This window comes from Euphorbia lathyris, chromosome 3 (genome assembly GCF_963576675.1).
Source record: "Euphorbia lathyris chromosome 3, ddEupLath1.1, whole genome shotgun sequence".
NCBI classification, from domain to species: Eukaryota; Viridiplantae; Streptophyta; class Magnoliopsida; order Malpighiales; family Euphorbiaceae; genus Euphorbia; species Euphorbia lathyris.
This window is the reverse complement of record NC_088912.1, coordinates 22,330,771-22,402,859: the sequence shown is the minus strand read 5'-3', so window position 1 is coordinate 22,402,859 and position 72,089 is coordinate 22,330,771. Positions and strand designations below refer to the sequence as shown.

The following is a 72,089-nucleotide window of genomic DNA, read 5'->3' as shown; positions in this document are numbered from 1 at the left end:
CTCCTAACCGTTCCTTTCCTCTACTACCTCTTTTTTACCGCTCAGAAGATCCACCATTCCACCAAATTCTCGGAACCTAAATCCCAATTCTTCGCCGTCCTTATTGATTCGGGTTCCTCTGGAACTCGTGTTCGTGTATACGAACTCTTGGCGGAGGGAATCATGCCTTTTACTGATGGTCAAATGCCGTTGATTGCTGGGTATATGAAGATTCGGCCTGGATTGGCTGGGTTCTCAGAGGATCCGGAAAATGCAGGTGGTTTGGTTGATGAGTTGGTTGAGTTTGCCAAAGGGCGAGTTCCTAAAAAGGAATGGGGGAACACTAAAGTGCAATTGATGGCTACTGGTGAGGAAGTGAATGAGTTGGAGTTGAAGGTGAAGGAAAGGATATTGCAGTCCTGTAGACGAGTTCTGAGAGAGTCTGGATTTGTGTTTAAGGACGAATGGGCTCGTCTTATTCAAGGTTTGTTAGATGGAAACTTCTTAACTTTCAGTTTGGATAGTTTCTTAAGTAAAATGAGGTCTTTATATTCAGCTATGGTTGTTTGGATTTCTTGACCTTGAATATGTAGCATCAGATCACATCAGATCATTTTTGTTAGTTGTTAACATTTGATTAAAAACTTAGCAATTTTGTTCATGCAAGTAGTTAAGGGACACCAGACAAGCAGGGGTTTACTTCATAGTTAGTTGTTCTCTCCCTTAGATTGGATTTTGATTTTGCACCCTGATTGCTGTTTATAGTTGTAGGCTATATGTCTCATTCGTATGCTAAATATGATATGTTTATACTGATGTCAATTTTGCTAAAACAACCTGTTTTTATGTAGAACTAAGTTTGAGTTGGTGATCTTGGAATATGTGTCCGTGGCCTGTACTTGTTATAGGAAGTCTGCTTCTGTTTGAAGCATGTTAAGGTTGAGGTCAAAAATTAAAGATAAATCTTGAAGCAACTCTTATGTTCAATAAGAAACCTTTATAGGACAATCTAGCTGTCTCTAAGTTTGTGCCTTGTAATCCTTAGAGTTGTGGAAGTCTTAGTTGCATTGACAAGGATGCTCATTGATCCATAGAATAAGGAAAGAAAGGAGTAAGAGACTAATCATATTTTCATGTTTCAAGTAATGAGGAAGGGTTTTAAATATTAAGGATAAAAGGCTACAATAGTCTTATATAAAAATAATGTTTATTCGAAAAGCAAGCTAACTTTTGTTCTCTCAAATTTGAAGAGAAAGCAAAGTGAGATTTGACGGGTTAACTTTTCTCTTATATCCTTTCTTCTTTAGGTTTTCTGAACTGCCAGAAATATGGAAGAGCTCTTATTTGTCTGTCCTTTCTTTTACTATCCTGTTTTATCCTTCCTTCCAATGAAGTAGTGCGTTGGCCTTATTCACAATTTAGTTAAAACGAGTGTTGAACTCTTATTGTCAGAGAGATAATATGACTATTGTTCTATAGGTGAAAATATGAGATGTTAATGTTAACATTATTAGTTTTGCAGATGGGTGGCAGACTATTATTGACTGAATCAAATCACATTGAAATTGTATTTCTTATTATTTTTATCGTGCTTCATATTCTAGTAATTGTGCATAAAAATTACCTACCTATATATGAGGCTTCCTTTTTTTTTTTTTTGCATTTCTTTGCTGTATTACATCACATACCTTGGATATTTTACGCCACTTATTGATTTCTGTACCTGTATCTCCATCTAACAATTGTTTACAAAAATTGGTTGAATTATGAAAAAATTGATATGTTGTTTGTTCATTTTTTTCGTTTGTTACAATGTATAAATGACTTGTTTTACAATATTTGTGGTCAAACTACAGATGAAGAAAAGGGTGTCTATGCTTGGATGGCAGTCAACTATGCTTTTGGGACCTTGGAAGGTGATCCTCTGGAAACTACTGGGGTAGTTGAACTTGGAGGCACTTCTTTGCAGGTTCTTTTCCACCATCAAAGCTCTAGAGTTTCTGAATTTGATGAATGCCACGTTACTTTCCACTGCATGCTATTCGAATACAAATCTTATTACTTTTTTTTTTTAACACAAATCATTCTGATCCTTATTTCTAGCTGAAGTACTTCGTTTCAAATGCTTGAATATGTCTCGTTCAAACCTACTTGAATTCTTATTCTTAGACTTCACATACACATTTTGTCTCTGCCTGTCTGCCCTCCTCTCCCCATGGATTGCCTATTTGAATATGATGGCACACTTGTTTGCATGTGATAAAACCTGATTTTTTTGGATAATTGTGGAATTTTTTAAGAGGCTGGGTTTTGAACCTGAGACCTCCCACCTCCACTTCGTGTAAATGAGCTACACCCAATTGGTAAAAATCTGATTATTCTAAAAAGTATTCTTTTAAACCTTATTGTACTATAATTATATTTAGCATAGCATTAAATTTTAATTCATTCATCAAATGAAAGTGTGATACCTAAACTTGTTATCATTATTGAAATTTGAACCAAGTGACCATTATATGCAGGTTACTTCTGCTTCAAGAGCACTAGAGAAAGGACAGTTTTCACGCATGATCAAACTGGGTGGAGTTACTTACAATCTTCAGACTCAAAAGTTACCAGGACTTGGCCAGGTGTTTCCCATGTATATTCCTTTTCTACTTGATGTTCAACATAGATCGTCTTCCTTTTTTTCTTTTATCTTTGTAATGAATATTTGAAAGTCTGTTATATGTGCTGAGTTACATTTTTATGCCACATATGACAACTGATATATTTCCTGTTCTTCTTCTTTGGCAAGAAGTGAATGGTATTGTGAATAAAACATTTTTTCTGCCTTGTAAAAGTATTTGTGCATCAGTAACATAGACCTGTTTGTGAGCTTTCACCCTGTGATTGGGAAGGGTGGAAATGGAAGGAAAAGTTTGAAATGTTCCACTTCTAACTTGTTTGGAAAATGGAAAAGAAGCAAAGGGAGGACAGAAAATTGTGAGGAGAATATTTTCTGAGTGGCCTACTAACTTTTTTTCTCCCAATTTGGAGAGAAAAGTGTGGTGAGAATGATAGCATTTACCTTTTTATGTTATGATAGAGTTTTTTATATTTAGTACAAGTAAAGGGTCTTATTTTAATTTTGTGAAAAACTAACTAAAACTTTCAGCCCTCTAATTTTTGTTCTTCATTCAAAACAAGAGGAAGTATTTTGACTTTATTTCCTTCAACTCTTTCTTTCCTCCCATTTCCTTCCTTATCCTTCTGTTCTCAAACATGGGGCAAGTTAAGCAATGAATAAGTCTGAGTTCATGCATGGATATGTAGACCAAAAGACAGTTTGGAAGCAGTCGTTGATAGGAGAGCAGACAGATTACATACTTGAGGTGAACCACAAATAAAAGTGAGGATTCAACCCTTAACTTTTTATGTGGTCCTCTTCCCACTACCTCAATTGACTTTCAGGAGAAAGAGTAGTACACACCTTTCACTTCTTTAACTTAATTTTCGATGTTTGTAGTAGTGTGGGAAGTAGGTTGAGAAAGCAACAAAGTGGCCTTAGTGGACAACTTTTCCAGTGAATTGAAGTAGCAGGGATAAATGTAATTCTAGCAGTTCTCAAGTTGACTTTTTTTTATTAATTTGCTGGTTTTATGAGCATGCTGCTATGCTGTGGAAATATTCAATAAATATCTAAATAATTCTCATTCTTGCATACTTGCATTTTAGTGAAATTCATATGCTATAACCTATAAGCAAGCATCAAATCGCATTGTTTCGTATCATTATCAAATTCTTTGTGCATTCTTATCAAGTAAGAAAAGTTTATGATTCAGTTCGATTTAGTTATATGCTGCTGTACCGACCAATGCAGCAGCTTTCTGTTATTTTTTGCTACTTAAATGTGTTAGTGTGCTCTTAAAGGTCCTTAACTGAGGGATGACTGTTGTTGTCATGTAGGATGCAGTGTGGAAGTCTCTACGCGAGCTGCACAATTCTAGAGCCCGTAAGTTCTATGTTAATGCTTTCTTTAGAAATAATATAGGATATTGACTGATCTAAGAGGTATTGGATTTAAGGGCATTCTCTTCCTTAGTTTATAGTTAATTTTTGTTTTAGCATCTATATCTTGTTGCCTTATCCGTCCACTCTGATATTCACTGCATTTTCTGTGAAAATGTGATTGTTGGCTTTGGCTCTATCCTGCATTGTTTTTATTTTTATTTTTGCAAAGATTTTCAGAAGCTGGAATATATTCTCGTTCAATGTATGACTCTTAAATTTAGTCTAATTTAGTCTGATATCTTCTTGTAAGTATCCATCACGATATGATAAATCATGAATGCCTGCGGAGAATTCAAAATGGTGAAGTCAAAATGGCATTAAGTAAGATGAAGTTGAAGAAAGCAGTAGGACCTGATGGCATCCCTATTGAGATTTGGAGATGTTTGGGAGAAAGAGGATTCGAATGGTTGACGACGTTCTTCAACAAAATTTGGAGAAACAATAAGATGCCATCAGAATGGAGGAAAAGTACCTTAATCCCTTTGTATAAGAACAAAGGCGATGTCCAAGATTGTGCCAACTATCGGGGAATCAAATTAATGAGTCACACTATGAAACTTTGGGAGCGAGTGATTGAACAAAGGCTAAGGAGGACGGTGAAGATCTCGGAAAACCAGTTTGGCTTTATGCCGGGAAGATCAACTATGGAAGCCATCCATCTAATGAGACAATTAATGGAGCACTATCGAAATAAGAAGAAAGACTTGCATATGGTTTTCATTGACTTGGAGAAAGCATGTGATAAGGTACCAAGGGAAGTACTTTGGTGGGCCTTGATAAGGAAAGGCATTTCGCGGAAATATATTGACATCATAAAGGACATGTATGAGGGAGTATGCACGAGTGTACGTACTAGTGTTGGGAAGACTGAAGAGTTTCCTATTACGATTGGAGTGCATCAAGGTTCCGCACTAAGCCCATTTCTTTTTGCCATCGTTATGGATGAACTAACAAGTTCACTTCAAGATGGTATACCATGGTGCATGCTGTTTGCAGATGATATTGTGTTGGTTGAGGAGACGAAAGAAGGAGTGGAGATGAAGTTGGAACTATGGAGGCAAACTCTAGAATCTAGAGGCTTTAAGTTGAGTCGAAGTAAGACAGAATATTTGGAGTGTAAGTTTAGCGGCCGTAGGAGTAGGGAGGCAGGGACAATCATCCTAGATGGGAGAGTTGTTCAGGCCTCGGATTGCTTCCGGTATTTAGGATCTATTATCCAAACGGATGGAGAAGTAGATGGAGATGTTGCTCATAGGATTAAAGCTGGTTGGTCGAAGTGGAAGAGTGCTACGGGTTTCCTTTGTGATCCCGGCATGCCTAATAGATTGAAGGGAAAATTCTACCGGACGACAATTAGACCAGCATTGTTATATGGTACGGAGTGTTGGGCAGTGAAACACTGCCACATCCATAAGATGTCGGTGGCGGAGATGCGTATGTTGAGATGGATGTGTGGTCACACGAGAAAGGACCGGGTGCGTAATGAAATAATTAGGACAAAAGTAGGGGTCACATCTATTGAGAATAAAATGAGAGAACCGACTAAGGTGGTTTGGCCATGTGAGACGTAGAGCGCTTGATGCGCCGGTTAGGAGAACCGAAGAGTGGCAAAGGGATGTAGTGGTGAGGGGTAGGAGAAGACCTAAGCAAACTTGGAGGAGGGTGATCGAGAGTGATATGAGTTTATTGGGAATTGAGGAAAATATGGTAGTGGATAGGACGGAGTGGAGGGAGCGAATCTGTGTCGCTGACACGACTTGATTTTCACGGTTTTATATGATGGTTCATGTTAGCCGACCCCGAATCATTTCGGGACTAAGGCTTTGTTGTTGTTGTTAGTCTGATATCTTCTTGCCCCCAATACACCCTTGTGGTGGGACCCCTCCCCGGACCCTCGCTCAGCGGGGACGCGTAATGCGACCGGGCCGCCCTTTATAGTGGGAAACGACCTTGCTCATAAACGTTGGGTTCTCAATAAGCAATAGTAGAACATCTATAAGCTAGAATTTGTTAAAGTTTTCCACTCTAAAATTAATTTATCTTATCATTATCAAAGTTTGTCCTTTCATGTTATATGCAGGACTAAATTAGAACTCTTAATTCCAAAAGTTACTATTCGTGAGTGTAAGATTTGGGATGGAAATAAATATTTTCAACTTGTTTTTTTTTTTTTCTTTAATTGTTTTATGTTATGAAATGCTATTGTTTCGTAGATGTATCTGTAGTTGGACGCAAAGGATTTTTATTCAATTACACCAATATGGTTTAGTGAGGGCCAGCCTTGGCGCAACGGTAAAACGTTGTTGTCGTGTGACCAGAGGTCACGGGTTCGAGTCTTAGGAGCGGCCTCTTGCCAATTAAATTGGCAAGGGAAGGCTTGCCCCCAATACACCCTTGTGGTGGGACCCCTCCCCGGACCCTCGCTCAGCGGGGACGCGTAATGCGACCGGGCCGCCCTTTTTTTTTTTTTTTACACCAATATGGTTTAGTTTAAGAGAAACATAGAAAAATCATTTGTGATATGGTTCTTTTGCTTGTTAGGTCCAGTGATCAAATTCATGACACTTTGATACTTGGTGTTTTTGGCAGCTAGTACTTTGGTGCCAAATCAACTAAAACACTAGTTTATGATGATATGACACTAATATGTCGTAAACTATCAATACAAATTGATATATTCAGCAACGTAGCATCCAACTATGCAGTATGAGGTACATAATATATTAGAATCTAAGTTTAAAATTTATTTTATTTTTCACAAAAAGAATCTAGAACAATAACTCAGATGTCAAATCACTTCGCAATCTTTTCTTTACTAAAAATGAATGTTGCAATCCACTTTTTTCTTAATTTAGTGAACATAATTTGACCGTAGAACAATTTTTAATCAGTTATTGCAAGTGATTGAGATAATTAATATTCTAAGAGAAGTTGCGATAAAAAACATATATTGATAATAGTGGAGTAGCAAGCTTTTTTAAAAACTCTCAAATTGGTGTCCAGTTCCATTAAACTGCAAAATATATCACTATTTAGATCCTTGTGTTCAAAACCAGTATAACATTAACATAGAAAAGCTAAATGTACCAAATAACTTTGTATGAAAATGTGCCAGTATGACATGAGTTTTCTATATCTAACTTATAATCAAAATTATTTATACCAAATAAATGGTGCCAATTATAGCATAACGTTTGCTATGATACTTAATAGTTTGTGTATAAAGTTGTTCGAGAGATTCAGACTGTACCTTGAATTTTGGTGTTTGTGCATTTCATATTTCCTTCTAGTTTATTAGTTTCACGAATGCATTCTTGACGTTTTGGAATCGATTTCAATGTATGTCATTTAATCTTTTCTAATTGTCATTAGTACTGTTGAATGACAATGCAGTGCCTAGTAGTAGGGAGAGCTCTGTTGGTAACCCTTGCATTCCCAAAGGATATGAGCTGTCATCCAATGTAAGTGATTCAACGCTTCTCTTTTCTCATTCTGCTGGAAACTTCACCGCCTGCAAACTTGAAGCGTCAGCATTGTTGAAGAGTAGACAAGGTACCATCTTATGACCATGAAGTTGATAAGTTTTTTAGATGTTTTACATCATACCCTTTTTTGCTGTAATACAGTACGTTGTTCCCTTTCGACCGTACTTTTTAGGACTTCTAACTTTGAGCTGGGATTTTTGTGTATTGGTGGAAATCAATCCTTTTGTGGCTACTTTTCCAAATCCTCCTTATATTTTCGAAGTGTAAGGATGATTTGCAGTCAACAGCATATGCATAAACAAATTAAAACCATTATACTGTACAAGGTTCAGAAAACTGCTGTGATAAATCCTTTCTCTTTACTTCCCATTGACCTAGATCTCTTCTATTTGTTTCTGTTTTTTCCCTTCTTTTTCCCAGAGCTTTGGGTTCTTTAAAAATCATGGGATTTCTTGTACATACCCCAAGCTACAGCTTTCTTTTTGCCAACCAGTAACTACTTCTTAACCTCATTGTCTTTTTACAATATTTTTCATTTAATGGGAGTTGTCATTGATCCATATTTTTCACATCATTCAGCACTATCTAAAAGTCAAATAACTAAAGATCATTATACGGCTGTTGGGAGAAAAGAAAGATAGTGCAGTAATTGTTTGGATCAATAACATGAAGTAATTGTTTGGATCAATAATATGCAAATGATTAAATTTCATAATAATAAACTTCCTGGGAGGAAGAAATGGTAGTTTTGGAGACTTTAGATCGGTAGTAGATGTTGTGTGTATTACTTAACAGGTGTATCGTCTTTTATCCATTTCTTGTGCCTATGTTATTACATATTACCCCAATCTGTGTCATTGCCTTGAAATTCTATAGTGTAATGGGTACTATCTGATGAAGTATCATTTATTTATATGCCATTTAAAATGAAATGATGCTTTTAATGTGCTGTATTAATAATTTTGGGGCTTGTACAAATGTATTGGAAAAAAAAGCATTGCTCACAATATATCTCCCTTCCCCCTCCAAGTGAAAACATAGGGACAATTGCCATTTGTGAAATGCTTCATTACCTTTATTTTTTTTGTTTGATATCCTCTTCCATGTGTCTCCACTTCCTCCCCTTCGATTTGCTAATGTTTGATGGAAAGATTCTGTGTTGTTATAGAATAAGTCAATGTAATAAACTTAAGCATGCCTAAGGCTGCTATATCAGCTAGATGGCTGCTAGTAGGGTCTAGTGGGGCTGCTTTGTTTGCTTAATTGTAGGAGTAACTTAGGGAGAACCTTGTATAAATTATCTATATTCATGTTAAGTTTAATATATTCATGTAGGCTCTTAATCTACATGGTATGCCCATGGATTTTTCTCTATTTCCATGGTCTATAACATGTGTTATCATTGGTAATTGAATTCAAAAGATTTTTTTTGCGCTGACGTTTTATTGTTTTGTTTGTTCTCTTGGTGCAGAGGAATGCATTCATCCTCCTTGTAAAATCATTCCATCTTTCCTCTTGGAGCTACAAGGCAAGCCTGCTTCTCAAGAAAGCTTGTTTTTTACTTCTGAGGTTTGTATATAGCGATATGAATTGAAATTTATGGCTACATCTGCAGCCGTACTAAATGTAATTGATGGATTTGTGTTATGCATCTGTCATGAAGGTTTTCATTTTCCCCCACTGGATGCATGTTATGCTGTCAAGTTGTTTAGGATAATCGGAGCTTCGATTGGGCAGAATGGTTAAATAGCATTTGCTTAACTTGTGATTCATTGATCCTGAAACTAAAGAATTAACTAGATTTGTGGTTTTGACATCACAATTGAGCCATTTTGACCCTTTAGATCGAGGCCTGAGGGCGGTGCGGTATAGTTCAATTTTGGAGTTTTTTGTCGAGATATATTAGTAGAAAAATTCATATTTATAGTTGCTGAATATACACTGTTTAGAACTTTATTTATCTTAATTTTGAATCTTGTCATGTTATTAAGAGAAAAAAAAGGTAATAAAGTTGAATTAGAGTAGATTTTTTTTTCTGAATTACATATGAAGAAATTAAAACAATGAATTAATCTAAACCTTACTTGAATAAGTGGAATCTCTCACAAATTACTTCATGTGTAGATGTTCTATTATTTCTCCCCATTGCAATTTTCTCTCTAATTTTTAAACCTTCTGCAGTTTTTTGGCCTAGTTCATAGGAGTACTTTGTTTGAATTGGAGGCAGCTGGGAAACAATATTGTGGAGCTGATTGGGACAAACTAAAAAGTAAACATCATGGAACTGATGATTTGGATTTGCTGAGATACTGTTTTTCTTCTGCATACATGGTAGCACTCTTGCATGATGGCCTTGGAATTCCAATGAATGATAGAAGGTACTGTTTCTCCTCCCTTTCCAAGTTGCAACCAAGGCATTTGGTAGTCCTTTTTCTTCCCCTATTTAACCTGTAGACTATGTTGCACGGAAACTCCTCTTCAGTAGCGCTTCCGTGTCTTGTTTCCGTTTCCGCTTCAGTTTCTTTTCTGTTTCCTGGCTATGTTTTGAAGAATGTGTTTTAGAAATAACGTTTGTTGGTGTTCGTTTGAGTTTCCGTTTCCGACTGTAGATAAATCACCGAGACTATCATTATTAGCTGGCATCTATGTTACATGGAAACGAAAACTGATATGGATACGGAAACTGAAACAAAACAGAAACCGGAAACGATATTTGTAAAAAATCTAACAAACGGAAATGTGGGGCAAATGTGTAAACAATAAAAATATATAGATATATCTGTAATTTTTTTCGAGTAATAAGAATGTATGTGTAAGTTTTATATATATCTCCACTATAAAAAATTACATAAAAGTCACATAATAGAGAGAAAAAAAAGAGATTTTTCATTTCAAAAGCTTGCAGAAGATGATCTAGAAAATATTAGGGATTTATTGACCATGTGATTAATATTGATCCGCTTCTGAAAACACATTACATCCTAGGAAATAAGTTTCCAAATTTAAGAAACGAGTTTCTAATTGTTTTGAATTACGCAAACGTGAAAATGTGGCATGAAGGTAAAATAGGTATTTCACCATAATTTATGGTGACACGTATGGAAAAAGAGTCAATAATATAGTCAAACTTGTCAATATATTTTTGTTGATTTGAACATTAATAGTTTAATATTAAAGTTATGTAAAGTTCAATTTTTTTTTTTTTTGGGGTCACAAAATGAAGTTTAGGGGCTATTAATGTTAGTAGCGATGTAGTTCACTGGCCATGGATGCATTTTACCCTCCATCTATGACTTGATCATTTGCAAAGAAATTAGTAGTACGAAAGTTGACCCTTTGTGTGCATAATTAGGGGTTGCCAATTTCTGACAAGACAACATGGTTTACAGAGAAATCCCGTTCGACACGACCTGTTTGACATAATTATCATGTTTGTGTGATTTATAATCATGTTAAACATATCAATTGTATAACACGGTTATAACATAATAATTCATTTTGACACTTGCATATGCAGAATTGGTTTGGCGAATGATACAGAGAGCTCACGCCTGGACTGGACACTCGGAGCTTTCCTTGTGCAATCAACGGTGGATGGAAGTGAGACAGAAGTTGATAGCTTGGATGATATAGTTGGAAATGAATCAGTGACATATTTCTCATTGTTTGCATTTGTAGTAATAGCTATGCTTGCTGTATTATTTGTATTGCAATGGCGAAAACCGCAGTTAAAAACAATATATGATCTAGAAAAAGGGCACTATATTGTAACACGGGTGCCCAGGTGATTTTGTTTCTCACACCTACCCTTTTTTGTTTATGTAAGAACAATCTCATCTGTAAATTCTGTTGTATCCTCATTGAACCATGTTCTTTCTTTAGGAAAAGAGTGGATCTGTTTACCAATAAGATAATGAATTTTTTAGGTTTAAACTTTTAAGTTGATTTTAATTAATTTATGTTGTTTTTGAAATAATTATTGAAAGAAGCCTAAAACATATGGTAAAAGAAATAATTTGTTTTGTAGTAATCTATTTTTTCTACTTCAAACTCTATTTATTTTATCTATTTTTTCTACTGTCATACATTTTATTTTGGGTAAATACAAAATTGATCCAAGTAAAAGGTTCGTTTACAAATTTAGATCCATTATACTATCTTTTACTAAAATTAAACATTTTTAAAAGTTATTTTTTTTCGAAATATCCTAAGTATATATATATATATATATTATCATGTAAACATATTTGTATGGAAACATTGCTTATGCGAAGACAAACTATGGAACTTGTTTGTGCGATTTTTGTTGTGATTTTAGTGTAATTTTTGCTACGATTTAGTGACAAGATAATCTCCTTGCATGTTTATGGTTTAGCTTAGGATTTTGTTGCGATTTAGGGTTACTAGTTTAGAATTAGTTTTTTTAGAGATTAGAGTTATGTTAGAAACTTATTTGTGATGTATTTTGTATGATTGACGTTACAAATTCTCTTATTCCATCAGAAAGTTAATTTCAGTTATGAAAACCTGCAACTGCTGGAAACTTCATATCATTCATTTGAATTTCCTATTCCCAGTTGCTTAAACTGGTATATGAAGAGTAATAAAGCATATACAGTAAAACCTCTATAAATTAATAATGTTGGGACCATGGAATTTTATTAATTTATAGAGTTATTAATTAATCAACAAATTAATAATTATTAATTTATAAAGTGATTTTAATTTTTTTTAAAAATAAATTTTAAATTACTAATTTAAATAAAGTTTTTATCTACAATCAATGAACAAATAAAATTAAATTTGAAAGTTCATTGTATTTATGTTAAAAATATTCTATGTATCATAGTTAATGAATTACGATATAAATTTATATGGAATGTTATTTCAAATCATATAAAAAATGACTTCTCATCTAAAAGATGTCAATAAATCAACCATGACCGATCACAAGAATGAAAACAATGAATGCTCACAAGCAATGGCAGAGCCAGGATTTGAGGTTTGGAGAGGCTAATTAGTTGTATAGTTTGCGGTAATTTTTTAAAGTCCAGCCCGTTAGGATTGGGCAAATTTTTTTAGCCTATAGCATGATAAAACTGCTTCATTTTGACCAAACTGAAAAGTGTAAACTTATTTAATTTTCTGTATGTCCAATGTTGATTTTCTAAACTAAGACATCTAAATTTGCGTTGTTTTGAATGCTAAAAAATTAAAAGTGTTAAGCTTAAAAGAAGTAGAAATATTTAATGTTTTATAAATCCAACATTAATTGCTTAAAATTTATATTTGGAAAAAAAAAGTCTAAAAGAGTTGTAAGGAAAAAATCAATTAGATAAATAATAGCAAAAAAAATTAATTGCTTAAAATTATACTTGGAAAAAAAAAGTTTAAAAGAATTGTAGGGAAAAATCAATTAGATAAATAATAGCAAAAAAATTAATTGCTTAAAATTATACTTGGAAAAAAAAGTTTAAAAGAATTGTACCTATAATGGAGTTCAATTATCAGAAAAAGAATTTCCTAAAAATTGGTTAACAAGTGGGATTCAAATAAAGATCCTATTTCCTTTTCGTTTAAAACCTTGGCACAGATCGAAAGTAAAATTCCCCGTTGTCACAAGAATTGTTCAAGTTAAATGCGAATAATCGATTGAATCCGATCTTTGAAGGCTTCAAAGAATATCCCATGTTGGCGGTAGGGGCGCTAAGAAAATCCTCTCTTTAAACTTTATCCCTTCTTGGTCCCAGCTAACCAATCCGGAACAATCAATGAGATAAATATAATAGCAAAAAAAAAAAAAAAGAGGTTGGGGGGTTTGTACCCATGACCTTTCCCAACAAAACAGACCTCTTAACCAACCCAACCATCTCAACATATTGTTATAATACAACAAACACGTATTAATATACTATAATTAAGGGAGCTATCAACAGCCGAAAAGATTCTACTCAATGGTGGAGCCGATGGCCGGGGGGCCCAGAGCCTCCCGAACCCTGGTGGCTCCGCCCCTGCTCACAAGTCCAAAATTTAGAAGAAATTGTATCGAGCGTTATGCAAAATTCAATTGAGAATGAAACTAGGAATGATTCGGTAAGATCAGTCACAAGAAGGAAACAATTACAGTATAATCCACTCTTTACAATTTTTTGTTACAATTTGACAATGATACACCAAAACTTTTGAATTCATTGAGAATAGTTAGAGATAAAATTCAACTAGATTTAAATTTTAAGAAAAAACAAAATACTATTGATTCATATTTTGCTAAATTATCCTAAGTATGTATATCTATATATATTTCACATATTTATTTGAGAAATTATTAATTTATAGAGGTAATAATACAATGTTGTTCCAGAAAATTATTATCTTATTAATTTATTAAAATTAGTCATTTTTTGAACTAGCCCAAGTCGGGACCAGAAAAAATTATTATTTTAAAGAGTTTATTAATTTATCGAGTATTAATTTATAGAGGTTTTACTGTATATTGAAATATACACTTAAGCACACATGGAATATCATTAGAATATCATTAACTCTTCGAATTTTTTATTTTGAGGTCATTAACAATTGTTTTGAGAATGGATAAAATTCAGTGACCATGGGCATAATTTACCCTGTATTTTTTACTCTCTTTGTTCTTTGTTTCTCTTTCTCCCTTTTCTTTAATTTTATTCATTTTTAATAAAAAAAATCAAATAACTAGCATGGTTGAAATAAAACATAAATTTAACTAGATAAATTGATATTATCTAATATTTTATATTATTTTAAAGAATCAGATAACTAGATTCTACAACAAAACCAAGCTAAACGGACTTTCTAACAAGTCGAACACAGGAAAAAAAATTAAAAAGAAAAAACAAACTTAACAAATACAAATATTAAACACAAACAAAAAATACACCCTAATACCAATTAATTTTCATTTAAAAAATCTTTATTGCAACTATATTTCGAACAACAAAAAAGTCAACACAAGGACTTCATTTTCTCCTTTCAAAGTTGACCTACCTTGAACGCAGGATTAGAAAATACTTTAGGTGTGTTTGGAATTTCACTGCAAATCAATGGATCTCAACATATGCATAGTCACAGAAGCGAAAGAAGAAGCAAGCGACTACAAACTCTAATTCTAACTATCCCAACATGTACACGAAGATCCAGAGCCTACCATTTCTCAAGAACAGCACGTTTGAAATGGACAATGATGGCTTCCTTCCCATACACATTGCAAGCCAACAAACAGTGGCGAATGCAGGATTACTTGGTTGGGAGGGCCAAATGTGCGTTCGGGAATTTTTTTTTGCTAAATCGAACTTGCTGTTTTTTTTTTTTGTATATATGCGTGTTATAATTTGAATGGTCAAGAACCAATTTTAAGTAATAATGTACAATTTCTCAAAATTAAGCTAGATTTCATTTAATATTCCTAATAGTATAAAAAAAAATGGATTTAGGGAGGACTGAACATGTAAAAAAATTTAAAAAATTTGAATTTAAGAAGGTCTAATAGGCCAAAAAAAAATTAGAAATTTGGATTTATGAAGTACCCAATAGATCCAAAATATTGAAATTTTGAATTTTGGACAAGCTTAACACGTAATGGGATATATTTAATTTTTTTTATTAGTTCAATATTAGTTTCTAAAAAAATTATAACATTTTTACATTTTATTTTTAGTTTTAAAATTTTAAAATTTAATTTAGAAATTCAGTTGTTTGAGTCTCAAAAGTAAATAATTATTTTTTTAATGGAAAAAACATAATAAAAATGAGTTTAAAAGTGTTATGAAAATAAATAAATTAATAATGGTAACATAGTTTTATAATTATTGAAAAATAAAATTAATAAATAGACACTTTCTAAAATAAATTAAGGTTGGAGAAATTGAACCTAGAACCTTTAAAAAACAAGTGTTTTTAACTATTGTTTGGATTGAGGGTAAGTAAAGTAAAGTGTATAAAACAACTTGTTATGTTTGGATAGGAGATAAGGTATGTGATGACTTAATGATGTAAGTGTATTTGGTTTGAATGTAAAGTAAACCAAGATTATATATAAAATTACTTATATATCCTTATTTTAATTATAATTTCTATTTCTCTAGTTCTTAACTTTCTTTAAAAAAAAAAGTTCTAACTAAAGTTAATTAAATTATTATAGATTAATTTTTCTAAACATGAAAAGCTAAATTCACACAATTATTCATCTTACTTGTACCATAGAAAAAAGTTTTAGCCATTTTACTAAAATTACAAAATTATTATCATTTTTACTGAAAATGTTCTCAAAAATTACAAAGTTTCAACTGTAAAGGAAAACTTTTATTCTCAAAAATTACAAAGTTTCAACCAAGAAAAAGAAAGGAATAAAAAAGCATAAGAAAGGAATAAAGAAGCATAGAATTTTATTCTTTCTCAGCTCTTATGTTTGGATGAGGCTATTTTTGGAAAAAAAAATTATTTAACCTTGCTTCCCCATCGAATCGGGGTGTAAGGGAAATAAAGGAAAATTTATCATCACCTCACTTACCTTACTCTTTAATTACACTTCAAAACAAACAAGGTAACATCATACACTTATCTTACCTTACCTTAAATAACCTCAATCCAAACAAGGCCTTAAACAATGAAATATTACTATATATAGTCTATATAGATTATTCCTAATATTAGGGGGCCGAAACTACTCGTAACCATGGAAGTTCCGGCGGCCGGAGGGGCCCGGGCCCCCGGCCCCCCGTATCCGCCCCTGCCAACAAGGTCATGAGGAGGTGATAAAAGTGTTGCTGAAGCTATGGCCTTATCCAACAGAACTGCTCAATAAAGAAGGTCAAAATATTCTTCATGTTGCAGCAAAAAGTGGAAAGAACAAAGTAGTGAAATACATACTTGGAAATCCCATCATGGAGAAGCCTTTGAATGAAAAAGACATAAACACCCTTGAAATCCCATCTCTCAAAGTTGACCTACCTTGAACGCAGGATTAGAAAATACTTTAGGCGTGGTTCGAATTTCACTGAAAATAAATGGATCTCAACATATGCATAGTCACAGAAGACGAAAGAAGCTGGGAAAGGAGAAGCAAGCGGCTACAAACTCTAATTCTAACTATCCCACATGTACACGAAGATCCAGAGTCTACCATTTCTCAAGATAACTTCATACTTGTTGAATTGCAGAAAGCTGCTGAAGAAGCCAGTGCTGATTACTTCATTGATGAATTAGAAAGAATTTCAACAGAGAAGAAGGTACCTCTATCAACAATACTTAATCAAGTTGGTCCATCTGGCAATTCCTTGCTTCATTCGGCAATAAGTTTCGGAAAAGAAGAAATTGCACAATTAATTGCTTTTCATTTTCCTTACCTGATTTCCAAGAGGAATGTCAAAGGAGATACTGCTCTGCATATTGCTGCTAGAATTGGGATGCTTAGTACCATTGAAATTCTTGTATGCTGCGCAAAAGAGTTCCCTACAGCCACAGATAATAATTCAGGCAATAATGGGTTATTGAGAACTAAAAATGTACATGGTAACACTGCTTTGCACGAGGCCGTGATGAATTGTCACTGTGATGTTGTTCAATTCATTGTTTCTGCAGATCCAGAGTTGTGGTATTATGAAAATAAACAAGGTTTATCTCCACTTAATTTGGCTATCAAAACAGGGGATGTGGAAACTTTTCGGCTATTACTCAAAGCTCATCCAATTGGGCATGATTTTTCTCTTAAAAGACTACAAGGAAATCCACCTGCTTATATTGCCTTCATTAATGGCAGACAAGGTACTAGCAACAATAATTTCTTTCTTTACGGAATAAGGTACAAGTTTAGCCCTATGATTATTGGAGGAAAGGAGATTTAACTTCCACGTAGAAAACAATAGAATCTTAAACCTAACGTTTACAAGTTGGTGCAATTTCAAATATTATGTGCAATTTCAAGTCTTATTGGTTGACCAACGTGCTAGAGGTTAGGGAGTGATCGGAACATGAAACTGCACATAAAAAAATGGCTTTCCGTCAATAAGATTTGAAATTGCACCTTCTGGTTCCAAATAACTATAGCGCTAAACTTGTACCTTATCCCTTTCTCTACCGTTGATTTGTATATTTTATATTCAACGATTTTCATGTACTAATGGCCCTTGCCTAAAAGGGTAAATTGCACTTACGATCACTCAAGTACGTGTTTGTTTCACAAAGATCACTAATCTTTATTTTCTTTCAATAAAATCACCGAACTTCATTATATTTCAATAAAGTCATCCTAGCCAATTTACGTACAAAAAGCGTCGGAATGTTGATGTGAACTAGACATATAAGATAGTTGACTATATGCCAACTAAGCGTCAAGTTGGACAAGAATGTGTTTTTTTTAACATTCTTATTGTGGCTTAGGATGTGTCACATGCCACACATATGCTACCATGTTTACCGTAAAATCAAACATGTCTGACATGGTGTTTAGTTGACATATACTCATTCATCAAATGTAAAGTTCAATGATTTATTGAAAGGAAATAAAGTTTAATGACCTTCATGAAATAGACTTCCAAACTTCAGTAACCTACAATGCATTTTACCCTTGCTTGAAGTGGAAACTTCTTGAAAAGAATTTTTATCTCAACATTTCAGATATGTTAGAAGAGATGGCAAAGGTAAAACCTAATTTACTGAGCTTGAAAGATGGAAAAGGAAGAAGTGTGCTTCATTGGGCAGCATATGCAGGCATTGTTGATACAGTTCTTTTCATTTCAAGCCGATTTAAGAACAGCATGTTTGAAATGGACAATGATGGCTTCCTTCCCATACACATTGCAAGCCAACAAGGTCATGAGGAGGTGATAAAAGTGTTGCTGAAGCTATGGCCTTATCCAACAGAACTGCTCAATAAAGAAGGTCAAAATATTCTTCATGTTGCATCAAAAAGTGGAAAGAACAAAGTAGTGAAATATATACTTGGAAATCCCATCATGGAGAAGCTTTTGAATGAAAAAGACATAAACGGAAACACCGCGCTGCATTTAGCAGCAATGCACTCCCATCCTGCAGTTGTGCTTACTCTTACATGGGAAAGTCGAATAAACTTGCACCTTCAAAACAATGAAAGTTTAACGGCTTTTGATGTCAGTCCCAAGGTCTCTTCCAGCCCAGTTCCAAGACTGCAATATGTAAGCTATAACTCAATTTGTATCTTCCTGTCAATATGCAATTTATACTATACATGTTCTTATGCTTATCTTAGCATGAGAACTTGATCTCTGATATTCTGCAGAGATTAACAAATGCTGCTCTATTATCTGCTGGCGCCGGTGGAAGCATGGATCTAATGGTTAATAAGCAAATGGGAAAATTTTCTGAGCAGATGAACCCTGTGAAATTTCAGTATATCAAAGAAAGAGTCCCCATTCTGTTGCTGCTTGAAACACTTGTAGCCACAGTCACATTTGCTGCAGCTTTCACTTTGCCTAGTGGTTATAACAGTGATAGTCCAGATAAAGGAATTGCAATCATGTTACATAAGCCTATGTTTCAATTATTCGTTATATGCAACACCGTAGCTTTCTATAGCTCCATTATCAGTATGTTCTGCATTTACTGGACAACTTTAAGTGATATTTATTTTGTTTTATTTCTCTATCGGCTGTCATTAACGCTTTTCGGATTAGCTCTTGGGATGATATCCTTGGCATTCATAGCTGCGGTACATCTAGCAGTAAGCCCACTTGCTTGGCTTGCTTCTTACATTCTGCTGCTGGGAATCTCTTCGTTTCTTATTCTGCTACTGATGTTCACAGTCTGTACATTTCCAATTAAACTTAACCTGCTTTTCATGAGATATATCTCCTACTACATCAGTCATCTACTCATTCTACTGTTAGGAAACTATGATGTAGTTCCAGTTGACAAGGCAGAAGATTTTCAACATTTAAAAAGGATTGGCAGCAAGACGAGTCTCAACTCAACTCTCAACCAGTAAGACTGTAAGAGGAACGAAGCAACGAGAATTACAATTTGTTAGAGAGAAGGAAGAACCAAACTTATTCATGATGTGAATTCTAGCTGCTGTTATTAAAAAGACATTCTCTGATCCTTTTAACCATCATCAGAATGATTTTCAATAATAAAAAAGAAGCTGTGTTTTAGCTTGAGTTCAAGAGATAGAAGCCATCATAGAAGTTATTCTTGAAACGTTTCAAATAAATCTTAAATATTCATTACATGTTTATATCAAGTCTAATACATATCTGGTAGTAATAAACTGTGCTAAAGGCCAGCTCATTGTATGTCTTGAGTCTACTTCTTAATGATAGACCTAATACTGAAGCTTGGCACGTAAACTTGTGAAAAAAAAAAACTAATTGACGCTTGAATTTACAAACAAATTTACTTAAAATGACATGATTAATCCCTCGAATCAACGAGAGACGATTTAAACAAATTGACATGTATATCAATTTTAGGGCTGTAAATGAACAGAGCCGCTCATGAGCGGCTCGGTGATCGGCTCGATAAAAGCTCGGCTCGACTTGGCTCGATTTGTAACGAGCCGTTCGTGAACACGATTTACTGGCTCGGTTCGTAAACGAGCCAAGCTTGAGCAGGCCAAAGCTCGGCTCGAAAGCTCGCGAGCAAGCTCGATTAGAATATTTATGAACAAATTTTAGTTTTGTAGAAAACTATATAGTTTTGTGTTAGTTCACAAACATCTAAACTTAATATTATTTCATTTGCTATTAGATGAGTTCGTTCACAAACATAATAAATGAGTAATAGACGAACTATTTGTAAGCATCTTGTTTATTTATTCACGAACTTTGCTTGTGAGCTTGTTTATGTACACAATTAAAGAGTTATTTGCGAGCAAACTTCACAAATATAATTAACAATTTACTCACAAACAATTCATGGTTAGATAATTTTCTTAATGAACCAAGTCCAAAAGAGGATTTTGGGCTCGAAACAAGCTCAAAGCTCGTTGAGCAAGCCAAAGCTCGGCTCGGGCTCGGCTCGTTAATTTTATAGCAAGCTCGGCTCGAGCTCGAGCTCGTTAATTTTATAGCGAGCCGAGCTTGAACAGGCCAAAGCTCGGCTCGGCTCGGCTCGGCTCGATTACAGCCCTAATCAATTTAATCAAGTTCGGACTATATGCTAAAGGCCAATTCATTATTTTCTTTATTCCCTAACGTCTTGAGTCTACTTTTTAATGATAGACCCAATACTTAAATCTATAAATTTGGCTAAAATGACATGATTAACCTCGGCACCACAAGTATTTAGATAAATTGAAATGTATATGACATTAAACACGTGCATAAAACCATCACTCTAGCTAGACAAGTCTAGGGAGCCAAATATGTAACTTTAACAAATTCAAGATACCAGAACACTTTGTAAGTTCAAGACTCTAGCTAGACAAGTCTAGGGAGCCAAATATGTAACTTTAACAAATTCAAGATACCAGAACACTTTGTAAGTTCAAGGTTCGAATAAGTCTTTTTTAGCCAAATTTACTAATGTATTAAGTCTTTAAAAAATAATAATAAAAAAGGCCGAGTTCTGCAACTTGTTGTCCTATTGTCCAACCAAAAGAATCACACATCTTTAATGGTTATTGGTTAACAGTGCAGAACTCGTCAAAAGCAGTCGCAAAATAAAGTATATATATATATAAAAAAAAAAAAGTTAAGAGCAAAATCACTATAATCCAGAAAAAGTTAAAAGAGCAAAATCACTATAATCCAGATTTTGAATATAATATGATATGATGTTAACCAAGATTAAATAATTCAAATTCATGGCTTACCTGAATAAAACTGCAAGTTCTGGATCTCTCAAAACCCTAAACCCCAGTGTTCAGCAAAATCATGGCCATCATACAGACCCAGTTCCTTCCTTCCACCTTTCAATCTCCTCTCAGAACCACAAAAATCTCAAAATGTACCATCTCAAAACGTCCCCATCTCACCATTACTGCCTCCCTCTCAGGCAGGAAGCTACGGGCCGCCGTCATCGGAGGAGGACCGGCAGGTTCCTCCGCTGCGGAAGCTTTAGCATCTGCTGGAATCGAAACTTTTATCTTCGAACGTAACACCTCCACCGCCAAACCCTGCGGCGGAGCCATACCTCTATGTATGCTCGACGAATTCTCCATCCCTCTCAATCTCATCGACCGCCATGTTACTCGTATGAGAATAATCTCCCCTTCAAATGTCACCGTCGATTTCGGTTCCAAAACCCTAAAACCTCACGAATCCATCCCGATGCTCCGCCGCGAAGTACTCGACTCTTTCCTCCGAACCCGTGCTCAATCCGCCGGCGCTACTTTGATCCCTGCCCTCGTCACAAATCTCGATCTACCTTCTTCATCAAAAGAGCCTTACATCATCCACCACACGATCAACAACACTCAACGCACCCTCGCCGTCGATGTCATCATCGGCGCCGACGGAGCAAACAGCCGCGTCGCGAAGTCGATAAACGCCGGAAACTACACTTGCGCCATCGCTTTCCAGGAGAGAATCAGACTACCAGACGATAAAATGGAATACTACCAAAATCTCGCCGAGATGTACGTGGGGGATGACGTGTCACCCGATTTTTACGCATGGGTATTTCCGAAATGCGACCACGTGGCAGTGGGGACTGGTACAGTTCGCGGAAAACAACAGATTAAAGCATATCAGAGAGGTACATCATCATAAATTATGGAGTCAATTTGTATTCATATTCTATATAACTAGTGTTAAATGAATCAACTATAATCCAATATAATCAAAATTTCGTGTCTTAGTACCATAAAATAAAACAAAATTCGTGTTGTTGTAGTTGTTCAACTTAATCAGTTTATTGATTTTGTATACCATGTTTTTAGTCCCATATTATTTTATTATATTTATAGAATTTGTTTGTTTTATTTGTTGTTACCATTTGCTTTTAGAAAAAAAACTGTTTTTAAAAAAAAAACAAGAAACATCCAAACGTGAAACATCTAAAATCCTCTTTTCTAAAATGAAAAGTCAAACCGCAAATATGAAAAGAAGCACCTAAACACTCTCTAGTAAGATTTAGACTCATACTTATTTAAGTTTCAAAAAATAATATATTTTTTTAAATATTTTATATTATTTTAAATTATTAGATTAATTAATAATGGTCTGTTAGTATCATGTTGAGTCACATAATACGTTTATAAGTTATATATAATTTCATTTTCCTTATTAAAAATAACATGTTAAAATATAGAAAATTTGAATCGTATTTGTAGATAATAATTATAATTTTATTATATTTATTAATTAAGTTGATAAATAAATAAAATAATAAAAGAATATAATAATAATAATTTTAGATATTTATATCATTAATTAGCGATTCAATTCCATATGAATTCAAAAATGGCTTATTAACCATCAAGCTAAATCCAAAAAATTAAAGTTAAAATCACCATTAAAGTTGGCAAGCGACTTATTGTAATCAACTGTTGTAATCAATTAGTTCTAAAATTTACAATATTTAATAAATTAATTGAAATATAATTATTTGTTTAGCTATTTGCTGGTTGCCGTTTTTATTTGCTGGTTGCCTTTGGAAAATGCTGTTTTTTCAAAAAGCAAAGAGTCTCTGCTTTTGTAAAAAGCTACTTTTCAACCGTAAAAGGCAAACAAGAGGTGTTTAACCAAACACCTAAAACTAAAATTAAAGTTTATTGCAAAATCTAAAAAATAGATAAACAAAAACCTCTTTAGACAGAAAAGTTATTTGACTTTTCAAATTAAAGTACCAACTGTAACTAGAACTCCATACTATCAAAATAAAATCATTGAACTAAATAAAAAAATTAACAATTCAACTCAAAATCAAAATCCTATCCCTCAAAATAAAATCTCATCAATAAAACCAAAATATTATTGTCACTGACCTTCAACTATTTATAGCTGTGAGATATTTGAATTGGTTGAGTTTTGAATTCAAAACCTCACACCTCCATTTTGTGGCAGTGCTACTTCATAAAGTTGTACAATATATTTTTTTTTTGCTTGATAGAAGAACTTTTCAGGTAACAAAATAACATCTTGAGAAAATAGTGGTTCGGAGTACCCTAATTTGAGAACAATTAGGATTAATCAGAATAATTATAGCATTAGCGGAACAATAAATGTGCCGTTTGGTTTGCGGAATAGAATGGAATGAAATAGAATGGTTATTCCAAAGGAATAGAATATCAAAGAATGAAATAGAAATTCTTAGGAATTACTATTCCTATGTTTGGTTAATGGAATAAGGTAGAATGAAATAGATAATATTTTTATTAAAAAGACAATATTATCCTCAAATGTAATTTTTTATTTATTTTAAAATTTTAATTTTTTACTATAAATTGTTCAAATATTTAATATATATTATTTTAAAAAATATAAAAAAAATAGAAAAATGGGAAACACGAAAGACGGAAAAAAACACGAAAAATACATTAAAAACGAAAAAACAATAAGAACATGAAAACGGAAAAATTGTAAAAACACGAAAAAAGAGAGGTAAAAAAACAAAAACAAAAGAAAAAAATGAGATAAAAGTGGAAAATGGTGAAAATGCAAAAACATATAAACGTGTTAATACAAAAAAAAACACACACGCAAAATATGAAAAACACAAAAAAATGTGCAAACCGTAAAAAACACAAATACATGAAAAAAGTGGAAAACACGAAAATGTGAAAAAAAATGAAAAACGTGAAAAAATCGAAAAACACGAAAACATGAAAAAGTGTTAAAAACACGAAAAATGCGTTTGTAACGTTTTTTTATGTTTTTCCGTGTTTCCCAAGTTTTCTTGTTTTTTTCCGTTTGTTCACGTTTTCTTATTTTTCACGTTTTGTCATGTTATTGTGTTTTATTTTGCATTTTTTCGATTTTTCACGTTTTAGTTTTTCGGTTTTTCCCCTTTTTGTTTTTTTTTTCGCGTTTTTGTATTTTTCGTATTTTGTTACTTTTTCGTGTTATTCACGTTTTTTCATGTTTTTCGTATTTTTTCATATTTTTTTTGTTTTTAACGTTTTCGTGTTTTGTTTGCGTTTTTCGCATTTTCATGTTTTTCATATATTGTCACGTTTTTGTGTTTTAGCATTTTTCGTATTTTTTCGCATTTTCGTGTTTTTATTTTTCACGTTTTTTAATATTTTGTGTTTTGTCACTTTTTCGCGCTATTCCTATTTTATGTTTTTCGTGTGTTTGCTTCTTTTTTTTTGCGTCTTCGTGTTTTTCGCATTTTGTTCACGTTTTCATGTTTTTCGCGTATTTTATTTTTTTTGCATATTCTCGTGTCTGTAACATTTTCACATTTTTCGTATTTTTACATTTTTTAACGTTTTCGTCATTTTTCCATTTTTCACGTTTTATATGATATAAATTATGGATTGACCAAAATTTATAAGATTTGGGAAAGTGATTAGAGAGAAGATTGAGGATTTAATGGAGGATAATTTTGTAAATTATAAAAATATAATATTAAGAATAGGCTATTCCTAACCTAAATGAATAGCTATTCCATGAAATCAAAGAATAGGGATTCCATGGAATAGCTATTCCATAAAAAAAATCAATCAAAGGTGGGAATAGCTATTCTTTAAGAATAGGCTATTCTATTCCCACCCTATTCCGCGAACCAAACGAGCGCTAAGGGTAATGGTAAATGACAGAAGAAATTATAATAGATAGCATTTTGATTTTGGAGGTTCTTTGGAGAACAAACGAGTGTTATGCGTAATATTTAAAGTTTCTCAAAATTAGGACTGATTTGATATTTGACGATTCAATTTGAGCTAAAGACCCTGGATTTAAATCCAATCAATGTAATTACCTGTGTAATTTTGTCATATACAGGTATAAGAGAGAGAGTACGGCACAAGATCAACGGCGGAAAAGTGATCAAAGTGGAAGCACATCCGATACCGGAGCATCCGCGTCCGACGAGGGTACGGGGACGAGTAGCGCTGGTGGGGGACGCAGCTGGCTACGTGACAAAATGCTCCGGCGAAGGGATATATTTTGCGGCGAAGTCAGGGAGAATGTGCGGAGAAGCGATCGTGAAAGCATCGGAAAGAGGAGAAAAGATGATCAGTGAGGAAGATCTGAAGCGAGAGTACTTAAGAGAATGGGATAGAGAATTTCTGAATACGTTTAGATTCTTGGATTTGCTGCAGAGAGTATTTTATGGAAGTAACGCAGGAAGAGAAGCTTTGGTGGAGGTATGTGGGTATGAATATGTGCAGAGAATGACATTTGATAGCTATTTGTATAAGAAATTGGCTGAGGGAGATAGATGGGAAGATGTGAAAATGGCTATGAATACTGCTGGAACTTTGATCAGGTGTAAAATTATGGGGAGAGAAATGGAGGCTCTTAAGGTTTAGATTAGTTTAGGGTTTTGTGTTTTTCTTTTTTTTTTTGTGTTTTGATTTTGTTTTGGAGGTTGAATGTTCTGTAAATATTGTTTGTGATTTACAGAACTAATTTTTCAACAAAAGCTCCTCCTTTAGCCTTATGAGCTTCATCCATGAGAACCTCCTCCGAATGCAATAGATCCTATTAATAAAAACAACATGCTTTATTATTGGTAGGGCTGTACATTGGTACGGTTAAAACCGTATATCGACCCGATTAAATTCGGTTTTTTTTGAAAAAAAAGTTAATAATAATTGCATACAAAAATGTAATATATACATAATTTATATTGTTTTATATAGGCCTAATACATAAATAACCTCTGAACTTGTCCAAATATTGCAACTGTCCCTTCCAACTTTCAATTGTAACAACTTACCTTTTAAACTTGTCCAATTGTAAAACATAACCACAAATTGGAATTTTTTTTACCCCGTACTTGAAACAACCGTAAAAACGTTTTCCCGAATTCGTGTCATGCTAAAGATCTGATTATCACACTCCACGACCATTGCAGTTTTTGTATTTCACGTGTTTCTTCAATAGCAGTTCATGTTAGCAATTTGGAGTTATATTTTACAATTGCACAAGTTTGAGGGGTAAATTGTTACGATTGAAAATTCGGGAGGGAGGGGTGCAGTTGCAACATTTGGACAAGTTCAGGGGGTTATTTGTGTATTAGGCTTTATATATATATATATATATATATGAGTGAGATCCAGTGCGACAAGAGGTCTAGGTGTGGCAATGAGCTTATTGTGTGACATAACAAAACTACATAGTTTTGGTGATAATTGAAAAGGCAAGGTAACAAATTTGTAAATAAAATAAAACAAAATAGATGATAGAGAAAATTGTTTTATTTCTTTTCTTTAAAATACATTTTCCCGACCTTTCTAATCTAGTTTTTCGAAAATTTTTATACTATTTAGACGGTCATTTTAAGATCCCTGAATGTCAGGTAAAAAAAATTCCGGTAAGCAAAATCTGGGTGGGCGTTTTTCGGCAAGAAAAAAAGTGTCTATAAAATTTTAAAAATTTTTCAGAAATTGTAAAATATTATTCTGAGAAACTTTAATTTTTGGATCGAAGCGAGATTTTTTACAGTTTAGTCCCAATAAAATGTTTTCCTTAATTTTATCTATTTTACATGCTTCAACAATTTGTTGGGTCAAAACCGTAAGAAATATCGCTTTGAGCCAAGAATTAAAGTTTCTTAAAATAATGTTTTACATGTTTTCAAATTTTTTAATAATTTTCTGAACATATTTGTTATTTGACTTACATTGTTCCGACAGTGTACGAAATTGTTTCAAATCAGTGTACCATTTGTTCCAACATAATACTTATATTGTTCCAACGGAATAAATCAGCGTACCAATTTTTCTAATAAAATAGTTATATTATTCCAGTATAATACTTATATTATTCCAACATAATAAATCAGTTTACCAAAAATTCCGGTGAGCGGAATCCGGGTGGGCGTTTTCCGGTGAGAAAAAAAGTGCTCAGAAAATTCTCAAAACATTTCATAAAATGTAAAATATTATTATGAGAAACTTTAATTCTTAGGTCGAAGCGGGATTTCTTGCAGTTTAGTCCCAATAAAATGTTTTCCTTAATTTTATCTATTTTACATGTTTCAATAATTTGTTGGGTCAAAACTGTAAGGAATCTCGCTTTGGGGCAAGAATTAAAGTTTCTTAAAATAATGTTTTACATGTTTTGGAATTTTTTGATAATTTTCTGAACACATTTTTCATCCTACTTATATTGTTCCGACAGTGTACGAAATTGTTCCAAATCAGTGTATCATTTGTTCCAACATAATACTTATATTGTTCCAACAGAATAAATCAACGTACCAATTTTTCCAATAAAATAGTTATATTATTCCAGTATATAATTGTATTGTTCCAACATAATAAATCAGCTTACCAATTGTTCCAAATCAATTTTATTATCTATAATTTTCAATTTCATTTTTATTTTTTAGTATTTAATATAGTATCTTCAAATTTATATTAGTTATATTATTTAGAAAATAATTCTAATTCTTATATTATTCCAACAGAATAAATCTGTGTACCGATTGTTCCAACAGAATAGTTATATTGTTCTAACAGAATACTTATATTGTTCTAACAGAATTGTTATATTGTTCCAACAAAATATTCCAACACATAGTGCTGACAGGTAGGACCAAAAAGTGCCCTGAAAATTATCAAAAAATTTCAAAAGATGTAAAACATCATTTTTAAGAAACTTTAATTTTTGGCTCAAAATGAGATTCCTTACGGTTTTGACCCAATAAATTGTTGAAGCATGTAAAATGGATAAAATTAAAGAACAAGTTTTATTGGGACTAAACCGTAAGAAATCATACTTCAACTCAAGAATTAAAGTTCTTCGAATAATGTTTTACATTTTCTGGAATTTTTTGAGAAATTTCTGGGCACTTTCGGATTTCTGACCGTAAAATCCTTATCTAATCGCCGGATTCCGTTGATTTGGGACTAAACCGTAAGGAATCTCATTTTGAGTCAAGAATTAAAGTTTCTCAAAATGATGTTTTACATTTTTTGAGAATTTTCTGAATATTTTTTCTCACAGAAAAAGCAGATCGCCGGATTTCGCTCATCGGAATTTTTTTTACCCAAGCTTCTGGGATCTTAAAATGACCGTTTAATTAAGACGAGTCCAAAAGTATAAAATTTTTTGAAAAACGAAGTTGGAAAAGTCGAAAAAATGCATTTTAAAGAAAAAAATAAAATAATTTTTTTTTTCTTTTATTTACAAATTTGCCACATTCCCCTACTTAATTACAAAATTGGTTATTGTTACACCATAAGACTTGTCTCACCATAAAAAAAATTATCACACTGAATCTCTTCTTTTTATATATATATATATAGTGATAAAATATTATTACTATTTAGTAATATAACATTTAAGTTATTCTAAACTTTAATAGATTTAAAGGTAAGTTATAAAAATAAAATAGTTGTGATTTGATGGATTTGTAAATGATTTAAAAACTTTGTGAAATAAAAATTTATTGTTAAAGAATTTATAATTTTTTATCAAATAATAACTGCGATTTAGTTAATTTGTAATGTCATGTCTTATATAGGAAGGAATTTATAAAATTAGTCTTTTTTCAGTATAAATAGTCATAATAAGAATTTTTGATGAAATGCTTAAGTTTACAAATTATACAAAGCACAAACTCTTATTTTCGAATTTTTAAAACATAAGAATACCTTTGCAAACCAACCAAAATATATAGTTTATTTTTATATTTTTCTAAATTTAAATTACAACAAATAGAGATGTAATAAAAAAAAGAGGATGACTATTTATACTTAAAGTACACTAATATATACCATGAGAAACAATTTTACTTTTATTGATCTATAAAAAGAAAATTTTATTTATAATTGTATTCAAATAAAAGCATATATTAAATTTATTTGAAAGTTCAAAAACATAGAACTCACACACCGTATGGCATAAGTCACAAACCATATGATGTAAAACCTCTTCTCTTAAAATGGATCGGGCCACACGACGAGTGAGTTAAGTCACACGCCGTGTGGGTTTGAGAATTAGCTTCTGTTTTGCCAGGAATCAACTCACACACACCGTCTGAACCACCATCGACGACTGGTAGACTGCCACAAGCCAAACAATCTCACCAAATATCCACCTCAAACCTGTTTTTTCGTTTCTAAACTAATTCTCATAGAAAACTCCAACTTAAGCCTCAATTGTCCGCCGGATTGCATCAATGTCCACCGCCTCTGGTTCCGGCGATGATACGAACCCTAATCCTAAGCCTCTTGAAGGTCATTTTGAATCGGTAACTATTGAAGATTCTAATCCCGTCATTCAATTAGAAGCATCGGAGGAGCCAATTGGAGAATCCGATAACATCGTTCGTAGTGATGAAGCATTGGCGGGACCGCAACAGGAATCATCCTTTAATGGATCACTAGAAGACAACGGTAATCACGAGGAGAGAAATTCTGAAGATGAGACAACAGAATCTGGAAGTGATGCGAGGGGTTTTGGCGATGGTGACGGTGCCAGTAGTGTTGTGTGGAGGACGAAGAATTTGGAGCTGGAAGTGGACGGACCTCCAAGCCCTAGCAGTAGTGGATATGCCGGCGAGAGAGGGACTAGTAGCGCCAGTAGTGGCTCGAGGATTGGTGACCTGAGTGAAGATGAGATACGGGAAATTAGGAACGATGGTCACGTCGAGGGCGCTTTGGACTCGCAAGTAGCCTGGGTGCCTGGAAAACGGCATGTCAATGAGGTAATGCTATTGTTTAACTACTTGCACAGGATTTTTAACCTTCTTCTGCCTACATTTTACTGGATTTGGCTATGGTTTGATAAAATAGGACATTTATATTAGTTTGCAGTAGAATGCTTAGCGTATACATACATGAACTTTTGCTGTGGAATGCATTGGCCTTTCTGTTCTGCAGTGTATTACAGATTGACATCATATTAACTGGCAAAATTACTTTAAACTTTGTTCATTCTAAAAGCTGATAAAACTCAGGCTGGTGACCGTTTGATAATTTGAAGTTTTACTTTCACGCTTTAGCCTGTAATACACTTGCTATACTGATTATGCTCAATGTACAATATTGATTAATGAAATGCAGGATGATGGTTCCATCTCATGGAGGAAAAGGAAAAAGCATTTCTTTGTATTGAGTCACTCTGGGAAACCAATATATTCCAGGTTTGCCTCAGATGCCATGTGAACAATAACCAGCTTTTATTTGCCTCAGCACAGGAGAGTTAAAACTTATTTCCTTGATATCTCTTGCATTCCAGATATGGTGATGAGTACAAGCTAGCAGGATTTTCAGCAACCTTGCAAGCCATCATTTCCTTCGTTGAAAATGGGTATATATTTAAGAAGTCTTCTATTTTTAAACATGTAGATTGAAAGATATTTTCCTTTTAAGGTATTCAAGGAGATTTAATTTGTTTTCTTGCTGTTTTTCAGGAGCGATCGTGTTAAATCAGTTAGGGCAGGCAAGCACCAGGTCCGGTTATAAATTCTTATGATCTTTTTTAGGGGATTGTGTCAAAATCAAAAGTTCTATTTCATGCTCTTAGATTATTGGGGAAATATTATTAAAAAGCTTAGTAGTAATGAATTAATGCTTACGACAAGTAACTGAGTCAGTGAAACAATTCAACAGCCTCTTACTGTTTCTCTTTTGTTTGTTAAATAGATTCTTTAGATATCAGTATACCCAAATTATGCCTAAAGTTTGAAACTATTGCTTGTTTAGGTGGTTTTTCTTGTAAAAGGACCAATTTACTCAGTTTGCATCAGTTGCACAGAAGAACCATATGAATCATTAAGGGGGCAATTGGAGCTATTCTACAGTCAGGTAGCCATAGGTTCCCTCTCTCTGCATCTGAAGCACTCGTTTATCGTCTTGCTTCTTTCGGTGAATAAAAATGATTAACTGTTTGTATATTTGTTCTCATATATTATTTATTGCAATCTTTATGCAGATGATACTCATTTTAACAAAATCAGTAAATCGATGTTTTGAAAAGAATCCAAAGTTTGATATGACACCCTTGCTTGGTGGCACAGATGTTGTCTTCTCATCTCTTATACATTCCTTTAGTTGGTTTGTTTCTCTTCTCCCATTTCAAATAACTGCTTCTATTGGATCTTAAATTATAACATATTATTCTTGCTTCTGAGGGGGGATTTCTTTTTATTGCTTTGTCCAATGGAATGTGCAGAGCATATATACCAAATTAAGGAAAAATTTAGTGTTGCAGACTTTAGCTTTAATGAACAATATAGAAGATGGAAAAAGTGGATATAACTTAGGAACTGATAGAAAGATCTATTTCACGTGCCTACTTTTGCTGGAGCTAAATAATAAAACAGTCCCTGCTTCTGATCATGGGAGCTATATGCAATGTGCAATGTAGAATCGTTGCTATAAAATATTCCGCAACAAATCAAATTAAGAATAAGACAGTCTCTGTTGCAGTGAAGTGCATATGAACAATCCATATGATGTCAAAAATAATGGACCTAATTAGAAGATCGAAGAGTAAGATCTGAATATTTTGTTATGTAGATGATATAAATAATATAATATTGATTACAACGTAAAATTTGAATTATAAAAGCTATAGCTATATTTGTTCATTTTTATGGACTATGTTGAGAAATTATGAAGCTTTGGCGTCAATAGAACTGTCCCCTCCATTACAGGTTGAGGATGTTGCTTTATTATTTGATAAACTAGAAGCATGATATTTGTTCTGTTTTATCTTTTTATCCGTATGTGTTAGACTTTGTACTCTTGAAATTTTTTATAATATATTTTAAGCTGCCTCTGACACCTTTTATTTATTTATTTTTAATTTTTCTTTTCTGTTTATAAGATAACCTAGTGCACTATCCATGTCGTTCAGCCCCTATTGTAAATGTGATTGTTGGAGTTTGTTTTACTTCCTCAGGAACCCGGCAACATTTCTTCATGCATATACTTGTCTTCCCCTAGCTTATGCGACAAGGCAAGCTGCAGGTGCTATATTGCAAGATGTTGCTGATTCAGGTGTACTCTTTGCAATATTAATGTGCAAACACAAAGTAAGCACATGCTTTTCTCCCAGTCTGATCTTCTTTCCATTTCTTTTATACATAGCAGTACTTTGGTGGGCCTTGATAAGGAAAGGCATTTTGCGGAAATATATTGACATCATAAAGGACATGTATGAGGGAGTATGCACGAGTGTACGTACTAGTGTTGGGAAGACTGAAGAGTTTCCTATTACGATTGGAGTGCATCAAGGTTCCGCACTAAGCCCATTTCTTTTTGCCATCGTTATGGATGAACTAACAAGTTCACTTCAAGATGGTATACCATGGTGCATGCTATTTGCAGATGATATTGTGTTGGTTGAGGAGACGAAAGAAGGAGTGGAGATGAAGTTGGAACTATGGAGGCAAACTCTAGAATCTAGAGGCTTTAAGTTGAGTCGAAGTAAGACAGAATATTTGGAGTGTAAGTTTAGCGACCGTAGGAGTAGGGAGGCAGGGACAATCATCCTAGATGGGAGAGTTGTTCAGGCCTCGGATTGCTTCCGGTATTTAGGATCTATTATCCAAACGGATGGAGAAGTAGATGGAGATGTTGCTCATAGGATTAAAGCTGGTTGGTCGAAGTGGAAGAGTGCTACGGGTTTCCTTTGTGATCCCGGCATGCCTAATAGATTGAAGGGAAAATTCTACCGGACGGCAATTAGACCAGCATTGTTATATGGTACGGAGTGTTGGGCAGTGAAACACTGCCACATCCATAAGATGTCGGTGGCGGAGATGCGTATGTTGAGATGGATGTGTGGTCACACGAGAAAGGACCGGGTGCGTAATGAAATAATTAGGACAAAAGTAGGGGTCACATCTATTGAGAATAAAATGAGAGAAAACCGACTAAGGTGGTTTGGCCATGTGAGACGTAGAGCGCTTGATGCGCCGGTTAGGAGAACCGAAGAGTGGCAAAGGGATGTAGTGGTGAGGGGTAGGAGAAGACCTAAGCAAACTTGGAGGAGGGTGATCGAGAGTGATATGAGTTTATTGGGAATTGAGGAAAATATGGTAGTGGATAGGACGGAGTGGAGGGAGCGAATCTGTGTCGCTGACACGACTTGATTTTCACGGTTTTATATGATGGTTCATGTTAGCCGACCCCGAATCATTTCGGGACTAAGGCTTTGTTGTTGTTGTTGTTGTTGTATAGCAGTACCCTTCTTGATAGTGATTTTTTCAATAAAAAAAAGATCATGAAATACCTCACTGGCTAGAGATCTTTTGACTGAAGTCAAATTGCAGGTTGTTAGTCTAGTTGGTGCTCAGAAAGCGTCCCTTCATCCCGATGATATGCTGCTGCTTTCCAATTTTATCATGTCATCGGAATCATTTAGGTAAGTGGAGTTAATCTTGTTATGTTAACTGTGATAACATTTTAATGTAAAATGTAAATGTATAGTACGCTGGTAAGGTTATATTTCATATTGGTCCGTATGGCGCACTAGAGCACAACGGGGTCTTGGAGCCTTGGCGCAAGGCAATGGTGCGCCCCTTACACAAGGGGTGCGCCTTAGTGTCACAAGGCGTACTAAAAGGAAAAAATTTATAAAAATATAAATGATAATATTTAAAACATAAATAATGATAAGTTGTAAAATCAAATGCAATAAAATACTAAACCATAGTATTCTTAATCATAAATAATTTCTAACATGCAATAAACAACATATGGTCTGCAGTGTTTCTTGTTTCTCTTCTATTTCTTCATTTTCCCCCCTATGCTCTGTGTTAATGCATTTTTTCATTGTAAGTTTGTAACATTGTACTTGTGTATGTCTCTTCAAATTCTGGGCGTTCTTTTTATTATTATTATTATTGGTTAAGGTGTAAAAATACCCCTAACGTTTTGGGTCAGGAGCAATTTTACCCCTAACGTCTAAAATTGTGCAATTTTACTTCTAACGTTGGTAGCCAAGAGCAATTTTACCCGTAACGTTGATAATTTGGGTCGATTTCAGACACTATTATACAACACAATATCTTTGTTCCTTATTCTGCGTCAATTGTATATCAATTCGTTCTAAAAAAAAGATTTCATGCTTTTTATAATTTAATAATTGAATTGGAGATTAATATTTATAAATTCGATGAATTTTTTGAATTTTTTTGTCTAATTCGTACAAAAGTCAATGTAATTTTTTTTTTCCACATCCCAATATATGTTTGTGATTTGTTACTTATAAAATGACGCACGTGTGAAGTATAGATGACAAGATTGATGACCGAAAAATTGCTCTTGGCTTGCAACGTGAGGGGTAAAATTGCTCCTGACCCAAAAACTTAGTGGTATTTTTGCACCTTAACCCTATTATTATTATTATTATTATTATTACTACTACTGTTGTTCTTGTTAGACACTAGATGTGTCTCTAATTTAATGGTGAATATTAGACCTATATTAATTGAACCAATTGAACTAAAAGCTTAAGCTGATAGTTAAAGTCCCAATACATATTAATATCTGACACACCCCACTACGCAGATGCAATTGGGCTTGAAGCGTGAATAACACAGGCCCATCTTACCATGTATTGAAAATAAATCAACAAATGAGGTTGCTAGGAATCTAACCCTTGCTCACTTGGTCAAAGAAGCTCTGGTACCATGTCATGGAACCAATAAAACTAAAAGTTTAAGCTAATAGTTAAAAGCTCAATTCATATTAATATGTGACACGTACAATGGGTTAGTTCAATGGTTATGGACTCATAATCACTCTTAACATCAACATAATCCTGTAGGCAAAATTGACAACAGTAAACAAAAAAGAAGCTGCATATCTCAACCTCCTTCTGATTTGATAAAAACTTTCTAAAAATTCTTATCAGTGTTAACTCCAATTAAGTTCTTTCCATAAGTATAGCAATATGTTGTAATTTTATTGACTGGTCAATACTCCATGGTGGATAAAGTTGACATAAGAATTTATCAGGTAGAGAACCAATTTTCCCTTTTGTTTGGTGGTTGACAATTTTTTTCTTTCTTTTATCTTTGTCTTCGTTATACTTGCTTTAGACAAATGAGTGGTTAGTTTCACAATTAATATGTGGTGGTGGTGAGTACCTCTGAATATTGCCTTATATGTTCTTTTCCCTTTATGCAGGACATCTGAATCTTTCTCACCAATCTGCCTGCCAAGATATAATCCCATGGCATTTCTATATGCTTATGTTCATTTTCTTGATGTGAGTTACATTTGATATCAAAACTCTTCTAGGTCATATTCAACCAATTTATATATATATATATATATATATATATATATAGGAATGCCTTCGGTTATCATCTCCGTGCCATTGGAAATTAAATGACGTTTACAATTTAAATTGGGCAGGTTGACACATACTTAATGCTGCTTACGACTAGTTCAGATGCCTTTTATCATCTCAAGGATTGCAGGTAAATTAACTTGATTGTAAGTTTGCACATTAGTTGACTTTAGACTATGAGAGTGGAGGGTTATAAAATTTTTCTGTTTGGACCTAGAGAAGAACGGAGAAAGAAAATTACACTACTTATATCTTGAAATTGGTGGAGAGATCTGCAAAAAAATCTGTATCACTACTTGAGGTCTTTTGAATTTTCAATCAAGGTCTCAAACCTATGTCTATGTGATATGAACAGCAGGAGTATACAATATATTGAGCAAAATGTTATCCACATTTATCAAAGTACAAAAGCAGGCCTAAATAAATTAGAAATAGTGAGCATCATGCTATTCAATAAGTTCCCTAAGTATCAAAAAATAAAAAATAAAAAAAATAATAGTGCTTCCATTACAAAATCATTTTTCTTCTTCAGTAAATTGCTAATTCATAGACTTCTTATTATCATCATAATGTAGAAGATATGATGAAATAAGATTTTTGGTTCTATCATAATAGAATAGGAGTAAGTATTTAATTATTCAATTTTAACATTTATCATGTCTAAGCTGTGGAGGGCATTTTGTGAACGTTAATGGTAAATCATTTTATTTAAGATAGGAAGTTATAATCTTGTTAGTGCCACTCAGTCTTGTTATTTATGATCGTTTTGTCTGCATACTGCATAGAGACTAGTTAAAGTTATTAAACTTAATTCTCAGCATTTCATTTTAAGGAAAACTGCAAAAAGGCATTCTATGGTGGGTACTTTGTATCACCATACATTGTGGTTTTCTCTGTTTTACTGTCTTTGGGTGCTGTTAGAGAATTGCAAGTGACAACAAAAGAAGCTTACAACATAAAGAAAAACTCATTTCTTTTTTTAATGTCAAAATCTCATAGTTGTCAAATCGTGAATCGAAATCCACATTTTGTGAATCGTGACTCCTGAATTGAATCGAATTGTAAGGTTCGGTTCAAATTCACAATACTATAGAAAAATAAAATATTTACCATGTTGAACTCAAATTATTATCAAATATTAGTCTAGCAATTTTAATGTGAAAAAAAAAAAAAATCATATCAACCAATTACTTAAAATTGAAATCTAATGCAAATATAATCCTAATAAAACTAATTGACAAATCGGACACTATTTAATAACTTAGTGGAGATGGAGAGTTTCAGTTTCTGACTCTGTTTTTTTTTTTTGCCTTGTTGTCAACTTGATAATGATGAAATAGAACTAATTTAAGTTGATAACTTGATAATAACAATCGTACTAGAGGACAGTCAGTTTAGTAGTTAGTGTTGTTGAAGTTTTTGATGAACGATGATGAGGATCCGGCTTGAAATAGAGCTAAGCTTCTGTTATAATTTAGATTCGCCCTATAGATTCGTCTCGAAATATAGCTGAATTGAATCAAATTGTTCGAACCTTAAGATTCTAATAACAGTGCAAAATTTTACCTTAAAATATTATTGTCCCATAAGTGTCGAATATTAAACCATGCTGTTGTTTTGAATTTTATACAGTTTGTTTGAACATTTTTTCTGATGGTATCCAGGAACATAGTAACAGGGTACTACTACGTACTGTTGTTAGAATCTTACGATTCTTGATTCGAATCTTACAATTCGATTCGTTTCAGCTTTCTTTCGAGCTGAATCTATAGGCGAATCTAAATTATAACAGAATCTTACGATTCCTGATTCGAATTCGATTCAACTTTATTTCGAGCCGGATCTTCATCACCATTCATCAAAAACTTAAACAACACTAACTACACTCTCCTCTAGTCCGGTTGTTATTTATTAAGTTATCAACTCAAACTAGCTCCATTCCATCTTATCAAAACAAGGCAAAAAAACAGAGTCAGAAATTCAAGCTCTTCATCTCTACGATTATTAAACAGAATCCTTGTGGAATTAGTTTTATTAGGATTGCATTTGCATTGGATTTGAGTTTTACGTATTTGGTTAATATGGGTTTTTTTTTTATACATTAAAATTGCATTTCTAGACTAATATTTTGAGTTCAACATGGTAAATATTCTATCTTTTATAATATTATGAATTTTAACTGAATCTTACAGTTCGAGTCACGATTCACAAAATGAGGATTTCGAATCTCGATTTGACAACTATACTACTAAGTATAAACCAAAAATTTGAAAAAACATCTTGGAATATTATGGAGTAAACAGTATTTTTGTTTCCTTTTTTCTCCCTTTGTCATGCCAGACTTCGTATTGAAACGGTTCTTCTCAAGTCGAATGTTCTTAGTGAAGTTCAGAGATCCATGCTAGAAGGAGGGATGCGTGTTGAGGATCTGCCTGGTGATCCATTACCTCGTGCTGGAACTGCTTCTCCGCATTTAGGGCAACACAGAGTACAAACTGAGTCCCCTGAAAGATTTAGAGAATCTCATGTTGGCATTGGTGGTCCTGCTGGACTTTGGCATTTTATATACCGCAGTATATATCTGGATCAGTATGTATCTTCTGAGTTTTCTTCACCAATTAACAGTTCACAACAACAGAAACGGTAACACTATTTCTGTATCACTTATCTCACATAATTTTTGAGTTGCCCACTTGAAGTGATCTTTCTGTCTTTATTGTATTGGTTCTGCAGATTGTATAGGGCTTACCAGAAACTTTATGCTTCCATGCATGATAAAGGAAATGGGCCCCACAAAACCCAGTATAGAAGAGATGAGAATTATGGTAAACTGAGTTCTGTTTTATTACTTCTTTTATTAGTTATAGCTCATATGCTAAATATATTAGAATATATATTTACGTACACCATCTTAATAATTCCTAAATAGCCCTACTTTTGTGTTTTCTTCACATTTTTTTATGTCATGAGTTGAAAACTAAAGATTAGTTTGTTCTGGAAGAGAAGAATGGATATTGTTTTGGAATATATAACATATTACTTATTTTACTGTACCCTAAGCTGGATACGTCTTCATAGTAACACTGTACATTGTCTTTCCTTCACTTTGCCTTGTTTTTTCCCCCCATTTTTCCTTATTTGCTAGTAGCCATATACTCTAGGATACTTACAGAAGGCTCTAGTGCTTTGTGTTTGAAATTTGACCGAATATTTGTGCCATGATAAATATTTTTCACAAATCGAATTTGCATATTGATGATATGTTTCGTTCAATAGACTGATTTTGTGCTATCTGAAACTTTTTTTCTAGTTGAATAATGGCATATTTAGTTGAATATTTTTGTTTCCCTTTTGTAACAGTTCTACTCTGTTGGGTCACCCCAGATTTCGAACTTTATGCAGCATTTGATCCACTTGCAGACAAGGTTCTACTCATTTTTCTACTGATTTTTGACTATTTTAGGACATACTACTACTATGAAAATAAAATTAAGCATCATAGCTATTATTTGAAGTTTTTTTTTTTTTTTTATAATTATTTGAAGTTCTGAAGGTAAGTCCTTTAATATGTATGCAAAGTTTTAATATTTGTGAACTTATCATTCAATCATAAGTTTTCTGAATTTCAATAGCATATTAGTTCCAATTTATACTAAGTCATCCAACTAAATTTTGTGTATATATTATAAATAGTAATTGTAATTCTAAAATCAGCATATGAAAATTTTGATGAAATATGTTCATTTTTCTAAAAAAATAAATTCACCATACAATTTTAACTTTTTCTCAACTTGCATCTTTATATTCCTTAGGGCATCGTTGTTTGGTGTGGATAAATCCTAATATTCATATTATTTGAGTTATTCTTGTATGTATTTGCACACCTTTTTGTACTAAAAATCAAAAGTTTCATGTGGATGACTCGTGGAAAAATGTGAATGCATAACATAAAAGATATAGCAAGAGATTGTTGGTGTGATCTGAAGTTTTCCACTGTTTGTATTAGCTTGGAAGTAATTTTATCAGTTTTTATCTATTTTAAGACCATATAATCCATAGAGTTTAGTCAATCATTGGAATATATATCGTATTGAGCTTTTTGTTTGAATTGTATTTTCAGGCTTTGGCAATAAAGACCTGCAACAGGGTTTGCCAATGGGTGAAAGACGTCGAAAATGAGATTTTTTTGCTGGGAGCAAGCCCTTTTTCATGGTGATATCCCAACCATATTTATCATACAACACTGCAGTTCTCTCCACTAGTCTTGTTTTCCAGCATAGAAGAGGACTTCGGGAGACGAAAACTTTTTGATTATGGGATTTTTCCACTGTATGTATTCTTTCCTCCATAAGGACTGAAGTTGGATGAATTTTACATTTTTGTAGTATCATAATTTGAGTTTATTAATTGGGTCCTGGTTTCCCGCAGACCTCGATGAGGGTTTACAGTGGAATTTACAGATTACCTACCAATAAGAGCTAAATTTTGACGGAGTGGGGAATCGAACCTCAAACCTGTCAAGCAGAGGTTCAACGCCTTACCACTCGGACCAACCCTTAATACTTATACTGGTAAAATGAAGTGTTATTTTATTTTATTCTTTAAAAAGAAAACTTCACTATATTTTGTTGTATCCCAGTACTTTAAGGGACCTTTCCGTTTCTACGATTCGGCATCTTTTCTGGACCAAAACCTATCTTTTCTGCGATTTTGCGAATCGAAACCTATTTTTCTATCTTTCTGGGATTAAAACCCCATGTCATTGTCAGTCAAGTTTTATCATGTGGAAAACTGAAGATGAAACCCAATATCCATGGTGTATTATTATCTTTTAATTGAAATCAAATTATTAGTGCCTATAATTTCAAAGCTAAATTGTTATGTGGAGAGCTCCTTGCATCTCCATTATGGGGATAATTTCAGTGTTTTTTAACACATCTATGATAATTTAATTTCTGGTAACACTGAATTCATACTTGCCTATCTAATTCAATTTTAAAAAATGACTCATTTTTTTTTATGTATTTAAATTGTATTTTTTAAAGTTTGTAATTAGGTTATGCAGATTCTTTTTATAGTCATACTATGCATAAAAACTGTGATAAAATGAAAAAAAAAACGTGTTAACCAAGTTTTATGTTCAAAGTTGTTTTTTCTATTCATTAAGTTTTATGTTCAAAATTGTTTTTTCTATTCATCGGGGTTTAATGTGATTGAAAAAACGATCTAGAGTTTGATTTTTAATGAGTTGAAATGAAATATTAAAGATTTAACCTATCAAAAAATACACTCAAACCTCTATTTGTTCCTTTCAAATGTATGATTTTTTCCTCCTTGAAAGTATATTTGCTTCTTTGAAATGGATGCAGGTAGTGTATGTAGCCCACAATGTTATAAAACCATTGACAAACTTCTTTTTGATACATCAAAACAAAGTGGGTCATTTGATTTTTTTATGTTCAACATTTTAAAAGTATTGAGGAATTGCATACTATTAATATTTTCAGTTTCTTGGTTTGGTTTATTATTAGAGGAAAGGCTCTATCTAACCGTATTTCATATATTAAACCGACTTTTAGAGACATTGAGGATGATGGACATCTCAAATCATCAGAGTTTGATTTGACTTACAATTGGTAGTTGTCATTATTCGCCATTAAAATAGTGAACTGCTATTTATAAATTGCTTATCACCGTCCCTTTTTGACATTTTTCCCTTCTCACATTGTCAAACTAAAAATTCAAAATCTCTCAAATCCTCTCTAGCTTTTTAGGATTTTTAAAAACCCGACCTAAAACGACATGGCACCAAAGTAAAGAAAGGGAAATGGCTTCATGAAGGTGTTGGTAAGTTTTTTTTTTAAAAAAATTGAACGAAATCACGAGTTCCGCCTCCGAAATCGAAGGCGGAACTCGTTAATTTTGACCTAAACGGATGCGCCTCCCGTTGCCATCATAGGCAGAACGCATGAACTACACGTTCCACCTAGGTGACAACGGGATCGTCGTGCGTTCCACCATAAGGTGGAACACACGGCGCACCCGTTCCACCTAATGGTGGAACATGGTGGCCCACACATTTGGCCCTACGGCCAAACGAATGCCACGTCCGTTTGGCCGTAGGTCCAAACGGTTGCGGCGGGTCGACTGGTGCGCCGCAACCGTTTTGGCCTGGGCCGGGTGGTGTGAGTCACCTGTCCAGGCCAAAAACGGCCCATTTTTCAATTTTTTTTTAAAAAAAATTATTCGCGCTGCCCGTTGGCAGATCCGACATAGTAAAAAATCCGAAAAACGTGAAATTGACTATAATAAATAAAAAATGTATTTAATTGCTTTTTTTGATAATTTACAGGATGATATTGCCGAGGCGCGTTCTGGACATAGGCATACATCCTCACGTGTTGCTACTGCCTCTGCTCGGAGGATGCGGACGGAGCAGAGGTTGATGGCGGATGCCCAGAGGGCACATGTTGCACAGGACGAGCGTGTTGGACGTCAGGAGGTGGCGGATGATGTAGAGATGGACAGAGATGACTCTATGCCTCCTCCTAGTGCTGATACTATCCCAGTACCTCCTGGCCTAGTGACGAGGGGTCGAGACGGACGATTTTCTGCTGTAGCAGGGTCGTCTTCTGGTAAGAAATTTAAATGTGCTTATAATTATGTGATTTACTCGTGCTTAGTAGGAAATATAAGAATATTCTGTAATTCGTTTACTGTAATTTCAGGTAGCAGCAAGCGCTCGAGGAGTGCTGCAGAGGATGTCTGGATTGTGAAGGCCCCGGTCCCTAGGGGTCCATTTGATGCTGCTGTGATCCCGAGCTTTCTGGGACATATTGCATGTGCTATCTGGGGCGGGCAGGATAGGGGCATCCTTAGGTGTCATACCAGATCAGGCCATTGCGGGAGGCTGGGGTTATGATACAGTAGTGCTTCTAGGGAGATTCAGTCGTGTATGGAGTCATCTGGGTTGGCCCTCTGATCACGGCTTTTGCAGAGCGGTGGCAGCCAGGCACGTCATCATTTCACTTGCCGTTCGGTGAGATGAGCATTCTGATGCATGATGCGTGGGAGATTTTGCGCATCCCCGTAGATGGGGCTATGGTGACTGTTGAGGCGAATACGGACGAGCTTCAGTCTTGCGTGATGGACTTATTTGGGATGACTCGGGTAGAGTTGTTGGTCGATCACTACTTTTCTGGCAGTATACGAGCGGCTTCCGTCATGGAGTATTGTAGAGAGATCGAATTCCCGATACCCAGGCTACCGCTTGGACGTGGCTGATGCTCGGTTCCACTTTGTTCGTAGACAAGAGTGGTGACAGCATCCGACCTTCCTGCCTACTGGAGGTGCAGGACTCGGCAGCTGGAGCCGTTAGACTCTCGTGGGGATCGGCTGCACTGGCATATTTATACCATCATCTAGTTATTGCTAGTAGAAGAGATGACGAGCAGATCACGGGTTTTCTGATACTGCTTCAGGCATGGATTTATGAGTACTTCCCGTGCTTCAGGCCTCATCTAGGTATTGCTAGCAGAGGAGATGTCGGGCAGATCACGGGTTGTCCGACTATTTTATCTGAATGTACGAAATCACAACCGTCAAACGTATTTCCATCTGCATTAAGTGAAGTAAGATATTGTAAATCTCGCAGCACTTATGTTTAGTGTAAATGAACTAGAGGTTGCAAAACATTTACAAAAACAAGTTGGGTTTATCAAATAAACATTACCTGATGAGGCAACATTATGGACCGATGATGAAGAGCTTCTTCTACCACGACTCCTAAATGAACTAGTAGAACGAGCACGTCCACGACGAGTGTCATTGTACTCCCAAGCACTTGGCATACGTTTGGTGGATTTGCTCGCCTTAGGCCGTCCTCGAACGTGAATTTTTACATCGGGTTCAATGTAGTGAGCTTGATCAAGGTGTAGTTGATCATGTATAAGCATTGAAATATTACGCATAAGGGCTAGGTCGCCTTTAGAGGCCTGGTCCACTAAGGACTGAAAGTATCTCTGATCCTCCGTCTGATCATTACACCCTGCATTTTCATCAGTGTGACCATAATTAATTAAAAGTGTTCTCCAGAACACATGAACCCTCTCAATACTGATCATTTGCTTAAGATCACAAGCTTGATTGAGCTTACATGCACATGGTATCTGATGAGAGGTTCTCAATACACAACCACAAAGCACGTGGACTTCATGGCTCAAACCTCTTATGCGCTCTAACTCTTCATTGAGCAACTGCATGCAGTGGTGAGAGACATTGAAGACCAGATAGTTAAATGGGAATCCAGAGTACATGACTCCTTTACGAAGCCTGGACTGCTCAAGCATGTACCTGAGAAGAAGACAAACATACTATTAGTTAGTGAAATGATACATTCATGAATGCAAATTCCTTAACTACATTATTAGAACAAATTGCAAATACCTGATATTAGTTGCTTGGGATTCAATCTGCTTGTGAACCTTCTGCCATACCTTATCGAGGGAGCCAGTGGCGGTATTGAGCCATTGCTTTAGACTCGCATGTTCGCTCTCCACTCGACAAGAAGTTGTGTTGCTAAAATATAGGAAATCCTTCGTCCAAGCAACAACGAACTTCTCCTTATGCACCAACCACGTCTCCTCAACGTATGAGATAAGATTTTGGTACCTACTCATCCCATCCTTCATCTTGCTCAGATTTGTCTCGTACTCCTCAATGGTTAAAGATTGTATTATTTTCTTCATTTTCCATTCTTGAATTTAGTGGCATGTCCCTTATCTCCCAAAATTATGTACACCCGATCTTCCACATCCTTATTTATATGCCAAGTGCATAACAAGTGTGCTGAATGTGGAAAACCCTCTTGGATCGGCTTCAACAACCCCAACTTCATATCACTAACAATAACTGTCGGGTTAAGATCAAACCCAATCAAAATCCTCAGCCTCTGCAAAACCCAACGATAGCTCCCTTCAGTCTCATCTTTAATTATCACATACGCTATCTTGAAGTTGTTATTGCATGGAGTCATCCCCACAATTTCAACAAACGACATTTTGTACTTGTTTGTTTTGTACGTTGAATCAATGCCGATGTACCAGTGGTAAGTCCTGGACATATCAACTGAGTCTGGATGTGCCATAAACACATGCGTTATCACACGAGAATCAGGATCAACCTGTGTGTAATGGACATACTTGTTCTCCACAGCAATATGGTAGAATTGACTAGCCAAGTCTCTACCTTCGCACCCATCCTTCCTCAACTTTTCCTTGTAATTATAGACGTGTTTAATTATTGGATTGTCTGCTGGATGTTTTTCTTTAATTGCTGCTAAAATAGCACAGGGCTTTGCTTGAGCCGAACTCATATCACGCACAATTATTTTAGATGCGGTACTGAGTCCGCTCATCTGCTGACTTCCCTCTGGATACACACATAATGTATAATTGTGCTTTCCAGTTGAGCCAGCCTTAGTATGTATCCCCCAACCAGAAAGGTCTGCATGTTGATAGGTGATGCTCGTAAAATATATAGCAATTAATAGGACAAGTGTATCCTATCGCAATAAGTAATATAGTGCTTAAACACAAGATCGAACCACAAAGACTATTATCCTGATTAGTATCTTCAATTGGTAAATCTATCTATTTTGCAAGGTTGAAAAGCAATTGGGTTGAAAACTAGAAAAATAAACAACTAAACTAAAGAAAGCAGTAAACAGAACGAGCCGCAGAGTGGATTGTGATTAATGGTAGTTACAACATAGAATGGGGAATTCATTGGTTAATTCCTAAGTATGGGTTCAAAGGGGTTCAGGTTTAAGCTCAACTAATGATTGAAGGTAATTGTCCTAAGTGAAAGACAAATGTGATCAGTATTCGTCTATCCTATTCACATTGTCACGGCCCGCCTAAAAGGATGTGTCCGTGACAACATGCATTCCGGTGACGGCTTGATTAGGCATATACCCTAGGTCATGCAAAGCATTAGGTCTTTTAACAAATAAGACGAAAGCCGTAGCCCACTCACAAAGCCTCATTCCTAGTGGTCTTTAGCGAAGTCAGGTTAATACAGATTCAGTATAGACGATTCTGTGGTCAGGATTTCATCTATCTATAATCCTATCTAAGTTAGGGTCACAGGCATTAAGCACATTATTTACATTAAACAAGCTAGTTGATCATTATCAATTCTCATTCTAGCATAAATCATGTTCCTAACATCATCTAGGCATTAAGCATGCATAATTTGATCGAATCAAAAGTGAATACATTAAACCCTAAACCCTAAACATACATAATCATTCAACCAATTTCATCCCCATCCTAGATTGGATGGGGATTAGCTCATAGACAAACCAATCTCAATAATAATGCAAAAGAGAATAAACGAAGGCATACTTTGATTAAATGTAAATAAAGATAAAGGGAATGAGAAAGAATTTCTAAAACTCGTTGTCTGATTAGAGTATAAATAATGTAGGTCGATCCTCCACCATTTGAGCTGTTCTTCAAAGAATAAAATCTAACTACGAACTAAACTGAAATCTAAAGCTTAAATGTGTTTAAAGTAGCTATGAGAAAAGCAAAAACTGACTAATCTCCCGAAGAACTGAGTTAAGCTGCCTATTTATAGACATAGGCAGAACACCTAGGTCTCTAGGGGTACAAAAGTCCTTTCCCGCGCTAAATTAGGTATTCCAAGGCTTAAAATTCGACATTCCAGTAGGGGAGAAGAGTTTTTACGCCTCTCCCGCCTCGTCTCTTCGAGACATAGAATGTCTCGTCGAGACGAGTGCCTGTCTCGTCGAGACAGTGCCTATCTCGACGAGACAGGCGTCCAGATGGGGCAAAGATTCCGGTTTTCTTCGTTTTTGGTCTCCGGGTTTCCGAAATCTGCTCTAATGGTCCCTAACAAATCCCAAAAGTGCTCCGACGGTCCCTGAATTATCCGGAATTGCTCCAAAAGACTCGGATCTGGTTTGGGAATGCTCAAATAGGCCTAAAAACACCTGAAAACACAGAAAATACCATAAAGAATGAAAATTACTGATTTTAACTAAAAGATAACAAAATGATACTAAAATTAAACGTAAATGAAGCAAAATCAAGCTACAATGATCCTAAAAGCCCTATATAAATGGGAGCTATCAATAGGCTTTAATCTGAAATTTACATCTGCACGCTTTAGTTTTACTTTTTCTTATTAAAGTCTTTTCACCAGTTCTCACAACACCTATATAGCGTTCACCCTGTGAACATCTCAACAGCTTCTGCTTTCCCCCATGTTTGTGCGAAGATATTATAATCTCAAACCCATTCTGGATAGCTACCTGTTTTGCCCAATCAACAACATCTTCACACGAAAGGAAAACGGTGTCCGTTATGAAACGGGAATTGTAATCAATGCTAACGGGATTCCAATCTTCTATGCGGTTCCTGAATATGCCAAAAATGCATAACATGTGTTAATAAAATGTCAAAAAATACAAATAATTATGTCCGGGGGGTGTTTCAGCCCCAATTATGCCTAAATGGGCAGGCCACCCATTCCACCATAGGTGGAACGGGCGGCGCACGCTGCCCGTTCCATAGGCCGGACGAGTGGTTCATCCGTTCGGCCTACGGAACAGACAGCATGCGCCGCCCGTTCAAGCACAATTCAAAGAAAACAAAAATAAAAAAAAATATGAGAAACGTTTTTTTTTAATTTAGGATCGTAATAATACCTCGTGTTCGAAATCATAATGTTCGGGAAATCTCGGTTCTATCTTCATAAAATTCGTTTTTTTTGCCCGGGAGAGAAATGGGGAGAGAGGATTTGGGGTTTTGGATGAAAAATAATGAGAAGGGTGAAATGGTAAAAGAGGGGGTGGTAATAAATAATTTGAGAGCGGTGAATATTTGAATAATTATAAATAAACAAATACAAATGCATAACACTTATTAGAATCAAAATGCTATTTATTAGAAAAAAATAAACTACATATAAAAAAAACTTTTATCTTATTCATTCGGGTTTTGTATTTTTTTTTTATATATTTTTAAGCAGAAGATAAACATCTTCTTTGCTTTGCTTTGTTTTTTTATTAAATAAATTTTTGATTGATCTAATATGATATATTTGGTAGTTTCTTATTTAGGGCTTGTTTTTTTACCCACTGTTTATTGTTGTTGTTTGCTGTTACGGTTTTCTGTTGGAAAATGCTGATTTTCCAAAAACCAGGATTCTCTGTTTTTGTAAAATGTTACTTTTCAGGTATAAAACAACAGCTCTCTAACCAAACACATAAAATTATCACTTTTGAAATGAAAAGGTAAACAAGAGCATGAAAAGCAGTAATCAAAACATCCCTTTAGTTGTAGTTCTTTTTGTTATTTCTCCCTTTATAGACGGTTGTGGTATGTCTTCTTATATGAGCATTATCATGTTTTTTTAATATAAAAATGGTAGAGTTTTTATCTATCATCACATAGATCTGACTCATTAAAAGATCATAAAGTCATTCCTTAAGGAAAAAAACTATGAAATCGATTCTAGGTAACAATTTGTTTCTTGTCGTTGTGTCAAAAATAGTTTCAAGCACTGCGCACTATTACTCTATGACGATTTATGGTATTGAAGATGCAGATTCAAGTTTCTCTACTATACTTTTGGATTGTAATTTTTTAATTATTTATATCGAGATGTATTATTTTTCTTATGGATGAAACAAGGCTTAATGCATTTATACCCTTAAACTTGACAAGTTTTGCCTATTCACATCCTGAATTTTTAAAATAACATATCACACACTTATAGTTGGCTATAAAAACATATCACACATCTATAGTTGGCTTATTCAGACCTTCTGCACACAAAATCATTAAATTGTCATATTTGACAGAAGAGATGGCATGTGCGTGCTATAACAAAAAAACGCATGAGTTCGTTTGGTATGTCTTATAACTTTAAAAAAATCAGGCTTTTATAAGTGTAGTTGTCATTCTTCTTCTTCTTCTTTTGTTCTTTTATAAAGGTCTGATCTTTTACTATTATAAGACATACAAAACAAATTCACGCGTTTTTTATAGCACGCACATGCCATCTCACTTGTCAAAAATGATAAATCAATGATTTTGTGTGCAGGAGGTCCGAATAAGCCAATTATAAATGTGTGATAGGTTTTTAAAGCCAACTATAAATACGTGATAAATTATTTTAAAAATTAAGTAAATATCTTATCAAATTTTTACTTTATCAAATTTAAGGGTGTAAATATATATATATATTTTTTTTGATAAAAATGTCATATATCATTCCATTAAATTACAAAGTACAAATATAACACGATAAAACCTCTCACCCATTTAGGCTACAGCGAGTATAAGATCCATAAAGGGAAGAAAATAGATTACAAATAGCAATAATAGACTATAAAGAACAATAAAAACCATAAAAGTACAAAGTGTAAATATACATTAATATACTAAATCGGTGGTTTTCACCTGGTCAATGACTGACCAAGTAAATTTGGCCAGTCACCATTAAATCTATAAAGTGTGAATGTAAGTCTTACGATGTTTTTATTCTCCACCATATGATTTTAATAAGCTTGGATCTACTGACCAAATTCACTGACCAGGTGAAAATTACTGTATAATATACATTAATGAAATCAATTGTAGAGTAGGCATGAATATTGGTGGATAAAGGTCCCACTTCACCAACTCAAGCAACAAAATACAACAGAATGGTCTTTGAATTGTATAAAATAAATTAACTATTAATATGTTTCTTAATTAAATAATTAATAGTAATCCTAGTTTGAGTAGAAAAGCATTCTTAGGAGAGTGAGTTTACCCCACCACCACTTGCTCACCAACCCCATTGATAATGATATAAAATTATTATAAAATTGAAGCATAGCTTGTAGATCAATCTCATATGGTCATATCTTCACATTTTATACTCTTTTTTTCATAAAATTATATTATGACTCATTTTCAACTATGTTAAAGTTGCCTAAAATGCTCACTAGTTGGGGAGAAAATTTATTATATTTCTAGCCACTAGGAATATATATACTAGCAAGTTTTTTTTTTTTTTTGATCTTAATAGAGGGGCGAACCCAGAGTACAATAAAAAACAAGCTAAGTGATACTAGTCGTCCTAGGAAGATAAGTACCACAAATATCAGAAAATAACATATCCAGGATGTCTGCAGGGGGCACCTCACACTCGTGAAGACCCAGAGGTAAACTTCCTGCGTAATTCGACATCTAATGGAGAACATGAATCAACCTAACCTCTTCCCATCCAATCCGCGGCACGGTTACTAGTAAGATAGTTAATTGTCGAAAAACGTTAAAATTTTTACCAATATGTACAAAATTTTTAAAATTTTCTCAAATAATATGTAAAAGAATATCAATTGAATATATGTAATTAATTATATTATTTGGAAAATTTTCTCTCAAATTATGATGTCATACTATTGAATTATAAGTCAAGAATTTTATTTTTGATGAAATAAAGGAAGAAAATATGGTTAATTAAATAAGAGATTGTTAGAGAATAAATTGATATAATAAATTGTAGCTTGCTTACTAATTAAGAAAAAAAGAAAGAGAACAGCCTCCATTTTACCACCTACCCTCGAGAAAGAAAGACAAAAATTAAAAACAAAAAAGAAGTCATAGAGCTAGACTCTTGAGTTGGTTGGTAAGCTAAATACTATATTGATATACCTAATGCATATACACATTAAGCACTAAAAAATCCATAATTTGTCACATGCTTGTAAACAAAATACATATGGAATTAAATTGGGATAAGATATAAATTTCCTCCTATTATTTTTTTAGAAATGTATATTTATTTTTAACGTACAAAATGATATAATTTTATTTTTAACGTTGGTAAATAAAATCGATTTTACGTTTATCTAATAGAAAATTTGAAAAAACTGATTTGATCATTATTCAATTATTATATCGAATTTTCCGAATAAATTTGTTGATAAATTGAAACAGATTTGTGTATTTTAACAAGTTGTTTATAACTGTTTTAATAACCCAAAGGAGTTTTTTTTTTTATCTTAAAGACTTAAATATTGGGATTGAAATAGGTTGTTTGTAAATGTATTAGTAGCATAATAAATATTTTAGATATAATTGATGTTTGAAAGATTTAATATTACAAATAATATTAAACTAGTATGTTAGTATGTTTAAATGTTATGTTAGTTAGAAATAAAAATGATCCTGCTTGGTAATACTAGGGATAAAATTAACCATTTTTTATGCTTAAAGATAAATCGATATTTTCCAAAAACTCCATACAAAAAATTTATACCTTATCCAATTTAAATTTTGTATTTTCACAACTTGATCAATTACTATATATGGAGAGAGAATGAATACATAAAAGGGTGTTTGGTTAGATAAATTTAGTAATTTGCTCCATACCACCCCCAAATTATTGTTACCGTCCCCATTTGGACTTTTTTTTGTCCTTTTCATAATTTTGATAAAAAAACTAAAAATTCTTTCTCTAAAATCACAAACTCGAACAATAATAATTGAAATTATGAAAATAATTGATATGCGACAATTCGAATCTCGAAAATGGATGATTATGAGTCGGAAACAATAAAATTTACAATTTTTTTGTCAAAAAAATCATGAACATAATGCATATTTTTTGTGACGATTAGCATTTTTCGTCACAAAAAAATTGGAGAATTTTATATTTTTCGTCGCTAAAAGGTATAGGATTGTGCAAAACGTCAAATTTGATCTAGGTGGGTGCTAGATCCGCCCAGCCTGGGCGGATCCAGCACCCGCCCAGACATGGTCTGGGCGGATCCAGCATCCGCCCAGACAATGTCTTGGGCGGATTGTATATCCACCCAAGGCATTGTCTGGGCGGATCTAGCACCCACCTAGACTAAATTTGACGTTTTTTTTTTCAAAAATTATTTTTTTTAAAAGGGCAAAATTGTCCAAATGGGGGCGGTATGAGGTAAATTGGGGTGGTAAGAAGCAACACCCCAAATTTATGGTAGGAAATGAAAATGGGAATGATTTATTTTTTTTAATGTTTAGTTTTATCAATTTAATTTAGCAATGACAATCACATTAAAATTAACACATTAATGTTTCGGTAATATCATTTAAAAATTGCAATTAAGTTAAAAAAATTCAAACAAACTAAAATATTTAGCTTAAGATTTTAAGTTGAACATTATCAACTAATATTTTTAAATTTAGTACTTACTTTTAGACTCATTTGTTTGTCAAAAAATATTGTGTTTTGAAAAATATAGGGTAAGACAAATAAATTTGGTTCGAGGCTTTTTTGGGTCTGTGGTGGGGGTGCCAGCATAGCTGGGATGTCCGCCGCTTACCCTTCCTTGCTAACCAATCTTTATAAAAAAAAATATATATATTTACGGTGTTACGAAAAATAGAAAAAAAAATGGTGGATAACTACTATTTTCAAAAGGGTAAGAAGAAATAAAATAGTATTCCAAAAGGGTTAGGAAAATGATTTACTCTTTTCAAACGATTAAAATATTTTCTTTACTTTATTCATATCTTTTTCTATGAACTACCCAAAAATTTTCTGTTAACTTATTTTTCTAACCAAACAAATACTAAAAAAAATCAGAAAAATATTTCTCTATATAATACTACATCCGCTTCATATTACATGTATTTCTAGAGACTATTTTTTGTTTCATTATACATATTATTTTATATGATTAGTACACGTTAAGTCTTTTTTTTTTTCTGCTATAAAACGTGGGTTTATGAAAATTAATTAGAATAATGGACTTATTATAGAATAAATAAATAGTAGAATCAATAAATAAGAGGCAACAATCTCTTTTCTTTAATATCCTTAATTTCTATGTAAGTCTCTAAAATGACATGTAATATAAAACGGATAGAGTATGTTCTAGCAAATAAATATTTAATAAATCATTTATAGTGTTTAATTTTTTTTGGTAGGAACATGAAAGAAAACAAAAACAAAAAAAACCAAAGCAATTAAACATTTATAGTGTTTAATAATTTAAGGTTTATAATATTCAACATTTAAATTTCATTACTTGGTTTTTCAATTTAAATTTTATCCCACACTACCTAACTTATCAGGTTATCTAAATTCATCTTAGAAAGCCTGATTTCAGGAAACCTCTATCTGAAAAGATTATTTGGGGATGCTTTGATTATATATATAAATCCTCTTCTTCCATCAGTAACTATTTTAATGTTTATTTTTTTTAGGGTAATTAATTTATTAGTCCCTATATTTTGACAAAACACACTGTTTAGTCCCTGTATTTTCAAAAACACATGGTAAGGTCCCTAACCTTTTTATCAATGAACTGTTTAGTCCTTCCGTCTGTTTGTTATATTTTTTTTACCGTTTATGACTTCAGAAATGATTAAATTACCCTTTACTATTTACCTTCAAACTTTAGAAGAGAAAGTCTAATTTAAAAGAAGCTATTTGTATGGAGAACAAGAAAAAGAAAAGACCCAATGCATACGAATTTGAACGATTAAGAAGAAAATCAAGAAGAAGAACATTCAAAGTTGATTTCAGATGCATTAGAGTTTAAAGGAAATGAAAAGAAGAACGCAAATCCAAATTGACTAACAAAATCTTCATGAGAGTCTAACGGCAGGGACTAAACAGTTCACCGAGAAAAATGTTAGGGACTAAACAGTTCATTGAGAAAAAAGTTAGGGACTTTATCATGTGTTTTTGAAAATACAAGGACTAAACAGTGTGTTTTGTCAAAATATAGGGACTAATAAATTAATTACCTTTTTTTTTAACCAAATAACTATTTTAATGTTTATTCATCTCTATAATATTGAATTTAATACCTTTTTTATTTTGATTTAGTTTCATCATTAAGAATTACACTGAAAAAGAATAATTATTTTACTAAAAATAAAACAACCACACAGTTCTCTTTGTACATTTATGGTAAAAGATTTAACTGTAATAATAGTACTTAAATTGATTAAAACAAGTATACTAATAAAGAAGTGTATCAATAATTTGTTCTTTTCCCTGATCTACAATAATTTGTTCTTTTGTTACATAAATTTCATGGCAAATTAACTTATAAATATTTGTTTTGAAAATAAATTTACAAAGCTATTAATTTCTTACACCATAATAATATGATTTCACAGCACAGAGAAAATTCATTTAATATGATATATTTTACAGAACTATTATTTGTTGCATTTATAACATAACAATCATTTTAACTACCTCAAAGAACAATGAGAAAAATAATAAAAAATATCAAAAAATTAATTTTTTTAGTAGAATAATTAAAAATTTAAAAATGTTTATTAATCAAATTAAATAGTTTTTTTATGGAAAAAATTAAATAGTTAATAATAAACAAATAAAAAATGGAAAGAAAAATTGGAGTGAAGAGATGTAGAGAGAGAGAGAGAGAGAGAGAGAGAGGGATGGGATGGGATAGTGTAGGGAAGAAGAGAGATATAGAGAGAGAAAGAGAGAGGAGAAAAATAGTATAAATGAACCAAGTCTCTCATCAGCTTCTCGCGCCGTTCACTTCTCTTAGAGTGATATCCGTTGCCTCTCTTCCTTCCTCAACCAATCCTTCTTCATTTTTCAGCTTCTCCTTACGTTTTCATTTCCGTTCCTTTTCTTCCTTTTCTCTAAGGTATATTTCTGCTCTTTCATTCTCATTTCATTTTTTTTTTCCAAGATCTGATTCAACAGGTTCATTTCTTCTTCTGTTTTTCTTGTTATGTTATGACTTCTCCATTTCTCTGATCTGCTAATCCATATTCACGTCTTTGTTCTTTTTTCATTTGTGTATTGCTGGTTTATTTTATTTTATTGGAGTGAACTGACAGAATTTATTATGGCTTTAGTTGATCTGAATGTTTGAGTAATAAACCGTTATGCATATAGAATTTTTATTTTTGATTGTTGTTTTCTGGATTCTACGGTTAACGATTCAAAAATTCGATATAATTTCCTTGCTTGTGTTTGTTTGCATAGTTACTAATTGAATCCGGACTTTGAGTTTGAAGTTTGTTCAGATCTGAAACTTGGAAAACGTTAGTAATTTGGATTCATGTATACATCTGGCGTGAAGCTTGGACTCTAGTTGATTTTGCTTATGTTTTTTTATGCTTTAGCTAGAGTCCCAACGTGTGGAGTTGAGGAAAGCTTTTGGTGGATTCTGTGGATATTCTGATTGAATTCTGTTGGAATGTTTTCGTTTGTATTTCTATGTGAAATACATGCAATAGTTTATTTATTGTTTTTATTTTTTGACTATTGTATTCATGAAATGTGTTAGTGGCTCATGTTTTCTGGCCATGGGTGGTTGATTTCTATTTTCGTCAATCTAGTATTGGAAATGTTATTTCACTTGCATATTCAATGGCTTTATGGCAATTTCCTGTTATATTGGAAACTATATTGCCTACCAGTTATAGTGGAATTTAATATTATGGCATATGGTGAAAACAGAGCAATGGCGTCACACATTGTTGGTTATCCCCGTATGGGCCCCAAAAGAGAGCTCAAGTTTGCTTTGGAATCTTTCTGGGATGGTAAGAGCAGTGCTGAGGATTTGCAGAATGTGGCAACAGATTTGAGGTCATCCATATGGAAGCAAATGGCTGATGCTGGTACCAAGTTTATTCCTAGCAACACTTTTTCATACTATGATCAAGTGTTGGACACCACAGCAATGCTCGGTGCTGTTCCCCCTAGATATGGGTGGAATGGTGGTGAGATTGGATTTGATGTTTACTTTTCCATGGCTAGAGGTAATGCCTCTCTTCCTGCTATGGAAATGACCAAGTGGTTCGACACCAACTAGTAAGTGATGAAACGCTAACATCATATTGTCGTTATGTGTACTAGTAACGCCTACCTAAATGATATTTGTGATTGTTCTGTGCAGCCATTACATTGTCCCTGAATTGGGACCAGATGTTAAATTCTCCTATGCATCACACAAAGCTGTTACCGAGTACAAGGAAGCCAAAGCTGTAAACTTCATCTCTCATAATGCTTGTTATTTTAGTGCATGTGCAATGGATTAATTTGTCTTATTTTCGTACTGATTAATTAATCTTGATACTTTCTTTAAAAAAATAAATAATTAATCTTGATCCTTTTATTGATTATGTATAAATTTTTAGAAGTTTCCAAGAATATGGATGTCAGTGTAAGCGTATGGGCGTATTTAATATAAAGTAATATAGTTTAGTGGATACATTTGAATTCCATGACATTGTCTTGTACATAATTATTTTTTCACATGCAGCGTGAAAATTAATAATTAATTTTTATTCCCTTATACATAGATCCATTTTGCCACTTTAATCGCTTGAGAATATTTTAGTGGATACATTTGAATTTCATGACATTGTCTCATTTATATTGTGAAGATTTATTATTATGAGATTGCTTTTCTGTTTTGTTTCAAGTGATTTACAAAATTTTGCCGCCTTTTTTGGGTACAGCTTGGAGTTGAGACAGTTCCAGTCATTGTGGGTCCTGTTTCCTATTTACTTCTATCAAAACCAGCAAAGGATGTAGAGAAATCTTTTTCTCTTCTCTCTTTGCTTGACAAGATTCTTCCAGTCTACAAGTAAGTGCTCAACACTGTCACTGAGTTTTTATTGGGTGTGATGGTGAATTATCTGAAGTTTGTTATAAACCAAAATAGAGCATGTGGGTGTGTAATGTGTATGCAGATGACATGCTTCTGTTTCCATCTTGAGAATTAATGCAATAATATGTTTCTTTCAGGGAAGTTGTGTCTGAACTGAAGGAAGCTGGTGCACGTTGGATTCAATTTGACGAGCCCAAGCTTGTAATGGATCTTAATGCATATGAATTGCAAGCATTTACCCGTGCTTATTCAGAGTTAGAGGCAGCTTTAGCTGGTGTGCATGTTTTGGTTGAGACATACTTTGCTGATGTTCCAGCTGATGCATACAAAACCCTCACATCCTTGAAGGGTGTTACTGGATTTGGGTTTGACCTTGTTCGTGGGACAAAGACCCTTGATTTAATTAAAGGTGGATTCCCTTCAGGCAAATTCCTCTTTGCTGGAGTAATTGATGGAAGGAATATCTGGGCTAATAATCTTGCATCTTCCCTTGATACACTCCATGCCCTTGAGGGGATTGTGGGGAAAGGTATTGACTCTTAAGTGAAATGCTGTTGTTTTATTATAAAATGAAGAAGGATTCTAATTATTATGTTTTGTTGTGCTCAGACAAGGTTGTCGTCTCCACTTCCTGCTCTCTTCTACATACAGCAGTTGACCTAGTGAATGAGCCTAAATTGGATAAAGAGATCAAATCATGGCTTGCATTTGCTGCACAAAAAGTACTTGAAGTAAATGCCTTGGCCAAGGCACTTACTGGAGTCAGAGATGAGGTAACTCATTGTTCAGTTATGTAAACTTTTAATTTTCTTTTATAATTAGTTTTTTTTGTTATAACTAATTTGAATTAATTAGTTTTTCTTGGGAATTGGCTAATACTTACCTATGGGATGCAAGGCACATGACATTATTTATATTCTTGTCTTCATTAAATCTTCTTTTATGTGCTACCAAGAGACTGATATAATGCAGTGGCTCTAGATCTTTCAATAATGAATGAGATAGTGATCCTGCATTCAGCAGTTGGGAGTATAGATTTTGCTTACAGTGCTTTGTACATTATTATATCATCTTCATATGCATGGAGCAACCTACATTGTGAATTTTCTACCAACTAGCCTAAGTAGACTAAGCTTCTTCATTTTCTTTATGTTTAGGCATTCTTCTCTGCCAATGCCTTGGCTCATGCTTCTAGAAAATCCTCTCCAAGGGTGACAAATGAGTCTGTTCAGCAAGCTGTAAGTGTTTACTGTTGAAATATTTATCTTAGTCTAATTATTCTGACGTGGGTTAACTAATTTTCATTGTCGATTGTTGCCTATTGTTGTTAGGCTGCTGCTTTGAAGGGATCTGACCACCGTCGTGCCACAAATGTGAGCACAAGGCTGGATGCTCAGCAGAAGAAGTTGAACCTCCCAATGCTCCCCACCACCACAATTGGATCTTTCCCACAGACTATGGATCTTAGGAGAGTACGTCGTGAATACAAGGCTAAAAAGTAAGAACATTGTTGATCCAGAAGTGATAGAGATAATGGTGTGGTTTAGTTAATGTGCTAATCAATTTGATTTTTTGAACTTTGGAAATATAGGGTCTCCGAGGATGATTATGTCAAGGCCATCAAGGAGGAAATCAGCAAAGTCGTCAAGATCCAGGAAGAGCTTGACATTGACGTATTGGTCCACGGTGAACCAGAAGTAAACTTCGCCTGACAAGAATAACTTATTTCCATAATTATGTACTTTCTCATTTTATCTAATTTTATTGGTTTTCATATTGCTTGGCAACACAGAGGAATGACATGGTTGAGTACTTTGGTGAGCAATTGTCTGGTTTCGCCTTCACTTCAAATGGGTGGGTGCAATCTTATGGTTCTCGGTGTGTGAAGCCTCCAATCATCTATGGTGATGTGAGCCGCCCCAAGGCCATGACCGTCTTCTGGTCCTCAATGGCACAAAGTATGACTAAGCGACCTATGAAGGGAATGCTTACGGGTCCTGTTACCATTCTGAATTGGTCTTTTGTCAGAAATGACCAGCCCAGGTGAGAAGACAATGCAAACTGATATTACAATACTTATTGCAGCTTTCTCGATGGATTCTGACATTGTCTTTATCTTTCTTTTGCTGTTTTTTTGCTGAAGACACGAGACATGCTATCAAATTGCATTGGCCATCAAGGATGAGGTCGAGGATCTTGAGAAAGCCGGAATCACAGTTATCCAGATTGATGAGGCAGCATTGAGAGAAGGCTTGCCTCTGAGGAAGTCTGAGCATTCTTTCTATTTGGATTGGGCAGTTCACTCTTTCAGGATAACTAACGTTGGTGTCCAAGATACCACCCAGGTTCGTTTGTTCTTCAACTCCTTATTTGTTGTCGTACTTGGGTTTGATCACGGTTTAGTTTCAGAAACATTACCCGAAACATACAATATAAATTTTGGAGTTTTAGTTTTTGTATTGATTGACATTAATAGATGCAATACATCCTTACAATATGAGCATCTTGATGTCTTGGACAGATACATACCCACATGTGCTACTCCAACTTCAACGACATCATCAACTCAATCATCGACATGGACGCTGATGTGATCACCATTGAAAACTCGAGATCAGACGAGAAGCTTCTCTCAGTGTTCCGTGAAGGAGTAAAATACGGCGCTGGAATCGGCCCTGGAGTGTACGACATTCACTCACCTAGGATCCCATCTACAGAAGAGATTGCTGATCGCATCAAGAAGATGCTTGCCGTTCTTGAAAGCAACATCCTCTGGGTCAACCCAGACTGTGGCCTAAAGACCCGGAAATACAGCGAAGTGAAACCCGCCTTGAGCAATGTGGTTGCTGCTGCCAAGCTTCTTAGAACCGAACTTGCAAACGCTAAGTGAATCGTGGAAGAACGAAAATAATGCCCGTTTGGGAGGCGGAAATCCTGTATTAAAGTAACAACAATAAGTGGATGAGTGATTTTTTTTTTCTTTTATTTGAGTAGGAAGCTGTTGTTTATTTGGATCTGCTTGCTGCGGATTTTGTCCTTCAATTTTATTATTCTTGTGAAGCTATATGTTTCTTTACTTGATGCATCGTATTCATATATATGCTTCTAATGAAATACAAAAGTGAAAGATATATACCGGTTGTTCACCATTTGATGGTCAATATGAAACTATGTGCAGTACTTGCCAAGGTTTTGTTGCGTTTTACATCTACAGGAGAGGATCTGTCTAAGCCCTTTGATAACTTTTTTCTTTTTAAAGTTGATAACTTTTGAGCGGGTTCAGATTTAAACATAATTACAATTAATCTTATTAAACATTAAGGTGCCGTTTGATATGTTATAATGGAATGACCATTATAATGGAGGCACGTTATCATGTTTGGTTAGTCATCATTTTTATGGTAATTTTTATAGTAATGGAATCACAAATACATCATTTAATTTTTCTTTGTAAATTTATATAATTGACATTACGAACAAATATGCATGAATTTCCGTTACGATTAACCCTCGTATTCTTATTACTAACGGTGAAATAGGGAAAAAGCATAAAAACCGAAAAGGTACGAAAAAGAGAAAAATGTGAAAAAAATGCAAAAAAATCAAAAATCGGAAAACAGGAAAAGGCGAAAAAACATGAATAATGAGAAAAAACAGAAGAGCAAAAAACAACGAAAAATGGGGAAAACGAATGATGAAAATGAAAACGGAAAAAACATGAAAACACGAAAAAAAGGAATACGGAAAAATATGAAAAAGAACGAGAAAAACACAAAAATAAGAAAAATTGCATTTAACTAAATATACATTCGCATTATAACGATAATTACACTTTATCAATTTTATTTAAATTTATTATATTACATATTTAACAGGAATTTTCACATGCACCTTAATGAGCAAGTGAATTTGCTCATTCACCGTTAGATATAGACTTATTAAATCTAAGCCTCGGGATACTTTGAATCTCCACCTTAAGATTCTAATAAGCCTAGATATAATGGTGAATGAGCAAATTATATTATTTTTATAAAAAAATTATATTGCATTACAAATGTACCAAACTGATCATGATGTGGCAAATTTTGTCAAAAAAATAAAATAAAAATCAGAGAGATATTTTAGTCTTTCACTTATTTATTTAAAATAAAAAATTTAATCGTTTTTCAACTATCCAATCTGCCTTTGACACCTCGTATTTGACCCTCTTCCCTTATGGCTTGTTTGGATGGGGATTAATTCAAATAAGGTAGAGTAAGGTAAGGTAAGTAAGATTTATAAAATAATTTGTTATGTTTGGATGGAAGGTAAAAGGTATCAAAATAGACCTATGGTTTTTGGGGAAGTATCAATTCAGGTTTGACGTACAAAATAGTTTAAAAAATGGTATCAATTTAGATCTCGATAACGGATTGCACACGTCATTCCTATTACTCCGTTAAGTTCTATTACTAATATCTAAATTGATATTTTTTAAAACATTAATTCTTTAGTGACAATTACTTTTGAAATTAAGTATCAACCTTTTCCTAAAAATTAAAAAACAAAACAAAAAAACAAAGGCTTCATGAGGTGAATGAAATCTATGGATTTAGTTTATTATTGTTATGCCAAGAAAATCCCTTCACGGTAGACTCAATGTTCACATGGAATTTTAAATATTTGTGAACCCAGTTTCCCAATTAGGATTGTAAAACAGGAAATCCATCTTATTGAGGTGCAGATCTATGCAGTGGCGAATACATGATTACTCGGCTGGGGTCGATTTTATACGTACATTCGGAAAATTTTTTTTATTTGCTAAATCGAACTTGCTTAATTTTTTTTTTATATAGATTTCGTTTAATAGTTCTAACATGTAAAAAATATTTGATTTAGGAAGGGCTGAACATGTAAAAAATTAGAAATTTGGATTTATGGAGCTCTAAGAGGCAAAAAAAAAATTTAGAAATTTGAATCTAGAGAGACCTAACAGGTTAAAAAAAAATTAGAAATTTGGATTTAGAGAGTATCTATTAGGTCCAAAATATTATAATTTTGAATTTTGGACAAGCCTAACACGTAATGAGATATATTTAATTTTTTTTATTAGTTCAATACTAGTTTCTAAAAAAAGTATAACATTTTTATATTTTTTTTATTTTTAACTTTAAAATTTTATAATTTAATTTAGAAATTAAGTTGCTTGAGTCTCAAAAATAAGAAATTAATTTTTTTAATGGAAAAGACAAAATAAAAATGAATTCAAAAGTGTTATGAAAATTAATTAATTAATTAATAATGGTAACATAATTTTATAATTATTGAAAAATAAAATTTAAATAAATAAATAATTTCTAAAATAAATTGAGGTTTAGGATAAATAAATAATTTCTAAAATAAATTGAGGTTTAGGAGAATTCAACCTAGGATCTTTTGAAAAGAAACAAATGTAAGAAACAAATGTTTTTAACCATGGTAAACAAATGTTTTTAACCATGTCATCTACCTTTAAACAATGAAATGTTATCACTTAGATTAGGGGTGCACTCGAGCCGAACCGAGACCGAACAGGGACAGGCTCGGCTCGAGAAATGTTGAGTTCCAGCTCGTCTCAGCTCGAAGCTCGCCAAGCCTAAAATTTTGGAGCTCGGCTCGAGCTCGATAGAGGTTCGGCTCGAGCTCGAAGCTCATCGAGCAGCTCGTTTTGATTTATTTAAAAAAAAACATTTTTGAAGAATTCCGATCCAAATTGAATTGATTTATTGCATTTACCAAACCAAATAAAACCAAAATTAGACCAATAACCGCCAGTCCAACCGATAATCCAGAATGACTACGGTTTAATAAAAGAAAATAACACTGCAAGGCGTAATCACCGCTTGTCTTGCTTCCTTTGTTAGTTAGAAGACAAATTTTTCATGACTTGGAAACTTTATTTATAGTCTGCCTTTGGATTCCCTTGCCTCCTGCTTTTCGATGTGGGACAAGGTTTTATACGCGAAGAGCAGATGAATAAGTTTTTATATGTAAGACAACCCAATTGAATTAGTAGTAAATATTATTATTATACTTATTATAATACAAAATCTTATACTATTATATCTGTACACTTCTAAATTGATTATAGCCCAAATGAAGTTGAATTTATATTATTATTATTATTATATTATATGTTTATATACTTATAATTTTTTTTTGAAGAATCTTATAAACTTTAGTTGGTTGTATAATTTATAATAATACTTATATACTTATTATAGTTGGTGTATAGTTATTATTATTATTATTATTATTATTATTATAATATAGTCCAGATTATAAATAATATAATTTATGCTATGTCATGCCATGTTGATTTATTGGATTATATAGAATTTATAAAAATAATTTCAAATTATATATATATAAATATTATTTATTTATTATGTTAACCGGTTTGATCAATCTGAGTCATTCGGTCCAATTAAGTGACCCTTAATCCAATTATAAATCCAGTTTGATGTCCTCCAATTCTGATAACATTACTTTTTTTTAGCCTAATACAAATTGAACGTCTTTATATTTTTTTTAGAATCATTAAGATAATTATATTTTTTTATCATTATTTATTACATTATAAATTAAATATTAATATATATAGTAATTAAAAAATCAATCGAGCCCGCTCACGAGCTTTCGAGCCGAACCTAAGGAAGCTCGGTTTGGCTCATGAATGTCTCGAGCCGATCCCGAACTCAAGCCGAGCCCTATCGAGTCGAGCTTTGACCGAGCTTTAACCGAGCCGAGCTCGGACAGTTTGCGAACCACCCTAACTCGTTTGCACCCCTAACTTAGATTCTATATACACTAATATTTGGAGGGGGGGCCGAGCCCGGGCCCACCCCCCTGTCTCCGCCCCTAGACATATGGATTTGATACCGATAAAACAGAAAAAAATAAAGGTAATTTTGTAATAAAATATATTTAATCATGCTTGGCTCCAAAAATTGTAGTGTAAAAAAACATAAGAGAATATAGTTACGCTACCTTACTATACTTAACCTCTCCAAACAAGCTCTTATTCACTCCCTCCCTCTTTCGTTTCTGTACCTCCATTTATACTGGGAATGATGGAACTCATGGAGCAACTTCACAATGGTGTTCTTTACGTTCTAGTCCAATAGACACACTCACTCCCAAAGCTAGCTATCATTCTCTCATCCGAAGAACGGTGTTGTGAAGTTGCTCCTGCAAAATACTCTTTTTTTCTTCTGGGAACGGTCGTGCCCGTTCTTTATCTCTCTTGGTTTAAGATCTCTCTGTTCCGTCTGCCTCGACTTGAATTTTCTGGTTTTTAACTTTCATTTTTCTGGGATTTTGAGCTGTAAATTTTCTGATACTGGATTTTTGAGAAATGAACGGGCGAACTGTGGCGAACAGAAGAAGAAATCGAAGATTCTGGTGTGACGATCGGATGAAGACGGCACAAGAAAGAGGAGACATATGTGAATTTGAGCTGGTTTCTAATTTGCGGGGGAGAATATAATCCTTTGAGCTGGGGGATTTTGCTAGTTTTTAAATGAAATGTCAAAACTATTGACTTTAACTGCCGCATCATCAAAAATTTTGATTTTTTTTTGTACTAACCGAATGCATCTTATAATATTTTTTTATAAAATTTTAAATCACATGCTTCATGTTTAAAATTAAAAATGATTAAACTATAAATTTTATTTTTATACTTTTTTTTAATAATAACGAGTTAGATTTTTCTTAAATAAAAAGTAGTATGGTTGTGAAAACAAAAATATGCAATAACTCTAATTATTAGCAGCTCTCTTCCACCACTACTAATAAATATAACAACAAATAATAATTAAAGAGTACGAAAGTATGGTTAGAGACGATATATATTTTATACTCTTGAATATATAATAATTCTAGTGTTATATCATCACAAGAAAATACGTTATCATTAAGTATGAGTGCTTGGAGGCCAATTAGTAACGAAAATTAGAAGCCATTTTTTATCGGAAAATATTATGTTTTGAAAAATATTGTGCATATAATTTTTTTATGTTGGATAATAAAATATTTTCAGTGTTTGGTTACAACACGAAAAACAACAAAAAATGATAAATAACTATTATTTTCAAAATGGTAAGAAGAAATGAAACACGAAAAACAAAAGAAAATATGACGTACATAGAGTAGAAAATTTCAGAAAATAATATTTCCAACAGTCTTTAAATTTGATAATCCATTCTATATAAATAAAACTTCAAAAGACATGTTGGACGGACATGACTGTTCACGGACGGACACGGTTGTTCAAGAACAGACACAACTGTTCACGAGCGGACACGATTGTTCACGAACAGACTCGACTGTTCATGAACGAATACCATTGTTCACGAACAGACATGACTATTTATGAAGGAAAGTGTTTGTTGGTATTTAAATTAATTTCATAATTTTATTCAATTTTGTCTAACAGTTACTAGAGAATTAAATTAATGAAATTAAATTGATATAATGTTCATTATTAATTTTGTAAAATGTTTTAGTGGTTACACTAGTTTTAGTTATAACGTGAATTAATTCAATAAAATTATTTTTTCAAGTGAATAAATTCTTGAATTAATGGAAAGAAAAATGTTATAACATGCATATAAGTGTGATTTTTTCCTCGTTTGAAATACACAGGCAATTCATCTCAAATTTGATTTCTCTGCCAAATTTTGTTATACGGTTAGAGTTCGATTCACGCTTGTGTTGTATCCTAGGAGCCGATTGTCAATTGTGGTAATTTCTGTCTTAAGGAATCTAATTTCATCAGGCCCCTAAAATCTTCTTCTTACGTTCATCAAGTTCATCCGAAGATATTTTATAACCAGTTTCTTATATTTTTTTTTGTTATTCAATTTAATAAAATTATTATTTTGTTCAATGTTATAGTTTGTTTTATGAATTGATATTTTTAATGGATGCTTATCACTTTTTGTACACTTAAAATGCATATAAATTTAAACATAAAAGTACATGTTAAAATTAATATAAATGAGATTTTGTTATATATATATATATATATATATATATATATATATATATATATATATAAAGCTTTTTTAGTCAAAACGATGCTTGAGTATATGTCATTTATGGGTATGATTTCTCTTGAAAATGATAAGCAGATGACGTCGATGCTTAAAAGATATCATCTTGGACTTGGTGATGAGAAACAAACAAAGTAGTAAAGAAAGACTAGATATAGAAAACAAAAGTTGAGAAAACTTGTTATTCTATCGTATGATGCAATAGAAATATCACAAATGTTATCGAACGTTGATATATGCATGACTATCAGTTAATCAACCTTCAAAATTCAAAAATTCTAGAAAATACAAATAGTATTATTAAATATAAAAAATTGCTTCATATTATTAAATATAAAAAATTGCTTAATACATCTGTAGATGCTTCTTTAAATAGCAAAACGAAATCCTAAACTATTTCTCACCCGGAGGGAAAACATATAGATAATTGCTTTCTATTGTATGAAAAGATTTAGAATACAAATTATATAAAAAAGATAAAGAAAAAACAGCAAATTAAATTTTTGGAGGTCTCAACGAATGAAATAAGCGGAAAAGCACAAGTCAATGAAAAAACCGAAAGTTAAACGTTGACAAAAATTATAAAATTGCCACTGCATTAAAATTTGTTGAATTACTCTAAGAACTTGCAAGCGAATTCTTCAGCTGCATTATCATCCTTTGACCTTGTTAGGTGTTTGTCTTTGATAACTAGTTAAAAATTTGGATTTTATGCATTATAAAGCTAAAATTATATATTTCACTTTGATATAAAAATATGTTGTTATACCTTCATCAACTTTAAAATATGTAAATAAAATTGAAAAAGATTACAAATATATATTTACTCAATTTTAATTTTCTCAAATATCCATTTACAATATCAACATTAAAGAAAATGTATAAATATGTGAAAAAAAAATATCAGGGTTTCTATACTTTGAAAATTGGCTAATTTTAGATTTTAATATTTTTTTTTGTAATATGTACTTAATTCTTTTCACAATTAATTCATCGGTTGTTATATTTTTATCAATTTGATTTTGAGTCAAAACATTAAAATTCTATTTATTTTCAAGTTAATCTAACCATCAAATAAATTTAATTATTACAAATGTTGTCAGAATCGGATTGGACATCAAACTGAATTTATAGTTACGTCATATGTCACTTGGTTCAACCAAATGACTCGAGTTGGTTGGACCGGACGATGCAATAAATAATTAAATAATATATATTAATTATATATGTAGTTAATTTAAAATTATAAATTAGGTATACATCACTCAAAAAATTAAAATTGTTTTTTTCTTTATGGATTCATAACCATTAATATTTCAAAGTTAAGTTTTTATTATTTAAATAGAAAGAAAAAAATGGGTAATGCTATTTACCGCAATATTTTTTCCACCTACCGCATTCTTTTGACATTTATGCCCTTATCATAATTTTTTCTCAAAAACCAAAACTTTTTTTCCTCTCTTTAGAATTTTTTTTAAAATGGATTTGGCCTAAACGGGCAGCGCGAACCGTTCCACCGTACGGTGGAACGAATGGCGCTCCCGCGCGTGCCATTTCCACCACGGGTGGAATGGGCAGTTCGTCCATTCCACCCGTGGTGGAAAAGGCACATCCCGTCCATTTAGGCTAAATTCATACGGATTCCGCCTCCGTTTCGGAGGCGGAACCCGTGATTTCGGAGTAATTTTTTTTAAAAAAACCTTACGGGAGCATTCATGAATCCTTTACCCGCTCATGCCTTTGGCGGCATGTCGTTTTAGGTCGGGTTTTTTGAAAATCCAAAAAGCTAGAGAGGATTTAAGAGTTTTGATTTTTTGAATTTAAATTATAAGGAGGGCAAAATTGTCAAAAAAGTGCGGTAGGTGGAAAAAATATTGCGGTAAATAGCAGCTCACAAAAAAAGGGTAATTTAATGAATTATAAAAGTAACGAGACTATAATAATAAGTTCCAAAGTTGTCAAAAAAATTAATGATTTTATTTTATATTTTTACTATTTCCTTTGTTTTTTTGATAATTTTTCTAAAAAATAAAGAACCGTGGTCAACCCGAGTTATGGATTCTTACCAGGTTGTTGAAAATTAATAAATTTAGCATGACCCAAATCTGATTTCTGATCGGGTCTAACAATACTAATTATATAATAAAGATAAATAAAATTTTAACCTTTCATCATATTTTAATTTATTATTAATTTTTCACAATTTTACGATGTTTTTAAAAATATTTAATTTGACAAAAATTGAAAATGCAATATAAACCGAAATGCTTCATAAAAAATTATGAAATTAAAAAATCACCCGGGAAGCCTTTTCATCGTCTTCTTCAACCTTTATATACATATATATTCTTCGCTTCCATTTCTCTCTCATAATTTCTGATCTTCTTCAGAGAGAAAAGAAAAATGTACAAGCAGAAGTTGCATGAGCTCTGCCAGAAGAAAAAATGGAAGCTCCCAAAGTACTCCACCATTAAAGAAGGCTTTGATCACAACCCAAACTTCAGATCCTCTGTTTCTGTCAACGGATTTTCCTTTCGTTCTCCTTCTCTTTCAAAAACTTCTAGACAGTCCCAAAACGGTGCCGCTGAGATCGCGTTTTTTTACTTCAATTCTTCTTCTCTAGATCAAGGTAAGTTGATTAATTTTTGAATCTAACTTGCAATTGTCAGATTCATATATTTGTTGATGAATTAATGGATGAATATCATTAGATTTTTATGGAATTTATTGATTATTGATGATTTGATTCCAAGGACTTCATTTATAATTGATGTTTTGTAATAGAAACTCCTTATTCGATCTAAAATGAGAATAACACCTGTTCACAGAGTCGCCGACGTACGAAGAAGCCGGGATGTTCAACACAATAGAAATATTGTTAACACTGTGATATTAACATAACTCATATAGAATACATATAATATCTATTTACAGTCGCCACATGTTTAGTGATAGCACACCGATCCAGGATTCATTATGGGTGCTAAATTAATATTTTTTATGTGTGTTTTTATATAAAAAAATTTAAAATCTATATATAATTTCCATATAATTTTTAGCGTTTTTCGGTGATTAGTGAGTGCCCAACCCCTTCTAGATCCGTCCCTGACCATCGTATACGTGTCAATCTTCAGTTGGCTCTAAAACCTTCGGACAGTAACACGTCAGGTGGTGCACCATGTCACATAACAAGCCTTCTGGCTGATGTTTCTCCTTTCATTGGCCCTAAAAATTTCAGGCTGCTTTGATGTCAGACAGTGCGATACCTTACTCATTTGCGCAACTGTATATCCTAATACAAATGTTCCCCTTTCTTGGCTATACGGCTACTAGGCATCCACATGGTCGGAGGATACCATTCAGATTCTTAAAGAATATTCCTTTTTTCAGATTAGACGGTTTATATGAGTTTTCCAGTTCCGAAAAGTAGCATTTATATCAAGGTGTAAAAGATATTTCCATGAAATATTCTTTAGGTATCAATAGTTTTCAAATTTTTTTTATTTGATCAAGCTTATCAAATCTGATTTTTTTTTGGGAGATTGAATGTATATTTTTCATAATTTCTACTGATCTTTCGTTTTTCTTAGAGCAAGTTTAGTGGGTGTTACAAGTTTGTTACTTGTAACACCCAACCATTATACCTATTATTACTTTGATGTTATAGAACAAAGAAAGTTACTTGCAGTGATAACTTAAAACTAATTTTAAAATTAAATAAAGTAAAGAGAAATTTGATTTTCATGCAGGTACTGAAAAGTCACAAAAGGTCGCGTGCACAATATTTTTTATGTGTGGTGTGTCAATTATATTGGTAAAAGTTATAAAGTGGCTCATTTTATTTGTTGCACGAAATAGATTTTGTTTAATTTTTTCTTTTCATTATGGTAAATGGTGGACCCTACCAAATAATATAGTAACAAAGATATATACTGAATATTTTCTTGGATATTTCTAATAATACGGTGACATTTCATTGAAGTTCTAGCCACTACACTTGCTCTTAGCATAGAAAGCGAAGAGCTTATCAAATCTGATTTTGTTTGGGAGATTGAATATATATTTTCATAATTTCTGCTGATTTCTCGTTGTTCAGGTTCCTCAAATTCAAGGAGATCAGATATTCAATCAAAAGATGGTGTTAAGAGCTCAGAGTCTTTTACAACATTGAATGATAATGTTTTTACAACATTGAATGATAATGCTGCTTCAGAATTCGTGTCGTAATCAACATATGATCTTAAAGAGGCTGGTTTTTCTGAATTGAATCCCCTAAATAGTGCTTGATTATGGTCTTAACTTTCATTTACTTAAACATAAAAAAACTGAACTTTACATTATTTAACAAGGCTATCGAGATATTTTACTATTTATTTGGTGTAATTTTTTTATTTAAAGTTGTTTTCTCAACCTGCAGGATAGTCCTATTTCCTACAAGCATCTGTTGCACGAATTGGTCAAAAAGGAAGGTTTATCTTCACCACTCTACACTACTGAAAAAACAGGGCCATGTCATATGCCACAATTTCATTCTTTTGTAGTAGTGGAAGGAGTAAAATTCTATGGTAAGGCAGGAAAAACTAAGAAAGCAGCAGAGGCAAAAGCTGCAAAAGCTGCTCATACATTACATACCTGGCGAAGTGTAAGTCATACCAATCTCGAGGCTTAATACATCAAAATCTCCTGAACTTGTCCAAGAAGGTCGATTGACCTTCCTAAATTTACAGGGTGTCTTGTTAACCATTCAACTTGCTTAAAATAATCCAATGATCACCTGAATTTATTTAAAGTGACCTATTAGTTTCTGAACTTGCTTAAAATGATCCACTAAGACTTAATAATGACACATTAAGAGGCAACTAATGTATTAATCTTTATTCTATTTGATATCATCTACTATTAGTGGTTTTTCTAACGTCTTTCTTTTCTTCAGGGACAAGAAGAGCAGATTATAGGATGACGCATGGGTTGCTGTCAATGATTAAGTTTAATTAACTTTATTTAATGTTTCTACAGCTCCTTATTCAAGTGTTTTAGGATTCCAAATTTACAGTTACTGTTTCCAACGGGCCAATTTCATAATTTCTGTAAGAAGATTTATAAATGTATAAGTGTGGTATAATGTATTTGTTGATTTTCGGACAAAGGAATATTTGTGAAACCAAAATTAAAACAGCGAGCATGATTTTCTAGCTAAGAATTTAAGATTTACTGCAGTTTTTGTTCCATTTCTGGGGTAAATTTCACAATACAATATTTGTCCAATTTCACGTTTAAGTATACAATCGATCATTTTTATTTGTTGTACATCAATGTGGTGAAGTGATTTTTTCTTTTTGTTACATAAGCCTTTGTTTGGGAGGGGATTAATGGAAATAAATGAGAAGAGTAAAGTAACGTTTTTTAAATTTTTTTGTTTCTGCAGAATAAATTTAGCTTTTTTTCTCTTCCATATTTAAACTCCTAAACGAAGTTAAACATGTTACCTTACATTATATAAACTTCCAAATAAAGTTAATTTTTAACTTTACTTTCCATCACTTTCCTTCCCTTTCCATTTGTCATATACAGATCTAGAGAACTGAAAATTCAGTACAGACAAGAACAATGTGGCACATTACATACTGGTTGACGATGTTGAGAATAAACTCTATGAACAGAAATTTGTCATAATGCATAGGTTATTTTCAGTCGCGGAGTCAGCATTCAATATTTGGATAGGCTTTAATGTATGTAAGAAAAAAAATCACCGAAAATGATGTTTATTGTACGAGTTGGACAAAAAAAATTCAAAATACTTAAAGGGTAAAATTGTACCATTTTAGCCGTTAGTATAACTCATTTAAACATCAAAATAATTGATTTATAAATTATATATATAGGTAGGACGGTGGACACTTTTATTTTCAAACAAGTTAAAAGTTAAAGAAAATCGAACCTCCTTCTTCTTCTTTTTCTATGATTGAAGCAGCCGCCATGGTCGGAGGGGCTCCAGCCATGGCGGCTTCTGGCAGAGTTAAGAAGGAAAACCCCTCTCTGGGGGGTTTTGGCGGGGCCGGAGGGTCGGCCGACCCTCCCCGCCCCCTCTGGCTCCGCCCCTAGTTATTTTGAGTACTATAAATACTTTATTATATAAATCTAACTTGTATTCAATTCTTCTGTCTTCTAATAAAATACTATTTTCTTTCTGCCTGTGGATTAGCTAACACAACATTGATGAACCACGTAAATCTGTGTTTCGATTGTTTATTTGTTCTTTTATTTATCTTTCATTAAATTCCGCACAACAAATTGGTATCAGAGCTTACGGTTTTAGATGGGTGTTCTGTTTTCTGGAGAGAAAGATGTCTGCTATGAACGTAGCAGATCAAGATGCGGGCTTTGTTGAAACAACAAGGTCTCTGGACGCCGTTGAAGAAGGCAATGGGGG

At 33.4% G+C, this 72,089-nt stretch overlaps 5 protein-coding genes across 6 annotated transcripts in view; all 5 read left to right on the top strand.

The window, feature by feature from the left end:
• LOC136223301 (probable apyrase 6) overlaps positions 1-11,443 on the top strand; it is an 11,748-nt gene extending 305 nt beyond the window's left edge. The window contains exons 1-8 of the mRNA XM_066011232.1: positions 1-463; positions 1,836-1,948; positions 2,502-2,609; positions 3,928-3,973; positions 7,426-7,584; positions 8,989-9,086; positions 9,699-9,895; positions 11,035-11,443. The exon at positions 1-463 is cut by the window's left edge and continues 305 nt beyond it. Coding sequence (XP_065867304.1) covers positions 1-463; positions 1,836-1,948; positions 2,502-2,609; positions 3,928-3,973; positions 7,426-7,584; positions 8,989-9,086; positions 9,699-9,895; positions 11,035-11,305 — 1,455 coding nt within the window. The 3' untranslated portion in view covers positions 11,306-11,443. The remainder of the gene's footprint in view (positions 464-1,835; positions 1,949-2,501; positions 2,610-3,927; positions 3,974-7,425; positions 7,585-8,988; positions 9,087-9,698; positions 9,896-11,034) is intronic.
• Positions 11,444-16,411: 4,968 nt separating this feature from the next.
• Positions 16,412-19,810, top strand: LOC136222295 (protein ACCELERATED CELL DEATH 6-like). The gene is made up of 3 exons (XM_066009892.1): positions 16,412-17,312; positions 18,165-18,700; positions 18,805-19,810. Exons 1-3 carry the CDS (start codon positions 16,556-16,558, stop codon positions 19,507-19,509), a joined length of 1,998 nt encoding a protein of 665 aa, XP_065865964.1. The 5' UTR covers positions 16,412-16,555; the 3' UTR covers positions 19,510-19,810.
• Positions 19,811-21,397: 1,587 nt separating this feature from the next.
• On the top strand, positions 21,398-26,162 carry LOC136222296 (geranylgeranyl diphosphate reductase, chloroplastic-like). The gene is made up of 2 exons (XM_066009893.1): positions 21,398-22,220; positions 25,412-26,162. Exons 1-2 carry the CDS (start codon positions 21,398-21,400, stop codon positions 25,939-25,941), a joined length of 1,353 nt encoding a protein of 450 aa, XP_065865965.1. The 3' UTR covers positions 25,942-26,162.
• Positions 26,163-29,471: 3,309 nt separating this feature from the next.
• Positions 29,472-47,928, top strand: LOC136224591 (vacuolar fusion protein MON1 homolog). Of its 2 annotated transcripts, XM_066012964.1 has the most exons (17): positions 29,472-30,290; positions 30,649-30,728; positions 30,824-30,895; positions 30,999-31,038; positions 31,291-31,392; positions 31,520-31,641; positions 32,492-32,624; positions 33,867-33,958; positions 35,728-35,809; positions 35,959-36,023; positions 38,234-38,536; positions 38,627-38,718; positions 39,254-39,318; positions 40,014-40,222; positions 40,322-40,464; positions 42,246-42,528; positions 42,622-47,928. In XM_066012964.1, exons 1-14 carry the CDS (start codon positions 29,763-29,765, stop codon positions 40,107-40,109), a joined length of 1,872 nt encoding a protein of 623 aa, XP_065869036.1. In that variant the 5' UTR covers positions 29,472-29,762; the 3' UTR covers positions 40,110-40,222; positions 40,322-40,464; positions 42,246-42,528; positions 42,622-47,928. The 2 variants fall into 2 exon arrangements, with proteins under 2 accessions (XP_065869036.1, XP_065869035.1); XM_066012963.1 differs by lacking the exons at positions 42,246-42,528; positions 42,622-47,928 and having other exon boundaries at positions 40,322-40,874.
• A 6,505-nt stretch (positions 47,929-54,433) lies between these two features.
• On the top strand, positions 54,434-59,731 carry LOC136222011 (5-methyltetrahydropteroyltriglutamate--homocysteine methyltransferase-like). The gene is made up of 12 exons (XM_066009487.1): positions 54,434-54,605; positions 55,427-55,780; positions 55,866-55,953; positions 56,431-56,558; positions 56,720-57,111; positions 57,192-57,355; positions 57,740-57,820; positions 57,914-58,080; positions 58,174-58,279; positions 58,375-58,625; positions 58,726-58,927; positions 59,104-59,731. The coding sequence occupies exons 1-12, from the start codon at positions 54,457-54,459 to the stop codon at positions 59,470-59,472; spliced, it is 2,451 nt and encodes an 816-aa protein (XP_065865559.1). The 5' UTR covers positions 54,434-54,456; the 3' UTR covers positions 59,473-59,731.
• The last annotated feature ends 12,358 nt before the right edge of the window (positions 59,732-72,089 follow it).

Excerpts from the sequence above, each read along its gene's own strand:
- LOC136222295 (XM_066009892.1), top strand. The coding sequence starts at position 16,556 with ATGGATCTCAACATATGCATAGTCACAGAAGACGAAAGAAGCTGGGAA. Across the intron at positions 17,313-18,164 it reads CTTCATTAATGGCAGACAAG|ATATGTTAGAAGAGATGGCA; the intron begins GTACTAGCAACA and ends TCAACATTTCAG. Across the intron at positions 18,701-18,804 it reads CAGTTCCAAGACTGCAATAT|AGATTAACAAATGCTGCTCT; the intron begins GTAAGCTATAAC and ends GATATTCTGCAG.
- LOC136222296 (XM_066009893.1), top strand. The coding sequence starts at position 21,398 with ATGGCCATCATACAGACCCAGTTCCTTCCTTCCACCTTTCAATCTCCT. Across the intron at positions 22,221-25,411 it reads GATTAAAGCATATCAGAGAG|GTATAAGAGAGAGAGTACGG; the intron begins GTACATCATCAT and ends TGTCATATACAG.
- LOC136224591 (XM_066012964.1), top strand. The coding sequence starts at position 29,763 with ATGTCCACCGCCTCTGGTTCCGGCGATGATACGAACCCTAATCCTAAG. Across the intron at positions 31,039-31,290 it reads TTAGGGCAGGCAAGCACCAG|GTGGTTTTTCTTGTAAAAGG; the intron begins GTCCGGTTATAA and ends TTGCTTGTTTAG. Across the intron at positions 32,625-33,866 it reads TATTAATGTGCAAACACAAA|GTTGTTAGTCTAGTTGGTGC; the intron begins GTAAGCACATGC and ends GTCAAATTGCAG.
- LOC136222011 (XM_066009487.1), top strand. The coding sequence starts at position 54,457 with ATGAACCAAGTCTCTCATCAGCTTCTCGCGCCGTTCACTTCTCTTAGA. Across the intron at positions 55,954-56,430 it reads AGTACAAGGAAGCCAAAGCT|CTTGGAGTTGAGACAGTTCC; the intron begins GTAAACTTCATC and ends TTTTGGGTACAG. Across the intron at positions 58,081-58,173 it reads CGTGAATACAAGGCTAAAAA|GGTCTCCGAGGATGATTATG; the intron begins GTAAGAACATTG and ends TTGGAAATATAG.